General features: G+C 37.7%; 1 protein-coding gene, 1 non-coding gene, 1 pseudogene and 1 gene segment (V, D, J or C); all 4 read right to left on the minus strand.

The window, feature by feature from the left end:
• Nucleotides 1–3,034: 3,034 nt before the first annotated feature.
• On the minus strand, nucleotides 3,035–3,107 carry trnav-aac. Its single transcript has one exon. It is a non-coding gene; the product is annotated as a tRNA-Val (tRNA).
• A 13,604-nt stretch (nucleotides 3,108–16,711) lies between these two features.
• On the minus strand, nucleotides 16,712–17,331 carry LOC113633910. The segment is given in 2 exon segments: nucleotides 16,712–17,156; nucleotides 17,282–17,331. Coding segments are annotated over 2 exon segments (438 nt in total).
• A 3,129-nt stretch (nucleotides 17,332–20,460) lies between these two features.
• On the minus strand, nucleotides 20,461–21,387 carry LOC113633893 (annotated as a pseudogene).
• Nucleotides 21,388–30,495: 9,108 nt separating this feature from the next.
• On the minus strand, nucleotides 30,496–39,080 carry LOC113664097. 5 transcript variants are annotated; one of them, XM_047820108.1, is made up of 8 exons: nucleotides 37,639–39,080; nucleotides 37,077–37,144; nucleotides 32,946–36,424; nucleotides 32,581–32,717; nucleotides 32,254–32,343; nucleotides 31,696–31,800; nucleotides 31,494–31,538; nucleotides 30,496–30,769 (listed from the first exon to the last, which is right to left on the minus strand). In XM_047820108.1, exons 3-8 carry the CDS (start codon nucleotides 33,226–33,228, stop codon nucleotides 30,758–30,760), a joined length of 672 nt encoding a protein of 223 aa, XP_047676064.1. In that variant the 5' UTR covers nucleotides 33,229–36,424; nucleotides 37,077–37,144; nucleotides 37,639–39,080; the 3' UTR covers nucleotides 30,496–30,757. The 5 variants fall into 5 exon arrangements, with proteins under 5 accessions (XP_047676064.1, XP_047676028.1, XP_047676145.1 ...); XM_047820072.1 differs by having other exon boundaries at nucleotides 37,077–39,080; XM_047820189.1 differs by lacking the exon at nucleotides 37,077–37,144 and having other exon boundaries at nucleotides 32,946–33,050; nucleotides 38,700–39,047.
• Between the last annotated feature and the right edge of the window lie 33,009 nt (nucleotides 39,081–72,089).

A 72,089-nucleotide genomic window follows, 5' to 3' on the forward strand; every position in this document is an offset into this window, starting at 1 on the left:
GATATGTCAGTGTCCTTTTAGTCTTTTTGGGGAGGGATCTCATTAGCAGGCTATACGTTTCTATTAGCTTTTCTGGCTCTAAACTTGTCGTTTCTGTTCCTGAGTCTGCTCCACTGTCACATTTATCTGATATGACGTTTAACGACTGTTTTCTCTCTACCACACAGAAATCACCATCCCCATCTTTTGCTTTACTAGACACTCTACCGCCCTCATTGTGGGCTGATCATAAGAATGACGTGGGTCTCGTGCAGTGTACACCCTATGAGGCTAAGTTAAAACTTTTAGACCCTGTGTTTGTTTAACAATATCCTTTGTCTGAAGCTAAATTGCAGGGTGTGGGTGGAGTTTTACAATCTCTTCTACAACAGGGGGTAGTCAAACCATGTGTAAGTTCATACAACACTCCTGTTAATCCTGTCCCTAAACCGGATGGTTCCTGGTGCTTCACACAAAATTTGAGGAAAATAAATGACATCATCCCTGTGGCACCTATTGTGCCTCAATTCTCACCTCAATTCCATGTGAACATACTTTCTTTTCTGTTATTGAATTAAGTTCTGCCTTTTTCAGTGTTCCTGTCGAAGAGCAGACGCAGCCTCTCTTTGCCTTCACACACAGGGGGTGGCAGTATACGTGGACATGCCTACGACAAGGGTATATTGATTCTCCGGCAGTGTTTTCTGCCATTGTAAGGGATGCATTATGTGATCTTGTTCTCCCCACTGGTTCTGTTGTCTTACAGTATGCAGATGACCTCTTAGTCTCCGCAGCCTCTGAAAAACTCTGTGAACAAGCCTTCTTCTGCCTCCTGCGCCATCTAGCTTCAAAAGGATTCAAGGTTTCAAAACCCAAGTTGCAGTTCTGTCTGCCCACGGTGAAGTATCTAGGGTTTGAACTCTCACAAGGCAGAAAAAACTCTCTCAAGACTGTATACAGGTAATCCTCAACACACGGCATCCTGACACAAAACACGCGCTCATGGCTTTCCTGGGGCTGATAAACTACTGCCGTCAATGGATACCTTACTGTTCTTACTATGACAAATGCCTCCGGTCTGCAATCTCCCACAAGGACCCAATGCAACGTCTGCTAAGGTGGACTCCTGAAATGCTTGAAGCGTATGAGGCTCTGCAGACGGCTCTATGTTCCGCTCCTGCTCTGGGGCTCCTGAACTATGCGAAAGAGTTTCATCTCTATGCCTGCAATCATGAGGGCACTGCCTCTGCTGTCTTGGCCCAGGAGCATAGGGGGGCATGAGACCATGTGCATTCCTGTCTAAAACACTTGATACTGTTGCCCAGGGCTTACCAGCATGTCTCCGGGCTATGGCCGCCTGTGCTGTGATGGTACAAGATGCTGAGAAAATTGTCCTGTCTCATCCATCTCATTACATTCACCACATCAGGTAAAAGAGGTCCTTCAGAACTTACAGACTCAACACATGACGCCACGAAGGAGATCAGGTTATGAAACTATCTTAAGTTCAACCAGTAATCTAGAAATTAAAGCCACCTCCTCATTAGATACGTTAGGTCACGCTCTTGCATGTCTATTTAGAACTCAGGATGCCACACTGCAACACACTCCGCATGATTGTTGAAATCATTCACTCTACTAGCATTCACCCTGATTTAGATTCCACTCCATTAAATACAGGAGATTTGCTATTTGTTGATGGCTCTTGTTCAAAGCCACATGATGGTCACTTTCTGTATGGGTATTCTGTGTGTGCTCTGCCTGATGCTGTTGTTGAAGCTTATTCTTTACCTTTTATGTCTGCACCGGTCATGCTCAAGTTTCACAGTGTTACACATCACGCCCGAAGAGGGATATGGGAAGATATGAATAAACTCTTTTGTGTAGCTAATTCAAAAGGTACAATAGACTTAATCCTATCTAGATGTCTGACCTGTGCTCAAAATAATCCTAATAAAAGCACAGCTAAACATGAAAATCTTCCAATACCAACTGCACCATTTTTTGAATGACTTTTTTAAAATTGATTTAACACATATGCCACCACAGGGGCCTTTTAAATATCTCCTGGTGATGGTACAGTAGATAAGTTTTCAAGGTGGGTAGAGGCTTTCCCTTCAACGCGAAAATTCTAAGGTTGTTACACGTATTCTGGCCAAAGAAATCTTGCCGAGGTATGGTGTCCCACACACTATTGACTCAGACAAAGGAATGCCATTTATTTCTAAAATAACACATGATCTGTGTAAGTACTGCACCTGTCTCTGTCATGGTGCTTTCATTTTCCTTATCATCCCCAATGCTCAGGGATATTGGAAAGAACTAATCGAACAATTAAGGATAAGTTGACTAAAGCTATGTAGGCAACGGGTAGCGAAAATTGGGTTGATTTGTTACCCGCTGTTCAAGCAGAAATGAAAAAGACGTCCATTTATCACCACACAAAATTATTTTTGGTCGTCCATTTCCCACACCCTTGAAGAAGGTTAAGCCAGCTATAGGTACAACTAATCTTGGTGTGCACATCGCTGAGTATTCCGCTGCCCTGATTGACATTATCAAAACACTATGAACAAATATGAGCATCATGTCATTTCTAAGGTGCCGAAACACATCCCTTTAAAGTGGGAGATATGGTCCTATTTAAATCATTAAAATCTAAACCATTGGGCAAAAATAAATATGATGGGCCAGTGGAAATAGTCGCGACTGGGTGCACAGGTGTACTAACTGATCTTTTTCCATAATGGATCCATGCTACCAGGGTTAAGAGATGTCCTCCAGGGGTCAACTCCGCTGTGAATGTATAAAAGTGTACTCTGTGTGACACCATTTTCTTTGTTACAGAGATACAGCCTTTTAACCCTTCCATGAGTTTTCTAGAAAGTGCTTTCAAAGGTGCTCCTGGCTTCTCCCATCATCACTCCACGATGCTCAGCAGTGACCCGAAGGACCCTTCTGTGCCGTGATGGAAAAGGCTGCAAAGAACTGAACGACCACCTCTAGTAGGCCAGGAACATACTAATAGTGATTACTTGGTTAAAAAGCGTCAGCATGTTTCTGCCCAGTTTTGAACCGGGGACCTTTCGCGTGTTAGGCGAACGTGATAACCGCTACACTACAGAAACTACAAAGTGTGACTTTGAGCACTCAGTCTGAAAATAAATTAAGGAACCGACAAAAGGAAGAAAGAAACTGTTTCTTAATTTGATCGCAATAGCAGATGAGCAGCCACGTAAAAACTGTCGCACTATGTGGGAATCAGGCTGGTTTCAGGGGTTGTTTGTTTAAAAAATTTCTGTATGTTGTTTCAGCTGCAACAAACACTTGCATGCAGTTTAGTCCCCGTTGTGGAGAAACTGCTTCAGTCATGTTCAGAGTTTCAATTTCTGACTGCTCTTACACGAGCTGATACAACAGGTTGCTTACCGAAGCAACGTTCAAAAGCCTCAGCATGTTTCTGCCCGGTTGCAACCCGTGGTCCTTTCGCACCTTAGGCAACGCTATGAACGCTACAATACAAAAACTTCAAAGCACCACCATAGGCTTTCAACAAAATTAAAAAATTCTGGAAATGACTTAAGGAAGACAGAAAATGTTTCAGCATTTGATAGCCAAAGCAGATTACCACTAAACTTCAGAAACCACAGCAAAGACTATGCAACCTAGACAACCTATGCCGAGGCCTGGGAAACAACAAAGTAGCAAAATAAATAAGCGTTACTAAAATGCTTCAACTTTTATTCACCAAACTTTTCGAATTCAGCAGCCAAAATGTTGGTGGTATAGTGGTGAGCACGACCATTAACTCGCTTGTTTGAGGCTAAAAGACTTGATTGCAACTGTCAAAGACTTGAGTGCCACTATTACTGTTAGGCGAAGTGAGCGAGGCAGAAGCCGAGGCACCAGAAAAACAGGGTTTAATGAAAGAACTTGCAGAGTAAACACACTGGAAACAGTAAACAATAACGGACGCTGGAATGGAGCAAATGTGGTGCTTATATAGGCCAGTGTAATGAGGAGCAGGTGTGGTAATCAGTACGCTGGCGATGAGCTCCGCGCAGGCGGGGCGTGCACAGGAGAAGAAGCAGGGTGCTCCCTGACAATTACACAGTCTGGTCATGAGGGCCCAAATGCCTCGGTACCTTTTTCCAGACGGCAGGAGGGTGAAGGGTGTGTGGGGTCATCCACAATGCTGTTGGCTTTGCGGATGCAGTATGTGGTGTAAGAGACACCCCAATCTCTCACAGAGCGCCAAACTCGACTCTTATTTCCCGTAAACAAAAAGCCCAAATCCTTGTTTCTACCCGGAGACCTTTCGTATATGAGGCGAACATAACCACTACACTACAGAAACCACAGTAAAACCTGCCCACCCTTTGCTGAGGCCTGGGAAACATCAAGGTTTCAACATTTTCCATCACATAAAAAAAATAATTTAAAAATAAACACACATACAATCAATACTAATTAAATAAATATACAACAATGTTAACAATACATTCCAATCACTTAGTAACACATTTAAGCTATACTGTACAAAAAGTAACAATAGCAAACATCTCTCGCCTCAGACCGCCGCTATATTGGATTGCGTCGAGCGCTCACCGAATTCTGATTGGTCGAGAGAACATATAGCGTTTAGGCAAAAAACAGATTTGGCGCTTATCGCGGTTTGGAAAAGAACTGCATCTTGCAGTACATTTTAAACAAGGAAATATAGCGTTTTGGCATGACACATTGATGGAGCAGTATATAGGTTCACAACACAGCAAAATGACATGACAAACTCGTTTTTTTTATTTTTTATTTTATTGCGTTTTGGAAAAGAGCTCTTTATATATATATATATAATAATAATAATAGTTGAATATATATTCAACTATTATTACTATTTAATTTAATTGCAATTATTATATTATACCTACAATAATTATTAATTCTTAAATAAAAATTCAGTTGTAATAAAATAATATAAAGGTGTAATTACAGTTACAACCTGTCATACTGATATACTTGCACTTATACACCGTCTCCTATGGAGCTTCCCGAAATTAAATTAAATCACAAATCTGCCACAAAAGGACAAAGCTTTCTGAGAGGACATGACTGTCGGAGAGGATGGTTGTGATTTATTGATCTCTTGGTTTTGCTCCCAACATGCTTTTCCTGCACCACTCTGCTTCAGCACACCTTCCAAAAGGGACACAAACCTACAATCCTTGACTTACTGTAGGAGGCCACTGGAGCATGGCTGTATTAAGTTACTGCTTTTTTGTGTTTCTGATGGAGGCATCTAAGCCAGAGATTTGTAGATTTGAGTCCTATTTGCATGTTTGCTATTCTTAGGAGAGGTTGTTTGTGATTTATTGATCTCTTGGTTTTGCTCTCAGCATGCATTTCCTGCACTACTCTGCTTAAGAACACCCCAGATGGGAATCAAACCAACAATCTAAGAGCTACACTGAAAAGTCTTTGGACAAAACCCATTGTCTTTTATGCAAGAGGCCAAAACATAATCGAGTTGGCCACCAGGATCGTGGCATTGACCGACAACAATTAGGCATGACAGCAACAATTCTGAACTTTAAGGCATATTCTTTTCGGTTAGAATACTGTATAGGCTGCTCTTAGCAGAGGATGGTTTCGATCCAACAACCTCTGGGTTATGGGCCCAGCACTCTTCCGCTGCGCCACTCTGCTTCAACACACCAGCCAAATAGGACTCAAACCTACAATACGTGGCCAGTGCCTTATCCATTAGGCCACTGGGGCACTGCTGTTTTAAGCACCTGAAGTTTTGGGTTTCTGCTGGAGACATCTAAGAGCTAAACTGCAAAAAATCTGAACATCTGGCCATTACTTTTTTATTAGAAAGTAGGTAGCTCTTAGCAGAGGATGGTTTCGATCCATCGACCTCTGGGTTATGGGCCCAACACGCTTCCACTGCACCACTCTGCTTCAGCACACCCCCTAAATCTCAAACCTACAATCCCTGGTTTAAGAGGCCACTTGAGCACAGCTGTATTAAGTTATTGCTGTTTTGAGTTTCTGGCATTTTGGGTTTCTGCTGGATGCATCTAAGAGCTAAACTGAAAAGTCTTTGGACAAAACCCATTGTCTATGATGCAAGAGGCCAAAACATAATCCAGTAGGCCACCAGGATCGTGGCGTTGACCGGCAACAATTAGGGATGACAACAACAATTCTGAACTTTATGCCATTTTCTTTTTAGATAGAATGTAAGCTGATCTTAGGAGAGGATGGTTATGATTTATGATCTCTTGTCAATATGTGCCAAAATAAAAAAAATACTAATTGTTTGCTAACACTTTTTATAGAAGGCAAGATTCAGTGTCCTTGTGTGCATCAAATCATAATTGTGGTCTTGGTTTAACATATCAGCTGAAATAAAATTGAAATAAGTGCTTTTCTCTGTCTCCTGTTTGGATAAGCTGCAGTGTGACGCACCAACCCTACCATTCTTTTACACCTCTTCTTCTACTTTGGGCTTTTCCCATTAGGGTTCACCACAACAAATCATCTGTTTTTGGTTGTATCTTATAAACAATATAGAAAAACTAGTTTTTGTACAGTGCAGCTGGATTTCCTGTCACTGTGGGCACCAGAGCACAGTAGTATAGAGCAGAGTCTGATACAGCAACAGAGGAGATGATCAGATCCACTTGTGTATCATCAACTTTAGCAGACATTCTTGGTGGAGAGTCAGAAAGTGGGGTTCCACTTTGAAGAATATGAAAAAGGAAATCAGGTTTAGATTTTGGATATTGTCTGTACCAGTGCAGGTAGTATGATGTAGCACTAGTTTTGTATCTGCAGGACAAAGTAACATCATCACCTTCATCTACAACTTTCTGAGTGAAATGTGTCTCTATTGAATCTGCCCTGTAGTCACCTGTCATAGAGAAGAGAAAAATGTTTTTAACCTTTAAATAATCAACAGGAAATACTTAAGTCAGACTAATATTTAATATAATATAGTTAATATTTCTGCAATAACAAAAAGTCAATGTTAACTCACCTAGTGAAAGCCACATATACATGAATATAACAGTGAACATGATGACTGGTCTTAGCTCAGTGAAAATAGTCCAGATCTTTCTGTAATCTAATATGTTTACACCATAAAGCTTTAAAGAGCTCCACCCCACAGCATCACATGACTGTGTCACCAATGTTATTGTCAGATTGTTGATTCTTACTGAAACATCCTGGCTTTACATTCAGATATCCAGAGACGTTTCCAGTTTTATGCTTTTTTTTTTTTTTAGAGAAATGTACATTTACATTTACAGCATTTAGCAGACGCCCTTATCCAGAGCGACTTACATTTTTAGAAATGACATTAGATGAGTATTTATTCTTATGACAGTTTAGTATGAAGTGGACAGTTGTGTTGTTTAATCAGAATGGTATCTCTGAAATGAGCTTAGGCACTAACAGTAACCAGGGCAGGGGTTAGGTTACTGTTGATAGAACAACAAGTATACTCTATGTCACAAAAGTTTTAGTGTGAAAAGTAGAATCCATCATCTCAGAATGTGAGCAGGTTGTGTGGTGCTCTAGTACTTGACCCACTATAAGAGAAGTGACTGTGCCATCACTGAAGAGAAAAACCTTAACACTCTAATATATAAAAGCCCGCAAACAAGTCATACAGTCACACATGTATGCTCTGGATTAATCTTTATATATTAAACCTTGAATACAAATGTAAAACTCAACAACTAAACTGAATTGTCTATTGAGAATTACTTTAGATTATATTTACATTGAGAAATACTATATATGACATACTTCCTGTTCTATCAGGGGATTAAACACACACAATTCCCTTTAAATTAAATATTTTTGGGTCAGGCACTAACATTTATTTTTGAGTGAACAAACAATTTCATATAGCATACAGTGCCCTCCATAAATATTGGCGCAGTAAAGACAAAATTGCTCTGTTAGCTGTGGTGTCAAGACTTTTAACTAAGGCCAGTTATAAAGTTCCTACTTCCTGGCTAAAAGAGGAAAACCGTTTACAGATGATGAAATAGTGAAGGAATGTTTGTTGGAGGTGACTGAGGAATTTTGCCCAGAAAAGTCAAAACAATTTGAAAATGTAGCTTTGGGTGAAAACCATTGTGACTCAAATAGCGTACAATGCAAGCAAGTTTCGCCATTTTTCAATTGCAATGGATGAATCGCTGGACAGCTGTTCCAACTCTCAACTGCTTGTATTCATTAGAGGTGTGGATGAAGACATGAACATAACACAAGAGCTGGCTTCTCTACATAGCAGGTATGGCACTGTTACCAGAGAGGATATATTCAATGAGTTGAAAAAAACATTTGCTGATTATAACTTGGACTGGACTAACCTCAGTTGCCTGACTGTTGATGGAGGAAAGAACATGAGTAGCATAAAGAAGCAAGTTTTGTGTGCTAAATATGTGGACATTAGCAGTGTACTGAATCCTGTGGTGAAGATGGTGAATTTAATAAGGTCACTTGGGCTCAACCATAAACAGTTCAGAGACATGTTGAAAGATACAGACACAGAATAGCAAGATTTACCATATTACACAGCAGTAAGATGGCTAAGTTGTGAGAAAGTTCTGAGCAGAGTATTTAAGTTAAGAAAGGAAATAGGTGACTTCCTGGAATGTAAAGGCAAGCCACAGCCTGATGAAGAGTGGGTATGGAAATTGGCCTTTGCTGCAGACATAACTAGTCATTTAAATTTTCTGAACCTAAAACTACAAGAAGAGGAAAATCTAGTTTCTGATCTATACACCCCACCTAAAGGCCATCAGATCCAAACTTGTCTTGTTTTTGAACAATTACAGGCCAACAACTTGACATACTTTCAGCAGTGCAAGGTCTTCATGGCTGGAGCAACAGCTGAGTTTCCCATGTCATTTGCATGGGAGATCATCAAAGACCTCCAGCTGCAGTTTCAGCAGCGGTTTCTGATTTGGATTCAAAGGCAGAAGAAGTGAGACTGTTTCAAAACCCATTTGAAGCAGATGTGGCCAGTTGCCCAAATGAACTGCAGCTGGAGGTCATTGAGTTGCAAGCAAATTACCTCCTTAGGGAGTTTAAAGAAAGACTGGTGGGTTTTTACCAGTTTTTGCCCAAGGAAGACTTTCCTAATGTCAAAACATTTGCATCAAGGTACCTTTCAATCTTTGGAACAACATACCTGTGTGAACAAACATTTAGAAGAATGAAATCTGTGAAGAACAATTTGAGAACAAACTTTTGATGTTAGGGACATCAAATCTAAAGCCAGAAATGTCTGCTATTCTGGCATTCAGGAAACAATTTCACCATTCCCACTAATACAGGTGTTCATGTGTGGTGTATGAATGTGTTATTAAATATGTAGCATCTGGTACAGGTCATTTAGATTTCATGTCCCAGGCAACCTAAATTTCAGCATCTACTCTTCAATCAACCGATGAACAACCCAGATATACGATTTTATTGAGGGCTACATCCAGAGCTGGATTAACGCAAAGGCAAACTAGGCACGTGCCTAGGGCCCGATTGGCGGAATGGTGCCAGACAGAGGGACCAAAAAAAATATATATATATATATATAAAAAAATAAATTATAATAAAAATAAAATAAAATGTACAAATGTCCTATCTACAATTTATTTCATTATTTATTGATTAAATAAAAATAGTGACGATGTTTATTTAAACCATAGACTGTATTTATATAGAGGCGCCAGCCAGTTAAGTCCGAGGAGACGTACGCTGCGCGGCAGTCAGACGTCAGAGCGGGACAACAAATATAGCAGGCAGTTGTGTTTTGAGTAGTAGGCTGACTTTGAAGATGCTTTCGGGTGCGGCAAAACGTAAAAAGGAAAAAAATGAAGAACAAAAGAAGAGACAGCGGGTGGCTTTGCAAAAGTTTCTGTCGGGCAGCCGTCTGACAGCTGTGAACGCGGTGGAAGATGCGGCGGGAAATGCGGTGGAAGATGCAAGTTTTTAATAGTCTGAATACCTTTAGTTTTCCATAGTTTAAATCCTCCATCCTTATATTTATTATTATTTATTGTTAGACCGTTTCTAAATGGTCTTGATGAATGTGAAGGAGTCATGTTTGCCTTCTTGTTCTTAATTACATTTATAAATGTTGTAAGCTATTGTATTTTGCAGAAAATCTTAATTACAACATTTATAAATGTTGTACGCTATTGCATTTTGCAGAAAATCTTAATTAAATGTGTTGATTAAATGTAAACAGAGCAAATAAACTTATTTGCTCTGTTTACATAGTTTACTGACACCTATTGGTTATTTGCTGATACTACTGCCTTAACAATGACACTCCCAATGGATGAGGATAATTTAATAGCATTTAATAGAGCCGTGTAATGATGTATAAATAATGAATATCAAAAAATAGTCTGATAGACTGTTTAATATACAACATAACCAATTTGTAACTAAAGACTGGGCTATTAAAATGTGAATTAACCTTTATTAGTAACTTTGGTAAGTTTCAGATTTCAATTCATAAATAACATCGATGGAGGGGGGCCCAAAAAATGCAGCCTGCCTAGTGTAGTCCATTTATTTAATCCGGCTCTGGCTACATCCCACAGTGTCACACACACACAACTGGCTCCAGAAGGTCTGGATCCTACACAAAGACCAGATAACCCAATGCCACTTCACTGATTGAACTCATAGGTACCCTCAACCAGAGCACACACACAACACAATGAGACATTCCTTTTACTAATAAAACAAGTAGATAAGATAGTCTAAGATTCTTATTCTTATAACCCTGTTGTAATGTGTTTCTTCTGTTAAGGCTTGCCTGACTTAAAATTATTTACTCCTTACTTTCCTGACAAGGGTGTATTTTATTCATGTGTCAGAACACAACACTGTATTAACATCAGTTACACTTTGATTACTGATCTGTGTATGTAATGTACCGCTGCTTTTATACCGTCATTACCCTTCATGTTTAGTATCCAAATGACCACAAAATTATCGGTTGCTCATTTTTCAAACAATGGTGTATTTTATTTGAGCACGAAAGGCGCCATACCGTCTTAATACACCTTGGATAAAATTTTAAAGTCATCTAAAAGTTTGATAGCTAAACCACGCCCACAGACACCTGAAACAAAGCGAGTTTTTCCCTCCGAAATCTCAGGCCGTAGTATTGGCCATCTCCCCAAAGATGGGTGGAGTTTGCGACCTTTAAATTGTCACAAACACCACTAATCCGTGGTCAGACTTTCGGAACAGCTTGGAGACGACTCCATCTTCCTTCAAAGAAGTTCCAGCAAGCTTCACTTCCAAGAACGACAACTATTCTGATCTTCAGGAGAACTTGGAAGAACATCTGACCCCACCCTAACTGACTATTCAGAGATTTCTCTGTTGCATCCTGACTCTTGTGCAGTAAGCTAATGCAAGTAACCGTTTCCTTTACCAACCAATTTAGATGCGTATTTTAAGTATGAACCTTGTATTGAGTCTTAAGGTGAATTTAAGTTTCCGGTGACTATTTCCCAGTAAGGGTGTGATTAATTTTGAAGTCTAAGCTTGCCATTCCTTTCCTTCCTTTCTCTAATTTCTTCTTTCCAGTCTCTTCCTCCCTTTCCCCAATTATAATTCCTTTTGTGTTGTTTTATTTTCATCTTCGTTTTCTCTATTTCTTTTGTTTGTTTGTGTAGTTAGTTTTATGTTGTGTTTGTCTCATTCATTAAATGCCATATTTTGTGCCACAAGTGATTGTCTCTGAGTATCGCTCACAAACTTAAGGTACCTGCAACATGTGGTCTGTACTACATGCTCTATTAAGTTCATTTATTTTAAATTACGGTGTAAAGTAAAAGGGAAGTGAATCTTTCTTGGCCGGGAAGATACCGCTTTCATAGAATTAATAAAGGTTACACGGCCTGTTCACCAGACGAGTCGACCAAATAAGTGTAACGTTAATTCCATTGCCGTTAATTTCAACTTAGGTTAAAATATTTAGGAGTCACTATAACACGTTATAATTACTTATAAATATTTACCTTGCTTCGCGAGCCAAAATCGCTACAAATATTAACTGAATAAAATATTAAATAAATAATTAAAAACAACATCCATGTTTTGATTCTCTTTTTTTGGATCTCGAGTGTGTAGTCGGCCCCCGAACTGCTGTTTGATAGTTAATGCAGCCCTCGGGCTGAAAAGTTTGGAGACCCCTGCACTAGACCAAAACCACAATGTCTCAGTGTAGAGCTCTGTCCTTTCAGCTGGTTCATATAGTCACCTTTAACATTATACTATTTTTGGATTTCTGTTAAACCTTTTTACATTTTATTCATTGCTGGCTATAAAAGCTGAATTAGTGCTACTGTTTGTTGGAAATGTCATGTGTCATGTTAAACAAAGAAAAATTGTCAAAAGACATAAAAGTATTTTTCCCAAAGTAAGTCACTTTATCTTAAACATTAGATGTATAGCCTTATTTCTATCAGTGTGTCTGTGACATTACTAAAACTACTATTTATTATATAATCACATCCAAACCCACAAGTGCTTAGTGCCCTGCAGCTGCAACCTAACAAATGCTGGCAGATAAAAATGTGTTGAGGAAATTCTGAATGTCACAGTTCTAGTGGGAACAGAATAGAGTTAACTCAAACCTCAGAGACATCCGTAATCTCACAGTCATGTTTTAAAATAGATTCAGTAATAGAAACATTGGCCTTTAGCAATCAAATGCACACACAGTTAAAATGAATTTTTACTGAACTTTCTACTCTCTAGAGGAGTTTCTTTATTTATCCATTTCATCTTCTGTATAATCTGTACAATTGTATCTGTACAATCAAACTCACTTCTCTTCTGAGAGGATTGTAAAAGGACATTGCTCTAGTTCACATCCTACAAAGTAACATGCAGCTGTACATACATGCATAACACACACAATATTGAATGACTAAATGAATGCACCATTTAATTAATCAGTAAATTTTAAATGATTTGATTACAGTGCATCATGGACAAAACTGTCAGGAAAAGTTCAATAAACTTAATTTCATGTCCTGTGCACCTGTAACACACTCTGGAGTGTTTGCTTCTTTATTCATTTATACCACAAAAATACTACAATTATCGTTTGTGTCTGTGGTTAACTGATAACAGGTTGGTAAAGGGAGGATCTTTGTTGTGGTTTTATACGTTTTTGTAAAGCCTTTCACTGACTCTGTATCACTGTGTTCCAACTCTTAGAGCACAGTGATAGAGAGCAGAATCTGAGAGCTTTAGACCTCTGATAGTAAGTTCAGTAGAGTCTCTGCTTGTTTTTGCCTCTAATCGCGTGTCAGTGGGTTTGCGCTCTTGGGACCATGACCTTGCTTCTTTATACAGTAAAAACTGATGTGCGCTGTTAGGATTTTGTTTGTACCAATAAAGCCGAACATATTCACTGCTTGTCTCATATGAACATTTCAGAGTAACATTGTTTGTTTCTTTCCCTACAATTCTGGCATCTTCATTCTTTGGTCCAATTTTATCTGCAAAACTGCCTGGAGTGAAAAATAAATAAATATGCAACGAATTCTTCAAAATCAAATATTAACCTGGTAAATTAGGAAATTACTATATGCCTTAAAAACAAACATAAATATTAGAAAATACAATGAATTACCTGTAACTAGAGTGAGAATCAGTGGTGTGTATCTCACTATGTACAGTAAGTTGGATTGTTGAGCCATTTCTGAACACAGCTCTGTGACGATTCTGTATAATAGTGCTGTATGTGCTGAACTTTACACGTCTCTGGAAGGCCACACCCAGGAAGTGACACTGTTGTAGCGGAACTTGTCTGTCTGCTCTTTAAATGAAATTTTTTTGCATCTGTCTCAGCCCTGCATCGCACCTGTTACATTTTTATGCTAGATTTGTATATATGTTTCATGTCTAACAAATGTAAAATATTATAGCCTAAAACTCTTTCCTTAGTTCTGGAGATTTCCTCATTACCTCATTGCTGGTCTGAATGAATGGTCTTAGATACTTTAGAAACTTGTATGTCTCCAAATTTAGCTTCACCCACTTGTATTTATTCATCATCATCATCACTATTATGATTCATCTCATTTTATTTATTCAGTCTGCTTTTAACTCTCAAAAACTAAAAAAATATTTTCTAGCAGCTGTTACATTATACTAGAATAAATCCCCAAACCTGCTATGAGACCTACAAATTATATAATAAAGTTTAAACCCACTCTACTTTATAAAAAATATAAGCAGCTGCTTATTATCCTGCAGCTGCAGACAAAAATGTTCATTCATTCATTATTCTTCTTCAGTAACTGCTTTATCCTGGTCAGGGTTGCAGTGGATCTGAATTATATCCTAACTCTACTGGGCATAAAGCAGGAAATAGATCCTAGATGGGACATGAGTCCAAAGCAGGAAACTATGTACACACACATTTACACACTTATTCAACTTAATAATGTGATCATTCAAACAATCAGCTACAGGAAGCTTTGATAAAGTTGGAATCATAAATACAGAAAAAAAACAACATCCAGCTCAAAAGGCTAGAGCCATCCCTGATCACATAATTATGTTTTAGATTCTCTTTGTATATTCATCAAAGTGTGTGCAAGCAATAAACATAAATCATAAAACAATGAAAATTTAAATCCACTAACAGTTTCCTTATTCAAACGTTTCATCTTTATTGCATCTGTACAAGCCAACTAAATCTAACAAATTAACATATGTATATAAAAACATATTCATATGAATGAATCAAAGAATCAATCATTCAGTTACTTATTTAATGAATGTAGTGAATCTTTGGCAAAAACTGAGCAGAAAAGTTGCATTAATTGTATTACACATTTTATCCATCAGTGACACCAAACATTTATTCTCTAGTAGTGTCATTAAATTATAATTTCTAGAATGAGAAATGAACATTTTACTGTGAATAATGTGTAGCTGTTCATCTCTCTTTTATTATCTGTTTATTGAAGTTGCATTTGTTTCCTTAATTTGTTCTTTATGTATGAGGTTAACTGATCAGTGGGTAAAAGAAGTCTCTTACAATTTCTGTGGTTTTTACACACTTTAAGTTTTTGTAAAGCCTTTCACTTTACTCTGTACAGTGACTCTGTATTACTGTGATCCTACTTGAAGAGCACAATGATAGAGTGTAGAATCTGAGATCTGTAGATCTTTTATAGTAAGTTCAGTAGAGTCTGAGGATGTTCTTGACTCTAATCGCTGACCTTGCACCTTTATACAGTAAAAACTGTGGTGTGCTGTTAGGATATTGTTTGTACCAGTGAAGGTAAACCTAAATGCTACTTGACTCATATGAACATCTCAGAGTAACAGTGTCTGTTTCTTTTCCCTCAGGTTTAGCCTTGTTTTCTGTCGGCCCAATATTATCTGCAGCCTGTTGTAAACAAAAATATATAAATAAATATAAACAAAATATACCTAAAACATTGACTAAAAACACTTAATTAACAGCTGAAAGTTAACGACCTGTAACGAGTGAGAATCAGTGGTGTGTATCTCACTATGTACAGTAAGTCGTATAGTTGAGCCATTTCTGAACACAGCTCTGTGATGATTCTGTATAATAGTGCTGTATGTGCTGAACTTTACACGTCTCTAGAAGGCCACACCCAGGAAGTGACACTGTTGAAGTGTAACTTTGTACAGATCATCACTTCACAGTATCAGTGATCATGAACGATTTTACTTGCTATCTATTACAGGTTCTGCAGATGCAGGGACATTCTTATTATTCAAGAATCAAAACTAAAGTAAATTGCCAAAGAAACATGTTAAAGTTTAGTGAAAGTTTAGTCTTAGTGATGCGACAAACAGTTATGTATGGTGACCCATACTCAGAATTCGTTCTCTGCATTTAACCCATTCAAAGTGCACACAGACACACACACTCGTAGCAGTGGGCAGCCATTTATGTTGCGGCAAACGGGGAGCAGTTCCGGGGGGGGCAGCCAGAGACTCGAACACACAACCTTAGGGTTAGGAGTCAAACTCTCTAACCATTAGGCCACGACTTCCCCACACATCAAATCTCAAAGGAAGAACTGTTCCTCAAAGAACTAACATTTAATTATCACTGTAATGGTTTGGCATTTTGGGGTATTTCTATCATTTGAACTTTACACTGTCATTCACTAAGGTACCTAAAGTCAGTCACTAAATCCTGCCACCACTGGCTATGAGAGGCAGCACAGTGAGAGTCTGGAGTGTTTTAATGAGCTTGCTAGATTGTGCTGTCGACTCTTAGCTGATCACAAATAACATTTGCATGTTATTTGTGATCAGCTAAGAGTCGACAGCACAATGACCAACACTAACAGACAGAAGGAGCACACAGTTGTCTGATTAAGCTGACTGGTTAATATCAGTGTTCTGGTTCAAGTGCTGATTTATAAGCTGTAAATAATGAAGAGTGAAGTCTTCAGTTAACTAGTGTTAAAATCAGTATTGTAGTTTATTTAAATACATATTGTTATTAAACTTTGTGTTCCATTTTCATTACATCAGGGGAATAACAACATAACAGCATGAACCTTAGCAGAAATAATTTTCTTTGATTAAAGATGAACATTTATTTTGAAAGGAAATCTTCTACTATTATTTAACCAATAATCATTGCAAATAAATGTAAGAGGACCATTGTTGATACAAAGCAAATAAACATCAAAGTCTGAGAATTAAGAAAGAAAACTGTTTTTAAATGAAACAGATAAACAGCTCCACCTGCTGAGAAACAAATATAAAGCTTGACTTTTTGTACAGTCTGTTAGAGTTTTGTGTCACTGTGGGCTCCATGGCGCAGTAGTACAGTGCAGAGTCTGATACTGCTGCAGGAAAAATCTCCAGATCTACTTTCTTCTCGTTTTTACTAAGTTTGATGGCTAGTCGTGGGTCAAGCTTATGTTTAGTTCTAGTGTCACTATCTGTGGATTCATGAATCAGCAGCAGAAACTCTGGTTCTGATTGAGGTTCTTGTCGATACCAGTGGAGATAGTAAGCTGATTGATCATATGTGCAGGTCAGTGTGATGTTGCTGCCTTGACTTGAAGATATGGTGGTTTGGTCTGGTGTAATTCTGCTGTCAACAGCACCTGCTGTAAAGACAATGCAACAACATAAACATTTCTATTTTCATTTTGCTAAATGAATCACCATGTTTAGATAACAGTACAAATCTCCAGCACCCACCTAAAGGTTATGTATAATATAAATGACTTACCAATATTTTTGACATTTATCAATACAAAGAAGAATAACATGATTGTTCTGTGTGTCTCTTGCAGTAGATATAAATGTCAGTATCTCTGTGAAACTGTCTAAACTCTATCTCACCACATCAAGCTCCACCTACTGAGGTGTAGTCATGTCACTTCTGACATCAGTGCCTCAGACTAGAATTTATTTATGTCACTTCGAACACCATTTACATTGAGTAATTTAAATCAATACTAATCCAATTATTCAAACAAATATTCAATTTTGATAATGCAGTTCATCATTCGTATTAATTCTCTTAATGTTTCCATATTTTGTTGGATCTTCTAATAATTTTACACAGTTCAAATCTATACGGACGTTCTCTGGTTAATGTTGTTTGGCAATATATCATTATACGTTTAATAATACAATTACATTGTAATATTGTACTGAAACACTAAGCAATTCAATAACTTAAATATTGTCACAACCAGGAAGGAAGGAGACAGACCCATATGCAGGATAGCTTCAAATGAAAGGGGTTTAATAAATAATGAAGACAAAACAGTAAAAGACGAGAACGAAAACAATACAAGACTGACAATGACTAGGGTAACCAAACGTAACTAATGATTCCGCGCTGCCATCGGCAACGCGGCTCACTTACGTATAAAAGACAATGAGACACGATTAGGAACAGATGTGGAGACAGAGAGGAGCTGACAAAGGCAGGGCAGAAACGTGACGAGGAACGTAAACAAAGGCATATGGCCAAAATTCCAGGCTGAGTCCTGACAAATATACAGCACCTGTTCATTTTACTTTATATAACTAGTGAGTCATTAATATGGCTGTGTTGTACAGTACTTCAACATTAATCATCTATACAATACTGCAAGCTTTTACCTGTTTGTGTGGTGTTTACATTATTATTATAGACAACCGTCAAAGGTAACACAAACACAAAAGGGAGTCTTGAACGTTGTCAAGGCTCTCTATATCATCTTTGAATCCATAGACAAGCTTGTACAGCATCCTACCCCAGACCTTCTAAGTTTACAAGCATTGCCACAGTGCTGATGGACGGTTGTTTGGAAACATCTGTATGCGAACAAGGTAAAAATAAAACACACATGAAGAAAAAATCAAGTAAAACCTGCATTTGTAATTGTAGTATGATTGTCTGTATTATATATTTACAGATTGTACAGGATGTCTAAGTGTTCGTATAAATATAGTGCAGTGATGCCCAAAACAAGCAGAAGCTGTTTGTCTTGAAAGAAAAGCTGCAGCCACACACAGAACTGAGAGATGTAGGAGAGCAGATCAGGATTCTGCATTAATACAAACAATATGTTTATTCAAGTGTACTGTTAATATTTAATTAAGCTCAAATTAAGTAAGTATGCTTATATTGACAAATACACAGACAAGGTTAAGTATATACATGGGTTAGGAGTCAAACTCCCTAACCATTAGGCCCTATACATGGTACTTATACTTAACTACACATGGCTTGTACTAACAAAAGTGTCTATTTGACAAACTTCCAACACATACTAATTAATAACAAATGTAATCAATAATCTCTGAAATACCAGACAAAAAATAATGTTTACTCACATAGTGAAAGCCACAGATACATAAATATAGCAGTGAACATGAATAAAATAAAAATAAATAAAAATATTCTGAAGTTTTTCTGTACTCTAATAAGTTAACATCATAAAGGTTCATGAAGCTCCACCACACAGCATCACATGGCAGTGTCACTAATGTTACTGACGGATAGATGACTTTACATTCAGCCTCATATGAGGAACCTGTTTTGAGACGTTCTGTTAAACACTTTAATCTATAATTAGACATTAGACTTAGACATTAGTTAGAGCTTGTTGCAAATTATACATTAATACGATGTGAAGTGATTAAATGTTCAGTTAGTGTTACTACATGACCATTAGAGATGTGTCCATACAGCACTAAGAGCATTAGTCTCAGATAAGATAAGGTAAGACAGAACTTTATTAATCGTGAAGGAAATTCTTTTGCCAGTACACAGCAGAAATAAATATCAATGGATTACAAATAAAATATGCGACATAAACAAAATGTCTGAAAAGATGTGCTTGTGAATTAAGATGATAATGCACATGATATGATATTAACACATATTTTTGTTGTTGCTGTTGTTCTTTCGGCCGCTCCCTATCCACCGCAGCAGATCATCCGGCCCTCATATTTGATATAGCACATGTTTTAAACCAGATTCTCTTTCTGACACAACCTTCTTATTTTTATCTGAGCTTGAATATAATATTTTTGCTTGAAATATTTATCTTGTGCAAAACCAGTAATGACAATGCTGCTGTTTATTATTCACCCATTTCATCATGTTTTATCTGGATGATCAATCTCAAATCTGCCCTGAAGTACTCAGGTGAATGTTGGTGAGTGAGGGAAGGACCTGGTGACTCTGTGACATACGTCAGAAATAGATCCATGTCATTTCTGTTTAAAGTGTATAAGCAGTCATGCTACCTGATTACACTAGTCAGATAAATTGTTAAATTTAAGCCAGAGGCTTAGAAAGCACAAACAATAACAAAATGCATGGCATGTAATAACATATATACGCACAATAAATAATAATCTCATTTATATTACTTTATATGTATTCTATACTGTTGATTGGAATATCAGGGTTTAAGTGACCCAGTGCTATGAAGCCAACTGCCTAAACTGCGGTATGTGAAGGAAAGAATTTCACTGTGCTATATTGTGTGAGACAAATAAAGGCCTCTTCTTCTTTTAGACATTTTTAAATGTTAAATATATAACAGTCCCGTACATGTGGCTGCAGCTACATTATCGATACCCCGCCATTAGCACACCTCCACAAACCCAGCAGCAGGCTAAAATGAAGTTTGTGACTCTGAACATTGGTAAGGATGTCCTGGCATCCAGGACATCCTGGCACCAGGTCCGTGGCCCAGTGGTTGGGGACCACTGCCCTAAGAGATGGTGAGATGGAGATTTAGAATGGAGTTTTAAAAAATTCATGTAACCCTTATAATTTTTTCCACAATAACAACAATGTCTTGACATAATAATGGTCAATCTTAAATTGTTTAAATTGTTTTAAAAGTCAATAAAAGGCACATTCACACAAATTTACAAAGAAATCCTTCTTTGTTTACATTACAAAAACAGAAAAAAGTGTGTTTCAGTGTGAGTTCCACTGTGTGGGAGGGGTTTAAGAAAAACTGGAATGGGCAGTTCGTCCGGATTTTTAGGAAATTCATGAGGACATAGTTGAGCCAGAGTTCTTTGCATAGCTATGAGAAAGTAGTTAAACGTCTCCACTCCCAGATCTTTGGACCAGTACTGTGGATCATTTTTTCAGTGAGCTCTTCATTTTGAACTGCACTTCAGGCATGAACATGAGCAGCCTTTCCAGGCACAAAATCTTGGCATGTGTGTTCACTTTGGAGGTCCGTAGATGCTTGAGAATGAGATCCAGTGGTGTCATACCATTGTGATCCTCAGCTTGTGGTGAAGCCCCAATTTGCAGTAACATTATGACTGCTCATATGCCAGATGGAGTGGAGTTCTGCCCTCCTCCATGTGTTTGCATTCTCCTCGGTTCATGTCAGACCGTAGAGTGAGCATTCTATGTGCCACATGAAGAATGAGAGCCATTATGTCCTTCCTGTTGTAGCGGACAGCCATGGCTAACTGCCGAACAGATGATGGACAGCAGCAGAAATTCTCACCTGACATGGCAAGAGCACCATCTGAGAACTGATTCAGCAAGTATTGTGCGTAAACTCGGGAGTCGTGCATTATGGCAGTGCTTCAGATGGAGTGTATGTCTGTTGCCGGCTGCCTTCTTCCCAGTGAAATATCTCCATGTTGCGCATGTCCTACATCCACAGTGGTTCGTGGTCCCTTAAAGCTTGGCAAAAAAGAGAAGAACATGCATTTCTTGCATGTGCCATCCATCTTGCCAGGCTACACCAGGTATTATGATACACATTTCATGTGATTCATTCCATTTAGTCCTGTTGGTGTAACAAGAAGCTAGCAGAGATAGTGTGTGAGTACAGCATTCACAAATAAGCAAACACAACCCTGTTTTTTTAATCACACGATAACAAATTGTAGGAATTTTTGAATCTACTTTAGAGTAGATTTAATCCATCATGAGTAAACCAGAGGCAACTGTTACATGGAAGAAACCTTTGATTTGACATGAGGAAGAAAGCTTAAGGTATCCAGGTGTATAACAAAGCGTGATATCCAGAAATAGTAATCTGTATATCTATTTAATAATTAAATTGACTAGGCCTTTCATCAATAAATTTCTTTTGATCCATGATTCTCTGAGTGATTACTTCATTTTGATTAGCTTATCTACTACAGCTAAGGCACTTAGGCTTAATTGATTTTGTGCTATAATGTCTGATTTTAATACAATTTAGATTCAGGTAGTTAGATTGAGTTATTATATTTTTACACTTTATCACACACTCTCCTTCTCAAGTCTGTTAAACACCAGACTTGAAAAAAGCCACACTTTTGGAAAAATGTTGATTTATTTGTTTCAGCATATAACATTAATGAACTCGTATAGGTGAGCAGCTCTGCTGTATGGGTTAGAGAATGTAGCAGTGATGAAAAGACATGAGGCAGAGATGGAGGTAGCAGAGATGAGGATGTTGAGGTTCTCTTTAGGAGTGACGAGGATGGACAGGATTAGGAACGAGCACAACAGAGGAACAGCTCAGGTTGGCTGTTTTGGGGACAAAGTCTGAAAGACTAGATTGAGATGGTTTGGACATGTATAGAGGAGGGAGATGCTTAAATTGCTAGAAGGATGTTGGAGATGGAGCTGCCAGGTAAGAGGTCAAGAGGTAGGACAAAGAGGACATATATGGATGTGTTAAATGAGGACATAAGTTAATTAGTTTGCAATAAAACTTTTTTTGGTTTTTTAAATTTAGGACAACCTGCATCTAAGCCATTCCACATTTTTAAAAGTATTTTTAAAAGTATTTTAATAATGCATGTAAATGTTTATTATGAATGTCATTTATTCACCTAATTTCTATTCTTATGGACTGATGAGCTGTCAGACCAAGACATCAGGTAGTTTTTCTGCCTCACATTTTCATGCTCCCCAGTTGGAGATTGAGCTCAAGTTACTGTCTGTACAATGGCTCACTGTATCTCCATGTGTTTCCTCTGGCTTTTCTGGTCTTCACACATCCTTGCATCATTCCCTGTGTTCCCAATAAAAGCTACAATAATGAAAAAAATTTGCTGTCTCCTAATAATCTAAAATTTGTCAAACTATAATATATTTATAATATATAATATATTTAATTTATATCTCTTAATTATAAATTGCATGAGAGACAGAATTACCAAAAATAATATGTAAATTACTCAAAATCATTGTTAGAACTGCTTTCAATATAACAAAACAAGGTTTTTGTACAGTGCAGCTGGATTTCCTGTCACTGTGGGCTGCAGAGCACAGTAGTATAGAGCAGAGTCTGACACAGCAGCAGAGGAGATGATCAGATCCACTTGTTTATCATCAACTTTAACAGACATTCGTTGGGGAGTGTTGGATATTGGATTTCCACTTTTATGAATATAAAGAAGGAACTCAGGATAACTTTGATATTGTCTGTACCAGTGCAGGTAGCTGTTTGCTGCACTACTGGTTGATTTGTATCTGCAGGACATAGTAACATCAACACCTTCATCTACAACTTTATGAGTGAAACGTGTCTCTATTGAATCTGCCATGGAGCCACCTGTCATAGAGAAGAAAACAATGTTTTTAACATATACAAAATCAAACCAGAATTACATACAGAAATTATGCTTTCTAACAGCAAACAAGTAACAATACATAACTCCTAAACTAACCAACATTCAATGTTAACTCACCTAGTGAAAGCCAAAGACACATGCATATAAAAGTGAACATGATGATATATTTATGAATGAAAATATTCTGAGCTCTTTCTTTTGTCTGATATGTTAACATCATAAAGGTTCATGAAGCTCAGCCCACAGCATCACATGACAGTGTTTCTAATGTTACTGACAGATTGTTGATTTATACTGAAGCTTTCTGGCTTTACATTCAGCCTCACATTAGTAACTTGTCCTGAGCACATGTTAAACAAACACAAACTGATAGCAGGAAAAAATTAATGTAGCAAGTTAATTAATTAATTATAATAATTTATTTATTTAATAATTTAAAACTAATGACCTGTTTATTAAAAAGGATTACAAACATTTCACTGTGGTGAGGAACAAACCAGACTCTTTACTTTCTCTTGTCTATTATTTTTTTGAGTCAGTGTCATCTGAATAATTGGATTTTAAGACTATCAGGTTTTATTACAACTGATTCTGATTGGTTCTCAACAGCACTAAGATTGCAAATCATGTACAATCTGTTTTTAGGCAATGCATAATATGTGAGTACTATCTCTGTAAGACTAAAGAATAGCTGTAGCCTACAGAATTGTGTAAAGTAGTATTCATAATCACAGAAGTCATCATCCCTGGGGGATGTAAGTAGAGTCCAAGTAATTGTAAGTAACAATAATATAACAGACTCTTGTGGTGAAAGGAAATAGACTTTATCACAAACATGTCTTTTGTGTTTGAATTTGTTTATTTCTCTTAGAAAAATTGTCTGTGATAGAGGGAAGAGAGACCCCAATGATCTTCTGTGATATTTTTAATTATAATATTAATATTAATATTGTAAAATTCGGCTATGAGGATTTAATCTGTTTTGTACTGAATTGATATAATACAAGAGTTTCACTAGTGAGCTATTCCACGACACTCTAATTTATTGAGATGCACTTGTATATATATTTTTTTCAGCATTGAAAATATCATAATTATATTCTATCAACAGTAAATGCACTATTATTAAAGGCCCATGAATTCACGTTTTATTTACTCTTTTCTTATGATATTAAATTATTTTTTTTGTCATCTTCAATTATTTCTGTAATCATCACAGACTACAATATATATATATATATATATATATATATATATATATATATATATATATATATATATATATATACAGTAAACCCCAGCTACCTTATAAACAATATTAGCACGAAGTAAGTGGCTAGAATTCTAGAATAATTGAATTCTATAACAAATGCCCTCAGTAACAACTGACACTAAATGTTCTGTTAACATCAGATAAAATATAGTTTGGATGATAGAAATGTACATGAATTGACTGCAGTGTTTAACGTGTAGTTGTTGTTTACTCTTTTCTTTTCAGCTCCATGTTATCACAAGTATTCTAAGTCTCTGTGGTTAAGTGATAATTTGGCAAAAGGAAAAGGATAATAAAACTGTAGCAAGTCCACCAGCGAGTCCCTGACCAGCCGCCAGAGGGAGCCCACACCCGAATATTAGTGCTTCAGCCCAGTTACTTCCGGTTTATGTGCATTTATTCATGCTCAGTGAGCATTGCTCACGCTGTTATTGGCCTGAAGTATTTACTGTGTTAGGATACTGTTTTTGCTGGTTGTTTTTTATTCAATAAACCTCTGTAAATGGATTCTTCTTTCGCTAATCCTTTGTTACAAAAACAAAGTAATTGCTGTTTGACTCCTAGAATGACAGGCTGTTTCTTTCCTTATAAATGACTGAAAACAATTTAACAATAAGAATTTAAGGCCATAAAAAAAAAACGTCCGGATTTTCCATACAAGGTCATAAAAACCATTTAGCCACGTCTTAAATTGATATGCTCGTCCATTAATTTGTTCTTCAATCAAAATGCGCTCACGGCGGCAATGGCATTCATTTGTTTTTCGCCTGTTGTAGTTCTGTGTGAGGAATCTGGGTGGTATCACACTGGTATCACAGCGTTCCAGAACTACAAGGTCCATGCGGCAGCATGCAGACTTGTCGGAAGGACTTTAACAGAAACCCGCGCGAACTCCGAACATACTGTATCATACTGAGTCACTGCTTAGTTTAATTGAAATCATCCTGGCTATCACAATGGGAAAATGTACCTTTAACGATCTGTGGCTCAAAGACGGTGCGTTTAGTAGCTGGCTCAAGCCCGTCGATAACAATCAGTATCAAGCCTATTGCACTCTGTGTAAGAAGACGTTGGAGCTGTCTAGTTTACGCATAAAAGCCTTGAAGTCGCATGCAAAGTCAGAAAAGCATATCGTTGCTGTAAAAGGCCTGCAGCGGGTGCAGGCGATCCGTCAGTTTTGTTCGGCTCCGTCACTAACGTTACCCGGTCCAAGTACAGCGCGGGATTTCGTCTCTGTCGCATCCAGTGCCACACACAGTGGTTTCGGATCAACCTCCACACTGAAAGCGGAGGTCTTGTGGGTGTTGAATACTGTGACCAAACACCAGTTGTACAACGGGAATGAGGATATTGCCGAACTTTTCCGAACAATGTTCCAAGACTCTGACATAGCCAAAACATTTACATGTGGGAGAGATAAGACCTCATACATCACCCGGTTTGGCTTGGCAGATTATATTAAAAAAGACCTCATCTCCAAGGTCTCGGGGCCTTATGTTCTCATGTTTGATGAAAGCTTAAATCACACAAGCAAGAAGAAACAGCTGGACATACACGTTCGGTTCTGGAATGACGACAAGGTGCATTCCCGGTACCTGGGATCACACTTCATTGGCCATTCCACAGCCCAGGATTTGCTAAAGCACTTTAAAGTAAGTAATTAAAGTTTAATATTTAAAACAAATATTATTTCTAATGCTGCATGTAATATTTGAAATAATTTCATCTTCAAACCTACGACTATGAATAGCCTAAACCCTGTGTTTGATCCATTTATTCAAACCAATTTGGAGAGTAGGGAAACCGTTATATAATAATATATGTTAATGGTCTCTACTCTGCACCACTCTAGCCATACTCTTTTGAGAAAATAGAAAAATATATACAGTATACAGTATACAGCATATATATATATATATATATATATATATATATATATATATATATATATATATATATATACTATATACAGTATAATATCACTATATAATCTAAATCTTTTAATTTGTTTCATCAATTGCATGGTGTGGTTGTATTTTCAGAAACAGCCCACATGGATAACTTGAATAGAAACAGACATGTAGGCCTAGTCAAACATTATACTTGCTTGAACTTGAAATGGGAAAAAGTGTGTGTGTGTGTGTGTGTGTGTGTGTGTGTGTGTGTGTGCATGTGCATGTGTGTGTTATCAATTAAGTGGTATGTTTATTTATCCTCATCTTTTTATTGTTTTCCCTCAAGGAGTGTGTGCAGCAGCTGAATCTCAGCAGGCTGGTCTCTGTATCGATGGATGGGCCCAATGTGAATTTAAAGTTCTTTGAGATTCTCCAATCCGACTTAAATGAAATGTATGGGGGTGCTCAGCTGGTGTCCGTGGGGAGCTGTGGGGTTCATACTCTGCACAGTGCTTTCAAGGCAGGTTTCTCCATGTGGCAGGTGGAAAAGCTGTTAAGAGCAATGCACACACTCTTTAACAATGTTCCAGCGAGGAGGGAAGACTTCGTGACAGTCACAAAGTCATCAGTGTTCCCGCTATCATTCTGTGGCCATCGATGGTTGGAGAACCTGCCTGTGGTAGAGAGAGCTCTGGAGGTCTGACCTTCACTTCAGCTGTATGTGGATGCGGTGAAAAGAAAGAAGCTGCCAAACCCTGGTACAGGCTTGTATGATACAATAGAGGCAGCTCAAAAGGATCCCCTGATCTTGGCAAAGTTGCATTTTTTTTGCGACCATCGCCCGTACCTTTGACCCCTTCCTGAAGAGGTACCAGACGGATGAGCCAGTAATGCCATTCCTTGCCAAAGACTTGGCTGAGTTGATCAAGGTAATTTAAAAATAATGTTTGTGCTTGTCTGGCTCCTATACTACTATAATTAGGTATGACTATGATGTATTATGTACACTGTGTTTCATGGATGAAATTCTTCAACCTGTGTTAATTTTTTTCTTTGTTAAAACTGTGACATTACTGCATGAAAAATATGGATGTAGGGCACTTGCATTTTTCATCTGGATTTTTCTTCTGACAGAGTATACTGAGGCGGTTTGTGAACAAGAAGTCCTACAGGACATTACAAAACTACAGCTCACCAAGCTGGACTTGAGTGAAAAGAAGATCTTGCTCCTCCCACAGAAAATTGACATTGGCCTAGGTGCAGTTAAAGCCCTGAAGGTATTATGGTCAATTTTGAAGTTGTAGTTGAAGTAATTTTAGAAATTTTGGTCAGGATACAAGAAGCAGTAATCATTATGTTGTACATTCTACTGTAGCATTTTGTACAGTCATTTTAGATTTCATGTCCCAGGCACCCTAAATTTCAACATCTACTCCTCAATTAACCGATGAGCAACCCAGATTTACACCCACACCTGGCTCCCGAATGTCTGGAGTCTCCACAAAGACCAGATAACCCCATGCGGCTCATTGGGGCCAGCAAACAGAACACACACACACACACACACACAACACAATGAGACATTCCGTTTACTAATAAAACCCAAGATAAGGTACTCTAAGGTTCTCATTCTTATAACCCTTTTTGTAATGTGTTTCTTCTTTTAAGGCTTGCCTGACTTAAAATTATTTGCTCCTTAATTTCCTGACAAGGGTGTATTTTATTCATGTGTCAGAAAACAACATTGTATTTTAAAATCCGTTATACTCTATCATCATATCTTACTGATCATGGCATGTTAATGTATACCTGTTCTAATGCCATATGACCCTTTAAGGTCTGATGTCAGAATGTATACGAAGCTATCGTTTTCTTTTTACTTCCCTAATGAAAGTGCATCTTGTTCATGTTTCATTTTTGTTTCTTTGCCTTTATCTTTGCCTTGATTAATGATCTATGTATGTAATGTACCGATGCCTTCATACCGTCATTACCCTTCATGTTTAGTATCCAAATGACCACAAAATTATCGGTTACTCATTTTTCAAGCACTGGTGTATTTTATTTGAGCACGAAAGGCGCCATACCATCTTAATACACCCTGGATCAAACTTTAAAGTCATCTAAAAGTTTGATAGCTAAACCACGCCCACAGACACCTGAAACAAAGGGAGTTTTTCCCTTCAAAATCCTGACCGAAGTATTGGTCATCTTCCCAAAGATGGGTGGAGTTCGTGACCTTTAAATTGTCACAAACACCACTAATCCGTGGTCAGACTTTCGGAACAGCTTCAAGACGACTCCATCTTCCTTCAACGAAGTTCCAGCAAGCTTTACTTCCAAGAACGACAACTGCTCTGATCTTCAGGAGAACTTGGAAGAACGTCTGACCCCACCCTAACTGACTTTTCAGAGATTTCTCTGTTGCATCCGGACTCTTGTTCAGTAAGCCAATGCAAGTAACCGTTTCCTTTACCAACCAATTTAGATGCATAATTTTAAGTAGGAATCTTTCATTGAATCTTAAGGTGAATTTAAGTTTCTGTGATGATTTCCCAGTTAGGGTGTGATTAATTTTTGAGTCTAAGCTTGCCATTTCCTTTCCTTCCTTTCTCTCTTCTTCTTTCCAGTCTCTTCCTCCCTTTCCCCAATTTTAATTTCTTTTGTTTTATTTTATTTTTCATTTTCGTTTTCCCTATTTCTTTTGTTTGTTTGTGTAGTTAGTTTTATGTTGTGTTTGTCTCATTCATTAAATGTCATAAATTTGAGCCACAGGTGACAGGTGTCTCTGAGTCTCGCTCACAAATTAAGGTACCTGCAACATCGGGTCTGAACTACATGCTCTATTGAGTTAATTTAATTTAAATTACGGTATACAGTAAAAGGAAAGCGAATCTTTCTTGGCCGGGAAGATACCGCCTTCATAGAATTAATAAAGGTATGCGGCCTGTTCGCCGGACGAACAGACCAAATAAGCGTAACCTTAATTCCAGTACCGTTAATTTCAACTTAGGTTAAAATATTTAAAAGCCACTATAACACGTTATAGTTACTTATAAATATTTACCTTGCTTCGAGAGCCAAAATCGCTACACTATTTACTTGTGTTTTTATTGTACATCCCTTTTCAGGACACTAAAATATCAGATCTCAGAGTCCTTGAATTTAGAAGGGACTGCATGCAGGGGCTGACTAATATAGTCAGAAAAGTGCAGAAGAGCCCACTCAAATATGCCACTTTTAGGCAGATGACCTGTCTGGACCCCTCTAACATGTTCAGAGACCCAGACAGGTGCAAGAAACAAATGAAATGTCTGGTGCAGACCTTTCTACAGGCAAAGCAGCTGGGTGTACACTTTCATGCCAGAGGTCATTGCATGCTGTGTGGTGCTCCATGACCTCTGATATCAAGCAGTGAAAAAGTCTAGCTCAAGCTCTGGTTAATATGTTAGTAACTACTGCTACAATTAAATAAAAGAAAAGGAAATGTATGTGACTTCTGTTCTATATGTTAAAGATGCTGACTGTATTTACAAGCTGTATAATAGCTATTTATAAGAGTAGCTGCTTTGCCAGCCTTCTCTCCAACACCAATTTACCCCAGTATCACACCACTGGAAATGATGGACAAAACAATTAGTCCATACAAATGTAAATAAAAAAGATAACTGACAGTGTCAATTTGTTTGTATTTATATATTGATTGTACACTACTATTACTACTACTACTACTAAGAAGAAGAAGAAGAATTCAACTGTTCAAATGTCAGTCCATTATTTTTTCCCCTGAAAATAGTGTTTCTTATTGTATTAAAAGACCTAATGTGACCAGCAGGCCCAGTCACTCCATCTGAGGTTTTTATATAAAAGATAAATGTCCAATTCCAACTGTGATCAATGCAGAACATTAGAAGCATATTTTAACAAAACTTCACTTTAAACTTAATTCTATTGTATTTATGTTCAAATGATTAAAGGAAAAATCATCATCATCAGTCCTGCAGTAGCACCTCTACCCACATGGAAATAACCTATATAAACATATGTTTCAATATAGGTTTTGATATATGTTTTTAATATATGTGACATATATAAAATTGGCCGTTTTCCTATATTATATGTACATATAGGTGCATATATATGTAAGCATATATGTTCACCTATATAATAGTAAAATTAAAATCCATAGCTGCTAGGCAACATAAATAAAAGTCCAAAATGTAGAAATGTACATTATTTATTTACTCAAGATCAATGAAATAGTACAAAACAAAAAATATAGTACAAGAACAAAAATAAGACAAAAAAACCTGCTAGGCAACATAAGTTGCCTAAGTAAGTACATTATGTATTTACTCAAGAACAATCAAATAGTACAAGAACAAAAATAAGACAAAAAACTGAACAGAAAAAAATATCTTGTTGCTCTTCTCAGCTCCGTGAACTTCGAATTAATAGATGTGCCTATCTGCCGGCCACTTCTTCAATGTAGCATCTAGAGAAGACAAAAATAATAAGACATTATTATTATTATACTATAGTGCTTCATCAGGAACCCAAAGTGCTTACAGTACATCTGTGATTGGACACACATTTTGGATAAAGGGCTGATCATAATAAAAAGTGTGTCATGTAAACACGTCAGTTGGATGATTCTGATTGTATTCTGTTAAATCGGAAGAGCACTTAGTTTGCAGCACTTCGACCTCTGGCACAGTATCATCACTCCTGTGAACTCCCCCCTCTCATTCATTCATTCAAACTCATTGAGAGGAGCGGTGATGTTACTGCGCCAGAGGTCGAAATGCTCTAATTAAGTGCTCTTCTGCCATACTATATAGTTCTCATTTTTATCTGCATAAAAAATCCCCACGTTTTATTTTGTGCCACCATACTCGTGTAACTACTCCTGTAACAATGTCTTTAAATAGGGAAACATGGAAGTGTTTGGTGACTTCTAATTTCGTCCCTGTTTGGATCCTAAGGAATGAATGGGGCTAGACTAAATGCTAACACATTCACGACACGCTGTACAAATATGAACTGCACGCATAGACAAAATAATACATCCCTGTCTTTTTTCAAAGTTAAGGTAAGAACATAGCAAAATACATTAAATACAAGATGTGGAAGTTTCATGTTTTAAAGGACAAATGCACTGTTTTTCAGTAATGTATGTATGTAATACACCACACAATGGATGTCATCATTTAGGCTACATTTTTCTTAGAGGGTGGTACTATGTCCTCTTCATCCCCAATACGCTGGAAGGGAGAGAGAAAGAGAGAGAGAAGACAAAGTTGCCTACTGTGCTGATGTCATACCTTTTAACAGCTACTGGTAATGTACTTTATTAAAAAAGTCTTACTTATCTTTACTGTATTGCAATGTAATAAAACACATTGCAGACTGGTAGTGTACCTTGTTCTTTGAAGGTCTGTCATGATGCGCCTCCTCCTCCGCCGCCACCTTCTCCTCCTCTTCCTTGTGGTTGTATTTAGAAGACCATCTCTTTTTCATGTCAATCTTCAGAGGGAGAGGGAGAAACAGAGGTTAAAGTTCCGCATTGTGCTGGTTTCATACTTTATAACAGCTACTGTTAAAATCAATTTAACGGCAACAGTGGCGCAGGTGGAGAGTCGTTTCATGATTGGAAGGTCGGGGGTTCGAATCCTGTCTCTATGGGCAAGACACTTCACGCAATCCCTATGTGTGAATGTTTGGTGGTGGTCAGAGGGACCATTGACGCAGATGTGAGCAACCTCGCTTCTGTCAGTCTACCCCAGGGGAAACGGTGTCTACAAATGTAGCTTACCACCATCAGCATAAAGTGAATGAACCACCCTCCCTTTCATGTGTGAAGCGCTTTGGGTGTGACTTGTGTCTTATAAAAAATGCTATACAAATAAGATTCCCTTATCCCACATAAAAATCTTACACATCATGAATGTATTGTAATGTAACAGACTGGTAGTGTACCTTATTCTTTGAAAGTCTGTCATGACCCTCCTCCTGCTTCTCACCCTCCTGGTGCTTGTATTTGGAAGCCCCTCCCTTTTTATTGTCAACCTTGAGAGACAGAGAGAAACAAACTGACTTTTAGCCCAACTCTTATTAACTTATTTTACACCACCTTGTGTATACAGTACATCTTGTAAACAAAGCACATAAAATCATCATAGATGACAATTACAAAATCAAACCTACACACAAATCTACATTACAAATCTACACACATGCCTACACATTAAGAAACAAGAGAGAGAGAGAGAACCAAGTAAAGCACCAACTGGTGCAGTCGGTTACCTTTTTCTTTGAAGCCTTCTCAGTCTGCCCCTGCTGCTCACTGTACTTTGAGTTTGGGATGTGAGGACGTTTTATTTTCCATTGTGTGCCCTCTTTCTCCATCTCGATCAGTTTAATTTTGAGAGTTTTTTCAAGTTCTGGTGTAATAAAATTTAAATGTTATCATGAACTGCAAACGTTTGTCTAATCATGTTTACCAAGTCCCAACTGGACTTCGCTAACATTAGCAAATTAGGTAACATACGATAGCTAAGCTATATCCAGGTATCTAGCAAGATTTATTTTATACTTCTTTAAGTGCGAGCAAAACCATTTAATGTGGTATTTAACTACATAACGTCAGGTAAAACTTGCGTGTAACATACTTGCCATGTCAATAATTCTGGCTCGGTGCACCGACCAGTGTTGGCGGCCTTTTCGCCATTCCACCAGCTTCTCGGTTTTATCAGTCCTTTCAAAAAAATCTGTAACTGAAAAATTCCGGACACAGTCGAGGGGCAAAGTACTATGGGCTCCTCTATCCTCACCCTCAGTCCATTCAAGTAGGACATAGCGGATCTCCAACGCTTTTATCGCCATTTTACTCTTAGCCACTACCTTTCGGCGCCAAAGATGAAATAACGTCGGATAACGGACGGATGACGTCATCAAGTACGCGACGCTGTAGCGGTCGATCGGTAGCTGTAGAGTGGAGAAATGCTTGCCAGTATAAATAACGTTATGGAAATAAGACGCAAGAAAAGCAATAGATATGGATCCAGTACGTTACAAAAGGTACCTCGTTGACAACGAAGCACCCGTTCCAGAAAGAACAAAAGAGAAGACGTAAACGAAAGTAAGTATTGTAACAAAACGTGCTAGAAGCTAGCTAGCTAACAAAGCTACCAGCTACGGATTATTTCCTATAACGTTACCATGTAAACGTATATGGCATAATTTCCCTTAATGTATGTTAAGTAACTTATGTTTGTATAAAGATAAAATTTATCTTTATTTCCACTGTATACCCCCCCCAAAAAATAAATAAATAAAATAAACTATAAATAAATAAATAAATAAATAAATAAACAGTTAAAGTCGGAACTCTAGCCAGGAATATATTTCAGTGTTTTTTGAATTTACAGTCTTAAAGGTTTCACCTAATGAATGGAATTTACCTACTTGTCTTGGACTTAATCAACCAGTCATATCAATCCTATTATATTGAGTGATGCATGAAGTGTTTTAACATTACCACGACATATTTGTTAGGGAAATTTCTGAAGATATGGGTGATGAAGAAGCTGTGGCCTCTTCTTCTACAACTCAGTAAGTAGAAAAATTGCACACGCGCATTAGGCCTACATATTTCTTGATCATGATCAAGGAGTTTTATTTTTATTTTTGGTATCTCACCCAAGAGGATAATCAAGATGACCCGGTGTCTACTGCTTCTGATGACACCATAAGTTGCTAAAAATGGCTAAAATATTCAAGTTACAGGTAGGTGTTTTGTTTGTGCATGTGCATGCACACTAGTTACTGTAAATCATCATAAGATAATTCCACAATCCAAACTTCCACCTGATTTTGCTTAAAGTGGAGCACAAATTGGAAATACCATATTACTTTGTTCTTTGTCCATATTGCAGCGATACCCATGTTTTTATCTTGTTAAAAAAACTTTTCGGTTTTGATTCAGGTGCAAATACAGCATCTCTATCAGCTGGCCCCTTACAAAATGACAGAACCTGTCTCACTGTGTTTTGCCAGATGGATAGTGTCAGAAAAATATACATGTGGACAAAAGGGGGCACAGTTATTTTTTTAATTAATTAATGATATGATATAATTTATGACAAAAAAAATCAATGCAAAAGACTCTTAAATAAAAAAACAAATACATTTGAGCCTGACTTCAAATGCAGGTGGTTACCAACTACATGAAATGGCACATTTGTACGAGTCTGTGCAAATCTGGGATTGCTAATCCAATGTTTTAAATTCACAGATGAACCAACCCATATCTGGCCCTAGCTCTTCACCTGGGGAGCAAGTAGAGGAACATCAAGAAGACCCCACAAGTCCAACTTTAGACCAGAATCCAACAAAAGAACAGGTGGAATTCCTGCTGCTGGCATTAAAACTAAAACACGAATTAACAAATAGAGCCTTGGAGGACATCATGCATCTTTTCAACTTTATTGCTGGTATTGGTGGGGAATTGGTTAGTCGCTCAAAGTACCTTTGCTACAAAGCATTTGATTCAGTGAAAGACCTATTAGAAGTACATTGTGTGTGCAAGAGTTGCAACGTAAGCATGCAGGAATGTCCCTTTAATATCAAGTGCCCAGTCTGTGACCAGAACACATCAAAAGGGCATGCACAAAAAGACGAGTGTTTTTTGTACTTGCCACTACAAAACCAAAAAAAAAATAAAAAAAAATGCTTGAGGACCACCAATTAGGGAAACACCTGAAACACCATTTTGAGAAGAAGGATGCCTCCATCAAAGATATATACGATGGACATTTATACAAAAAACTATCACCCCTTGCATCACCAGATAACAGATCACTGTGTGTTTGATTTGTGCACTGGTACTCCATCACAGTTAAAAGTCAAAGTTTGTGGCCAATTTTGTGTACTGTTAATGAACTGCCAATACAACTACGTGCAAAACATGTTATACTTTGTGGCCTGTGGTTTGGTCAAAACAAACCAAATATGAACACCTACATGAAACCATTTGTCGATGAATGCATAGAGTTGTACTCTAATGGTCTTATATGGCAAAGTGAAAGTGGGGAAGTTGTCACAAGTAAAGTACTGCTTACTACCATGGTGGCAGATTCAGTTGCTAGGCCACTGATTCAGAACTTTAAACAGTTTAATGGAGAGTTTGGGTGTTCTTTTTGTATGCAGAAAGGAACAAGTGTGTTAGGGGGCGTGTAAGGGCTTATCCGTATGAAAAAGCAGAGTTGAGGAATCCCTCCCAGACTGATGATCTGGTAGAAGAGGCTCTTAATGGAAACCCCACTAAGGGAGTGAAAGGGCCTAGTATTTTGTCTTGTCTACCTGATTTTAATATTATTGATGGCTGTGTTCCAGATTATATGCACAGTGTGCTGCTGGGTGTAGCAAGAAGCATCACCACGCTGTGGTTTCATTCTGAGAAAAACCAATCGCCATGGTATATCGGACGATCAACAGAACAGATTGATGACATTTTAACTTCAATTAAACCACCATGTAATGTTTCCCACGTCCCCCGCTCAGTGAAAGAGAAAAAAACAACCATATGTTCCACTCGTGTGCCTTCCAGAACTTATTACAGCATACCAACATTGAAAGGGTTCTTACCTGAAAAATATCTGAAGCACTGGTTTAAGTTGGTAAAAGGGGTTTCTCTTTTACTCGGTGAGAATATATCACCACTGCACATATCAGAATCTAAGGGGTTGCTAACAGAGTTTGTTCAGGAAATGGAAACCCTTTATGGGATCAATGTCACTTTCAATGTACATTTGTGCCTTCATCTGCCCAATACTGTGAGGAACTGGGGTCCCCTCTGGGCACAGTCTGCTTTTGTGTTGGAGTCATACAATGGGATCATTTTAGATATGATAAAGAGCAGCTAGGGAGTTTCTCTGCAGATAATGCAAACAGTTTGGCTACAGGTTGCATTTCCATTTTCCCAAAAAAACCATGGTGGCAGCTTCTGATGATTACTTGGCTCTCTTATAGTCTTTTTCAGTTGAGAAAAAAATGGTGCAGGGAGTAAGTCGCTCTCACATCTCTGGGTAGGCCTAAAATTTGTATGATCAGAAATGATGATTTTCCGGCCTTGAACAGCATCAGCAACCTAGGAAATAGAGTCACTGTGAACTATTTCACCATTAACCACTACTCTGCAAAAATACTTCATTCACAAAACTACTCGTGTACTTTTCAGAGAAACTCGTACACTGTCATTCTTTCTGATCGAGAGGAAAGTATTTTCTCTGTGAAGACATTCATTGATCTGGGGCAGGGGGAGTCATGTTATGCAGTGGGGAAGTACTACCAAAAAGTGAAACAGGACATCTGCGGTCAATTTAAGAATCCTTGTTATTTCATCCCTGTAAGGAAAAGTCTGGGGCCTTTAGTTGCTATACAAGCATCTCAGATAAAAGAAAAGTGTCTGTTCATTAAATCTGTGAACAAACATGTTGACATTGTCTTCAAATTCATTAACCACAGTGAAATGCTCCGATAGATGGGATGAGGATGATGATTACTTGAATGTTTGTTCTATGCACCTTTTTTTTGCTACATTTAGACTGTAATGATGTTTCAGCCATATTCATCTAGAAACTGCATTAAGACAATATGGAAAACATTGCATTTGCATTGCATTTGGTGGATGTAACGGTGAATGTGTGGATGTGTATGAGCTGTAATGTGAATCTGGAAGTGACTTGAAATTGAAAAAATTTTGATTGACAAAATAAAAAAAAAAAAAAAAAACGACAAACCATTTTGTTATACATGTCCTTCTTTTCCACTATCTTCATACAAGAAAGAATTGACCTTGTAAATGTTCCTGGAAAACGTGTAGATATCATAGTTAATATATCATGTTAATATATTGCCATAGTTAAATTCCATAACATGCCAATTACATGTGATACCAATTTCACGTGTTCGCACATACATAGGTTCTTGCATAATTTGACTATTTTGTTGTTATATTGTGTTTATTATTTAAGTAAAACCAGTTAGAATGTATGGATGTCCAGGTTAACGTGAGGAGTTAAATATGCTAAGAGCCGCTAAGTGTAGCATCACGATGCTAGTTTTGCTAATCGTGCAAGGCCTCGTGCAATGCCCATGTTCTAGTGTTTCTTTCACATGTAGAGTAAAATTGCTAATGTATAAAATGTAACTGTGGCATATTGAGCACTGCTAACACATTTAAATGATCAAAGATGGTTTGTTTTATAAACTTTTTCCAAAGAAGAAAAAAATCTTATGTTAAAAATATGTAATAATTTTTTAAGGGATGTTAAGTGTTGTGTTGATATATGTTGTGCAGACTTTTTGTTGTTGTTGTTCCTGGACAAATAGTTGGATGACACGATTGGACTCTTCTGGATAACTGTCACCTTGTCGTCATTTACCAACTCTCCAGCTTTTGGTTCTTCTGTTCTTGAGGACTCCTATTTCATTTCTGCGGAAGTGGTAGGACTGAGAATTTACTTCAGGCACATTGCTCGGGACTGAAACATCTTTCTTTCATACCCTTTTTTTCGCATCCCAAGAAAAAAATGAACGTTTACACATTGGGGATATCATTTTCAAAGTGCTTAAGTTATAATTGTATTGTTTGGTTGTTCCAAGTCATTGTCAGTTTATTTTCACTACCTGGGTTCTCTGAAGTGCCAGAAAGAAAAAGCATTCACATATGCTGCTACAATATACATCCCTGGTTTACTGTTTTATTTTTGTGTGTGTGTGGCACTGATTAATTTGTTTTAATGTCTCCCTTTTATGATGCTTTCAGTGGTTTTTTTTTTCCCCCCAACCTTGAGTATTTAACTGACATCTGCCCTAAAAGCTCCTTGAACGAATCTAGAGGAACAGACATTTAGATTTAGATAAACCCTGAGACAGGGGCTACATGAGCATTCCACTAGAGTCGACCAAGGCACAATGTCTCAGCTCTGTCCTTTCAGCTGGATCATAAAGTCACCTTTAACATCATACTATTGTCTGATTTCTGTTAAACCCTATAAGAGCTGAATTAGTGCTACTGTTTGTTGGAAATTGGTGAACTGTGTCATGGTAAACAAAGAAATATTCTCAAAAGACAAAAAGTATTTTCCCCAAAATAAGTTACTTTATCTTAAACATATTAGATGTGTAGCCTCAATTCTATCAGTGTGTCTGTGACATTACTAAAACTACTATTTATTATATTGTAACAAATCGGTCTCAGTGAGTTCTTCAGTTACATTAAAGTTCGGCACTCAAATACTGTGTTTAAATAGAAAGACTTGGATTAAGCGGCCAGAAAAGGACACGAAAAAAATTCCACACAACTAGATTGAATACAAATGCACATATTAAGCCAGCAAATACAAACACCAACTGTTCACCACTTAGCTGCTTGTCTTTGGTTGGTCCTTAGTTAGGCCTCTCGCAGTCCTTGCAGAAACAATGAATAGTCCTGAAAAAATGGATAAATCCCAAGGTTGAAGAGAAGAAGAAAAAAAAAGTAATCCAATTGTCTCTCGAAACTTAGCAGCCATAAAAATCCACCCTTGTTTCAACTGGAGACCTTTTCCTGGAGAGAACTTGTAGGGAAGAACCAGCATGCACAACTTCCAAACATTGCCTACTTTATTCTCTAGGCCTTCCTTCCTCTCTGGTGTACTCCTTCAAAATAAAAGTCCCTTCAATTACCCATAATAGGGTTTCAACATAAAAGTCTACCAAAATTAACCCACTTTACCTTCTAAACATCATAAACAAGTGCTTAGTGCCCTGCAGCTGCAACCTAACAAATGCTGGCAGATAAAAATGTGTTTAGGAAATCCTGAATGTCAGTTCTAGTGGGAACAGAATAGAGTTAACTCAAACGTCAGAGACATCCGTAGTCTCACAGTCATTATTTAGAATAGATTCAGTAACAAACATTGACCTTTAGCAATCAAATGTACATGCAGTTAAAGTGACAAACCTTCTACTGAACTTTCTTTATTTATACATTTTATCTTCTGTACAATCAAACTCACATCTGTTCTGAGAGATTGTTTGCTTCTTTATTCATGTACACCACAAAATTACTACAATTATCCTTTGTGTTTGTTGTTAACTGATATCAGGTTGGTAAAGGGAGGATCTTTGTTGTGGTTTTATAATGTTTTGTAAAGCCTTTCACTGACTCTGTATCACTGTGTTACTCTTAGAGCACAAAGATAGAGAGCAGAATCTGAGAGCTTTAGACCTCTGATAGTAAGTTCAGTAGAGTCTCTGCTTGTTCTTGTTTCTAATCGAGTGTCAGTAGGAGTGCTTGCATATTTATCTGACCCTTCTCCTTTATAGAGTAAATAATGTGGTGCGCTGTTAGGATATTGTTTGTACCAAAAAAGCCAAATGTCATCACTGTTTGTCTCATATGAACATTTCAGTGTAACAGTGTTTGTTTCTTTCCCCACAAAGTTGGCTTCATCCTTTGGTCCAATTTTATCTGCAAAACTGCCTGGAGTGAAAAAGAATATAAAGAAATAAATCTGTAACAAATTTTTCAAAAGGATATATTAAACTGGTAAATTATCAAATTACTATATGCTTTAAAAACAAACAATTATATAATTTTACAATGAATGACCTGTAACTAGAGTGAGAATCAGTGGTGTGTATCTCACTATGTACAGTAAGTTGTATAGTTGAGCCTTTTCTGAACACAGCTCTGTGACAATTCTGTATAATAGTGCTGTATGTGCTGAGCTTTACACATCTCTAGAAGGCCACACCCAGGAAGTGACACTGTTCTGGACGAAATCTTTGCTCACTAATAACAATAAACTTGAATTAAATATAACTTCTGTATAATCTGACTTATTTTAGTACTAAAATGAATGAAACTGAGCTACAAACAGAGCTCAAAACTTCAACTTGGAAATGAATTCAGTTTCTTCATAATTTTAAACTTAAATAGCAGTACATGAATGTAGTGAAGATGGGAGGTTGGTGTTTTCTCTCATATGTCTGCAGGAAATGAAGATGAAGCTATGTTCTGTCTTAGACTTAAATTCTGTCTCAGCAGAGCAGTCCTCCTGAGAACAATATTCATCTCTCTAGTTTTGTCAATGGATTGTTGCTTCTACACTAGTCCTCACATTTCTCCACCATCTCTCTGTACGGACACTCACTATTTGCTCATGAAGCTCAACACTGTATTGTCATCAGCATACTTTTCTGCCAGCAGAGTGACACATTTTTCAGTTTACAACTTATGCCTAAGAACAATGGAAACTAAAAACTAATAAAGATCATCAAAATCATACTGGATATTAATATAAAATAAAAAATAAAAACCCAAGACCAGCAAAATAGCACAGACTGATCACAGGATCACCAGTGATAGATTTGTCTGTAAATGAATGAGCTGTCTCTAATAATAATCCAACATGTGTCTCAAATATAAACAAGACAGACATAATTTCCTAAAAATGTCAAGCAAATTCAAAATCATCAGTAGAAACTCTTTCAGTATAACACAACTGTTGGTTAGTTTTTGTATAGTGCGGCTGGATTTCCTGTCACTGTGGGCCTCAGAGCACAGTAGTATAGAGCAGAGTCTGATACAGCAGCAGAGGAGATAATCAGATCCACTTGTTTATCTTCACCTTCATAAAGTTTAGCAGACATTCTTGGGGGAGGCTTGTGACTTAGATCTCCATTTTGATGAATATAAAGAAGGAACTCAGGTTTAGATTTTGGATATTGTCTGTACCAGTGCAGGTAGTTGTTTGTACCAATGCTGAATTTGTATCTGCAGGACAGAGTAACATCACCTTCATCTACAATTTTATGAGTGAAAATTGGCTCTATTGAATCTGCCATGGAGTCACCTGTCATGGAGAAGAGAACATAATGTTTTTAACCTTTACAAAATAAAGTAGAAATACATAATTTATTTCAATAAGTATCACAGATTTAACACATTTCTTTAAAAAACAAAAAATGAAAACCCACCTAGTGAAAGCCACAGACACATGCATATAACTGTGAACATGATGACTGGTTTTAGCTGAATAAAAATATTCTTAGGTCTTTATTCTGAAAACTAATATGTTAAGATCATAAAGGTTCATGAAGCTCCACCCCACAGCAACACATGACAGTGTCACCAGTGTGTGGCTTTACATTCAGGAGTGAGGTGGACTGGAAGACTATAACAACACAAGGTTAGAGGTAGTTACATATGAAAAATACAACATTAATACAACGGCACTGAGATTAAAAATGAAATGGGTTGTCATATGTGTGCAGTATGTATGATAGAAGAACAGGTAGAGTCTATATCACAGAGGGTTCATTGTGAAAATGATGTGAAAATGTGAAATGTGAAGGTGATCAGCGGTGGCTCAACTGGTTAAGGCTTTGGGTTGTTTATTGAATGATTGGGGTTCAAGCCCCAGCACTACCAAGCTGTTGTTGGTCCTTTTAGAAAGGTCTTTAACCCTTTCTGCTCCAGGGATGCTGTATCATTACTGACCCTAGATTTTATTCTCTCTGTAATATTGTAAACTTTCCCTCTCCTCTGAGATTCTGTCCAGCTATAACCTTGTCATTTCTTATGAGCAGGCCCTAAACAGTCCATATCTACATACACACGCCACTGGAATTGCTGTGAAATATATTAACTGTCCTTTAAAGTCTTTTCTATTTACCAACATCAGATGATGGATGAATAAATGACCTGGAAGGAGTTTCAGAAAGCTGCCAGAGATGTGTGGCAGAAAAAGAAAAAGTAAGTGAAATGTTCTGTTGTAAATATCCTTTAAGTCGTGGTAGATACATATTTTATTTAGATATATTTTGTTGTTATGTTATGTGTTTTAAGCTATTAAGTGTTTAAAGTTGGCATTAATATGTATATTAAACTGAGACAGAGGAAGAGGAAAAACACACACATGGAAAAACAATGTGTTGTGTAACGTGTTGAATGTGACAAACTAAAAGCACTGTCTGATCGCCCTCTGATGGTCTGACAGGGAACTGCCCAAGCAGTCTATGACAACAATGATATTCGCCGTTTGTTATTTTAAGGAAAGTTAAAGTTATGAAATTTGATTGGATGAATACTGAAGAACAGCAATATCCAACTTCAAGAATGATAAGATGGATGGATAAATGTAAAGTGGGATAAAGTCAGAGAAATAAGTATGGTCCAGCTCATGGGCATAAATTTAATTTAACGGGGGGGGGGGGGGGGGGGGGGGGGGGGGGGGGGCAATGAATATAAAATGTCTCAAGAGCAATTTTTGAAGGGGGACACAAATAATACAGTCTAATTGTACTTATAAAAATATGTCCCCACAGTGAAAAACTTTGCTTTTATCATTATTATTGTAGCATGGAGACGTGTCATTATGGTTATTTTCAAAGTTTTTCTCAGGTTCAGTGACAAAGCAGATTTTTCTTCAAAACTATTTATTGCATTTGTTAATATACATTATATATATATATATATATATATATATATATATATATATATATATATATATATAAAGTAATGTTTTGTAACAAAATCAATTATTAAATTATCAATTAACAGTAACTGCTCTATGTATACAAACAACAACAACAAAAAAAACATCTGCAATTTAAAGCAAACTTACATAAATGAATGGAAACTAAACAAAAGTACCAAATGTGTATTTCCTGGTATCACTGGGCCCCACAAACTCTTGGCATATGTTGTTTATGTTAAGGTTGTCGAGCTCGTCTTTGTGCACATTGTAGACTACCAGACTGTTAAGTCTGTCTTGGCCCATAGTAGCCCTTAGCCACGTCTTTAGTCTCCGCAATGCACTGAAGCTCCTCTCAGCTACACATGAGGACACTGGAACCACCAACAAAATTCTGACAAAGATGTCAACTTGGTCAAACAACCCATGCACCTCCACTGGCATTCCCCTTAGGACCTCTGCTGCCTCTCTACTTCTGCTACAGGAGAATTTCGAATTTCTGGTGAAAGAGAGGCAACTGTACTGCAAGAGTACCTCTTTGCAACTCGGGGTACTTATCTACTGATTCAGTTAACAATCCAGTCAAAAGGACATTCTCTAATCTTTGCAGAGACTTGAGACTGTCTTGGTTGAAACGCTCACCAAACTGAACCTCCACACAATCCAATACTTTGAAGAACTCTGCGCTGTAATGGTCCACTGCTTTCCAAGCAAATCGCCTTGAATTTGCTGTCTCAATAGGGTCAACTAATTCAATGGAGTTTACCAATGATGTAGCTTTCTCGAACAATTCAAGATAGCTCTTGTCATTTCTCTTTTCCTGAAGGTAGGATCGTACACAATCTACTGCATCCTGCATACCAGAGACAGTCTGGGTCTTCTTCTGCAGTGAAATGTTTAGGCACTCAAGTTCTACAACAACTGATGGACCAAAGAAAGGCAGTCCCGGATCATTGGGGAGACTGAGCAGCCAGCCTGTATGATTAAATTGACACAATATGCCCCACAATGCACATAGAGGGCTAATGGCTGCTGCTGCCTCAGTACTGCCTGTGCACCACACAGTACTTTCCTGCCATGTTGGAGCCACCATCGTAACTTTGCCCATGTAAAGCAGACATTGGCAGATAAAGCCTCAACAACACATCAGTAACCATTTTGGCAATGCCTTGGCCTGTTGTCTCTGAAACTGTACAACCCAATAAACTCCTTGTGTGGCATAAGGTCATGGTCCACACAGCACAGACAGACACTTTCCTGCTCAATCCCAGAAATATCCTGGGTGCCATCAACTATTACAGAAAACTGAACAAGGGCTGGAGACCTAATCTCATTTGCAATCCCTCGGATTATTGTATTGGCCATAATGTTCAGGATTTCATTCTGAGATTTAGGGCTTACATATGCAGTGGCACGATCTGTTAACCATTTCAATAAAACTGGATCATCCTCTTCTGGAGTATGGCCTCTTAAAGATTGCCACATGCCTCACAGAGCTAACAATTTTCCTTAAGCAATGTCTGGCCACCTCCTGCTGTTTATGCCATGCACTAGATAACTGGGTGCTGATTGGGTTTGGCTGAGGTGCAGTGACAGTCACATAATGTTGGTGGGCTTGAGAGGTTGGTGTGATGTAAATTTTTCAATGGCTTTCTTCCAATTTCTAAAGCCTGTACTAACGAAAGCACTATCAGGTCCATGACCTAAAGAGGACTGGTTTGAAACACCTTTGCTGCAGTAAAAACATAAGACCCCTTTCACTGATGGACTGTAATGTAGCCATGGAAAGTCTTGATACCATTTCTCTTGAAATGTCAATGACTTATTTGAAAGTATTTGTTTTTCGATACACTGGGGAGGTGGTTGGTACGGCTTTGTGCAGGCACTGAGATCTAAACGAAAAACTGTGCTGCCTGTGCTGGTGCTGGCAATATCATCTCTTTGTCCTACTGTCTCCGGCTCCCTCCCTGGTTCTGAATCTGCCCCTTCCTCTACTCTCACTGTCTCAGAACAGACTGACTCCAGAAGCAGAAAAAATGCAGGAAAAGATTTTTCCATACTCATAATAACTAACTTGTTTACATTACACTTGTTAAATTGACAGATCATACTGTAAATTGGTGAGCCTGTGATGTGCATCTGCTGAACTCCGAAAACATTAAAGAAATTGTTCACTCCAAAAAAAAAAAACTGTCATTATCCCTTCAATAAAAGCACAAAACACTTACCTGACACTGCACATCTGATTGACCCTGCTCTACCTGTCCCTCAATAATTTCTGTCTCCTTTGCCTGTGATTGATATTGTGACATTAGTGTTTTTAAAAGCACCCATTCTTAAAACAAAATTGCCTTAATATGTGAACTTTTTGTACTTACTTGTCATTTAGGTGCACTGAAAAATGATCTTATGTCCATTTTCCTTTTCTCCATTTTATCTAGTCTATGACACTGCAAGGCAAGTTTATTTATACTGTAGCACATTTCATACACAATGGTAATTCAAAGTGCTTTAAATAAAGAAAGTAAAACTAGCATGAAAAATAATCACAACAATAAAAACAAGGAATTAAAAAAAAGGTTTAAATTTTACTTTAAAATTAATTAAGACTCTTAAGAACAGAATAGAAACTGATTATACAAAAAAATACAGTGAGGTCAGTTCGGATGTAGCACAGTGCTCATTTAGTAAATGCACAGCTAAACAATATGCTAATTGTGGCCGTTAATGTTAAGTTAACATTATGCCAAGTCGTCCCAAATAAAACAATGCATGGGAAATTGCTTTGGCGTGTTAGTTGCAGTGCACTATGCAACAAGCTATTGTAAACAAGCTAACGTTAACTAGATATATTAGTAATATTTTAATCGCTAATATAGCAGATTCATGGAAAATTACATTGGTAATCTACATTTTTGACACAACTAATTTATGAATGAATCTGCATCAACTACATTAAAGAGAATCGCTTTACTTATAGTGAATAAAATACCCTTCTTAATAGAGTTGAACATTAACTGAGCCGCAGCCACACACCTGACTTGTGTGTGCAGAATAGGTGAGATAAAATGGGAACGCTGGCAGTGGGTCAAACCATTGTGAAAAAGGGGAGGGGGAATTCAACTGTTTCTAAATGCATTTTTTGTGTTTGTTTTTTTTTTCTACTCATACAATGATTTAGGTATACATATATTTTTTCACAATAGAGAGTGCGATATTTTTTAAATAACTTTTTTGGGGGTACATGTAGTATGATGGATCTAGATGACAGGATTGTACAGAAATATTCAGTTTTGAGCTCAGGTAACTGTGTGGAGTTTTAAATGTTTCCAAATATACACATTTCTCCCAGTGTTTCCAGGAATGACTCTGGTAAATAGTTACGAAAGAATGAATGAATGAATGAATGAATGAATGAATGAATGAAATGTGTCATAATATTAACCGTTTAAAAATCATGAGAAAGAAAGAGAGGTTTAAGGTGCCCACTGTAAAGTTTTTTTTTTTTTTTTTACAGTGGCCAAAATATATGGCCAAAAGCTATTTTCTGAAATAGGACATGACTTTAGATCTAGATGTTCAACAAACACATGTGGGTCCAACTGCACATCCACCCTTGAAATGAGACACATTGTGTGATCAAATACAAACCCACTCTACCCTAAATAATATAAGCCACTGCCTGTTTTATATACACCTACAATAATTTATTCATCTTCATAACTGCTTTGTCCTGCTCAGGGTTACAGTGGATCTGGAGCGTCTCTGATCAACACTAATCATGAAGCAGGAATACACACTGGACACTCCAACACAGGAGTCTAACCAGAACTAATGATAATTCATTACAGTGGATTGTTCATTCATTTAATTAGACATTGTGTTCACCAGAAACATCTTATCCATCCAATGTGTCATTACATCCTAAAACATGAATTTACCATGACTATTGTTGTATAGTTGCAGTGTTAATCCCTTGTTATTCTTTTTTTTTCTCAGCTACTTGACCCACTATAAGATAAGTGACTGCACCATCTTGTGTTCACTGAAGAGAAAAACCTTAACACACAAATAAATAAAACCCTGCATACAGGTCATACAGCCACACATGTATTCTCTGGATTAATCATTTTATATTAGACTTTATAATTAAAATGTTTTTACAACATCAGGTAGTTTGTGGTGCCGTCATCTTCACCAAACTATTTCTCTCTCAAACACTGCTGAGTTTGTCATTGTGTGTGTTTCAATGTGTAGTTTTCATCTTTGAACCCTCTTTATTTTTATTTGCTATTTCTTCCAGCTGCATCTGTTATCATAGCTTTTATTCATGTCTGTGGTTAACTGATAAAAACTTTATGTGGTTATTAGGAACCGTCTCTAATCGGTGATCATCAGGAGTGCTCAGGTCAGATCTTAACCTTGCGCCTTTATACAGTAAAAACTGTGGTGTCCTGTTAGGATATTGTTTGTACCAGTAAAGCAAAATGTTATTGCTGCTTGACTCATAAAATGTTACGACCTTTTGTAAGTTGTCTAGGGTAAGGAGTAATTTACGGTAATTTTTTTGTAGGTGTAGTAAGCAAAAAGAAATGCAGGGACAAGAAGTAACCATAAAATGTGTGATTTATTGTCCAGGTGAAAAGGAGATAAATGGACAATTCTAATAAAATATAAAAATGTTAAACCAAGAGAAAATGAGATGTTAGTGATGCCAAAGTAAATAAAGAAAAATAACAAAACCAATACTAACTGTTTTAACCTTCTAACCTAACAAATAAAAATAAACAAGAAATGAAAGTCTTCAGCGCTGAGCGCCATATACTTCCCTACTCTAATCTATTTAACAAAACATACAGGGGGTGGCGTACACCTCTTACCAAATGTATTTAACATCGAGTGACCTACGTGTAGTACAATGGAAGTGCGACATCTTACACTGTTACCTTAAACATTGGGATCGCATTTCCTCTCTTTCTTAGGAGCTTCTGCTCCTTTTGTTTATTTTAGTTATACCAGAGGAAGTTGGTCAGGTAACACATTACCATACACCCTGACTAACACGCAACAACAGCAAAGGAAAAGCGGAAGTTCCTTTTTTGCTTCTTTTCCTGGCGTTTTTATATCTGCCGGCGGAAGTTCATTGGCAGCAGATAGGTCAAAGCCAAAGGATGATTGACATCTCCCCGAGCCATATCTTCATAGCCTGGTCTTATGAAGTATTCAAATTTTTTGAGATTGGTGGGTTTTTGTTAAATGTGAGCTTGAATCATCACAATTAAATGTTTTGAATTGATATAATACACGAGTTTCACTATTTGAGTAATGAACTTTTCCACGACATTCTAATTTATTGAGATGCACCTGTATATATTTTTTAAATTTTATTCTATTTTTTTCAGCATTAAAAATATCCTATGTATATTGTATCAACAGTAAATACACTGTTCTTAATTTGCCATGAATTCACGTTTTATTTACTCTTTTTTTATGATATTAAAATAAATAATTTTTTCATCTGTAATTATTACTTATTATATATATATATATATATATGGGTAGTTGACGTGACATGGCTTTTTCACTGTCAGAGAAGATAAAACATAATTTATTTCACATTTTCATAATTTAGAATACTGTAAATGGTTAAACATTTTCTTGTTTTATATGAATTTGTTGTTTTAATACCCAAGTTATTGTTAGTTTTTTTTAGAACTTTAAGCCAAATCTAAAAATTGTCCTATCGTGTGACGGTAGACAACATTATTTCATAAGTATTACATTTTATAAATAAAGAAAATAATGTTTAAAAATCTTAATGAACACTCCTGGCATAATTGTGCAAGTGTCTATTTCACTAGGTGGCCATCACTTTTCATATACATACATTTCTAAAATTGTAGGAATTTCATAAAGTTTGTCACAGAAAAAAATGTCCTTTGGTGTTATGCAAAAACCTAATTTTAATTTGGGCAATATCATGGACAACTACATTTAATTGAAAGACCCCACTCAAGGTCATGTGACTGAAGACCCCTATGAAGGCCATGAGAAGTGCACATGGTAAGTATTTCTCTCAGAATTGTTTAAATATTTAACTATGTTTTAAGACCACTGAAGTTGTTAAGTTTTTTTGTCCTTTGGTGTGACACCCCTAAATTAAATTTTTTAATTTAAATTTGTTTTTCATAGGGAAAAGTTTGTCAACTTCATCTATTCATGGTGAAAATGATTCTAATTAGTACTTTCATGTAAAATAAATATCATTTTAAGAAAATAATGTTTTAATAATGTGAACAATTCTGTCTCAAGTATTTATTTTACGTTATTTAATATAATTTCTTAGTACTTTTTAAATGTCACACCATAGGACACATTTACAGTATTGTTGAGTGAAAAAGTGAAAAAAATATGTGAAGTCATTGATAAAATGAGTGACCAGTACTGCAGTTTTCATACTCCAAAAATATATGTATTTTTTCTTAAAAAGTTATGCTTTCCAAAAAAAGGACTATTTCTTGGTCATTTGTCAACTACCATATATATATATATATATATATATATATATATATATATATATATATATATATATATACATATATAAACCCCATCTACCTTATAAACAATATAAGCACAAAGGAAGTGGACAGAAAAGTTAAAATAATTCATAATTGAATTCTATATCAAATGCACTCAATAACAACTGACACTAAATGTTCTGTTAGCATCAGATAAAATATAGTTTGGATGATGGAAATGTACATGAATTGACTGCAGTGTTTAATGTGTAGTCGTTGTTTGCTTTTCATATTTTCTTTAATTTTCAGCTGCATGTTATCACAAGTATTATATGTGTCTGTGGTTAACTGTTATGTTGGCAAAAGGAAAAGGAGTGTAAAGCTGTAACGAGTTCACCAATCTATCAAGTATTTTTGTAAACAAACTACAGACGGTGTTCACTGTTTGGACCCTTTGGTACTGTTTAGGTCTGACTGTTAATCTATGAATATATAGTATACATTTCCTCTTATAGACTAGAAAAAAAACAGAAATACATATAAGACTACAATTCAAATAAAAAACTATAAATATCAGTGTCTATTTTTATTTGAGGCATTAACCCTCACTGTGGATTGTAACGTGACAAAGAAATTAAATTCTGAACATGGACACAACAAAACAAACAGAAATTCAATTTCATGTTAGTGATTAATGACTCTGTGATAATCACTGTTAACTGGTGAGTGAACAGTTAACACTTTCATGCCAGAGGTCATTGCATGCTGTGTGGTGCTCCATGACCTCTGATATCAAGCAGTGAAAAAGTCTAGCTCAATCTCTGGTTATAAGTTTAGTGACTACTGCTACAATTAAATAAAAAAAAAGGAAATTAATGTGATTTCTGCTCTATATGTTAAAGATGCTGACTGTATTAACAAGCTCTATAATAGCTATTTGTTGACAGTAGCTGCTTTGCCAGCCTTCTCTCCAAAACAAATGTATCCCAGTTTTACATCACTGGTAATGATGGACAAAATAATTAGTTCATTTAAATGTACATAAAGAAGTTAACTGACTTAGTGTCAATTTGGATGTTTTGTTCTTTTATTTCAACACTAACGAATAATTATGATAATGATAATTAGTGCCTTAAATTTGACCAGAGGCTCGGCCACCACTCCATCTGGGGTTATTATACAAAAGATAAATGTCCAATTTCAACTGTGATTAATAGAGAACACTAGATTAACAAAACCTCACTTTATACTTAATTCTGCTGTTTCTGAACCTGTTACGGGTCGCCGTACCGTGCACGGCACGGAAGTCAAAGTGACCACTAGGGGATGACCCAGAAACAAGCTTCAATTCAACTTTAAAGCATCAAATCCTCCAAAAACACGAAAAAAACCTATTTACCTAGTAAAGTTTATACTCTCAATATTTTTTAAGCCCACACACAAAGCATAATGTGATTCACAGCCTTCATACTATTAGAAATTTTTTTTGGACAAAACTGACCTAGGTGGCGCTAGACCAGTTTTTCCCTTACCTTTAGACGCGTCCCTTTCTTCACTGGGGTAATATATTCCAAAACAAATAATCCACAAAAATCCACACAGGTCCAAGGAATTGAAATCTGTAAGCCTTTTAATCCGTTAATATTCCGTTAGTGTTCTGAAAACTGGAAACAGTAGTGCGCCATCATCTTGTTTTGCCGCTCTAACTTCTCATTGGGGTATTCAAAAATTCTAAATTTATGTCATATGTATAGCCCAGGTCCTAACGAATCAAACAAGCCCTCATTTGAGCCAATCAGTGCTTGTATGGCAGAGATAGACGGCTGAGAAGCCAATGATGGCATGACATAATTTTTTGGGAACCCGCCTTTGACTGACAATTACTCCTTCCAATAGCAATGAAATGGACTGGGACCTATACAGCTCTTTAGCCAATAAGCAGACGATTCCAACGATATGCGACATGCCGTATGTTCTTTGGCTGTGTCTGCGTGAACAAGCTGCGCAGAAGAATTCTTGCGTAATCCTTGACCTTTTGTCCCTCTCACAGCTCAGGGTGTCAAGTTGCAGGCCTTTTTTCACACCAGAGTGATAGAGAGAGAGTCTCTGCTTGTTTATGGCCTTTCAGACTGAGCATGCAGCCTTTTAATTCAAAGTTATACAGTAAACAAGTACACAAAAATGCTGCACCCGACGACCATGGCCGTAGAAAAATATCCATATAAAATCCATTTTTGAGTCTTTTGACTTGAAATTTTTTTTGGTGAAAGCCAAGACACGTGGCTATGACCCTCAGTTGTTATTTGGTCCCTAGCATGTTCCAGAAAAATAAGATTAATCAGTTTATCAGGTAAACAACCCAGGCGAAAATGAAAACCTTCCATTCTAGACTAGACTGTAACTTCAAACTGAAACTAGTTTCTGAAACTAGAGAATCTCTTCTTTCCAATGAGACCAGGCTCACCCCTGTGTGTCAAAGTATGTGGGAGCTGTACCACTTTTTGTTGGGCAAGTCATGTAGGCGAAAAACGTGCAATAGGGGCGAGATCCTTAACAGGTTTTAAAGAATTAAAATAGTGGACAAGATACATTTGTTCACACCAGGAGAAAAAAGGACTGATGATGATGATGTCCATATCCTTATTTTCAATTCATTCTCTTGCACATAAGGGCAAGTATTTTCTTGATAAATACAAATCAGCATGTACTGAGCATTACCATAGTGTAGGCATTCCACTAGATCAAAGCCACAATGTCTCAGTATAGAGCTCTGTCCTTTCAGCTGGATCATAAAGTCACCTTTAACATCATACTATTGTTTGATTTCTGTTAAACCCTAACACTTTATTCATTGCTGGCTATAGATGAATTAGAGCTGAATTAGTGCTACTGTTTGTTGGAAATTGGTGAACTGTGTCATGGTAAGCAATGAAAATTGTCAAAAGACATAAAAGTATTTTTCCTAAAGTAAGTTACTTTATCGTAAACATATTAGATGTGTAGCCTCATTTCTATCAGTGTGTCTGTGACATTACTAAAATTACAATGCATTATATAATCACATCCAAACCCACTTTACCTTCTAAACATTATAAACAAGTGCTTAGTGGCCTGCAGCTGCAACCTAACAAATGCTGGCAGATAAAAATGTGTTGAGGAAATCCTGAATGTCACAGTTCTAGTGGGAACAGAATAGATTCAGTAACAGAAACAGTGACCTTTAGCAATCAAATGTACACACAGTTAAAGTGACAAGTTTATCTTCTGTACAATCTGTACAATTGTATCTGTACAATCAAACACTGTTCTGAGAGGTTTGTAAACAGACATTGCTCTAGTTCACATCCTACAAAGTAACATGCAGCTGTAAATACATGCATAACACACAAGATTGAATGACTAAATGAATGCACCATTTAATTAATCAGTCATTTTTAAATGACTATTGATTACAGTGTATCATGGAGAAAACTGGCAAGAAAAGTACAATAAACTTAATTTCATGTCCTGTGCACCTGTAACACACTGTGGAGTGTTTGCCTGTTTGCTTCTTTATTCATTTACACCACAAAATTACCACAATTATCGTTTGTGTCTGTGGTTAACTGATAACAGGTTGGTAAAGGGAGGATCTTTGTTGTGGTTTTATAAGTTTTTGTAACGCCTTTAACTGCCACAAAGCACAATGATAGAGAGCAGACTCTAAGAGCTTTAAACCTCTGATAGTAAGTTCAGTATAGTCTCTGATTGTTCTTGTCTCTAACCGAGTGTCGGTAGGAGTGCTTGCATAACTATTTAACCTTGCACCTTTATACAGTATATACTGTGGTGTACTGTTAGCATATTGTTTGTGCCAGTAAAAATAAATGTATTCACTGCTTGACTCATATGAACATTTCAGAGTAATAGAGTCCGTTTCTTTCCCCACAATGTTGGCATCTTCATCCTTTGGTCCAATTTTATCTGCAAAACTGCCTGGAGTGAAAAAGACTATAAAGGAATAAATCAGTGAAATATAATTTATAAGCCAAATATTAACTTAAGTAATAACTAGATTAATACAAACTAGTGATGGAAAGTTCGGTTCTTTTCTGCGAACCAGTTCTTTAGGACAGTTCGTTTTAATGAACCAGTTCAATAATCCAGTTCACCAGTTCTTTTACATCCTGACATAATGACGTAATTCACAATGACATCATGACGTAAATACCTTCATCCCACCGCTGCCGGCAGATATTAATACAATCAATTTAACACATTTGAAAAGTTCTTTGTAATCATAACTTTAGTTGAATACGTTTCTTACATTTAAGTTTTGGAACTAAAACACCTAGTACAGGAATTGATGTGCAAATGTGGATGTTTTACGTGTCTTAACGATATAAAGTTAATAAACTAATCTTCATCAACTTACAAAAAAAAGCATAATTTTGAAATGTTTCTTTTGCTCCATCAGTTGTTTCAAAAACTAATGCAACGGAGTTAAACACTCGTACATTGATAAGACATTAAATCATAATCATTTCCATTTGTTGCTGTATCAGGTCAGTGATTTACGCATGCACAGTAACATCAATGCCATACTGTATATATATAAGGTCTTTATGAATATATTAAGCTCATAAAGGTTCATGAAACTCCACCCCACAGCATCACATGGCAGTGTCATCAGTGTGTGGCTTTACATTCAGGAGTGAGGTGGACTTGAAGACTCTAACAACACAAGGTTAGAGGTAGTTACATATGCACTCGAGGTATCACCACAAGAAAATCTATCATTTGTATTATGTGGTAGCTCAGTGGTTAAATTGTTGGGCTACTGATCAGAAGGTCATGGGTTCAAACCCCAGGTCCACCAAGCTGCCACTGATGGGCCCCTGAGCAAGGCCCTTAACCATCAGTTGCTCAGTTTTAAGTCACTCTGGATAATGGTGTCTGCTAAATGCCGTAAATGAAAATAATTAGATGTGTGTTTATTCTTCTGACAGTTTAAAGTGTTTTATCTGAACTGGTTTATCTGTAATGATCTTATCTACTGAGATTAACCATGACAGGGGCTAAGATCATGTTTGTGCAGTATGTATGATAGAAGAACAGGTAGAGTCTATATCAAAAAGGGTTTATTGTGAATAGGATGTGAAAAGAATATGAGCAGGTTTTTATGGTGCTCTAGTACTTGGTCCACCATGAGATAATTGAGTTCACCATCTTGTGTTTATCAAGGAAAAAAGCTTAAGACAAGTAAATGTTTACCCTAAATACAGTCCTACATTACAGACAAAAAAAAGGCTTGAGCTGTTAAAAATAATGACCTAAATTTTGAAAATAAATATTTGTAAAAGATTATTTTTCTCTCTGTAATATTGTAATGTTCTCTGTCTGTTTTTACCTCTTCAAGTCAGGGGTGGTGGACTTGTGTTGTTCAATGCAACAAACTGTGTTAGATTTCACAAAGTAACCAGCTCAGGATTCAGGGAACTGATGTCTTTAATGGGACCACGAATGACAAACACAAAAAGGTTCCCACAAAAGAGTGTTGGTATATTGTAAACTTCTGCTATAAGGATTTAGTCGAGCCTTTATTCTTTATTGTACTGATTATGAAGAATGCTAGATATTTTATAAGATTTTTAACACTGCAAACATTGCTGGACATCTTAACAGGAGTGACACTGAGTGCAGTTTTGTATTAAACAGCAGTATAGTTGTACATGATGCTCTTAACATTTCCCTGAATGTAGTTGTTACGTCCCATATTATTATTTGTTTCTGGGAATGGTATTTTTGTTTTCTTCCCTTTGCTCTTTCTGTGTCTTAACTTTTGTTTTAGCAGGGTGATGCGTGTACCTGCGTGGCCAATTTGTGTCTGCCAATCACTGTGACGCGTGGTGACGACAACGCGCGTATTCACCAATGAAGGCGCCCTACTGGTGATTAAAGGGCGCACCTGTGCAGGAGGCGGGAGCTCTCTGGCACGCCACATTATTGTGTTGTTTGGTGGTTGACGCGTATTTGTTTTTCCTTGTACCATAGTGATAGCTTTCTTGAAGCAGTGAAGCTTTCAACCCAATTGTATAGGAAAAAGGTTCATTACTCGAAGCTTTTCAAATCAGAGCTTGATGAGGACCTCTGCTGGTGAAAGTGCTATCACAGAGTTCCACAACCAACCAAAGTATTAATTTTAGAAGCAAAAATTAATTGATTGACAAATTAAGGATAGATTAATAAATAAATGTTTAAATATATTAAATACATGACCAAAGCATGTTCCACTGCGTACGCATGGTAACTCCAAACAAAAATGTAATAAAGATAACTTTTTGTATGGTGAATGTGGACATTTTGAGTGTTTTTAGAAAAAATCAAACTCATGAATGCTCTTTAGAATGACTATATAGACACAGTCTTATTTTAAGTGTGAACTTGTGAAATGGACATTGTAAGTATTCTTGAATGAGTGACATGAATTATGTATTATTATTGTAGGCCAGCTGCTGGGAGCAAATCAAACACTGGACCTAAAAAACAGATTAAGGATAGACCTTGTCTCAAACGTATAAAGTATGAACCATTAAAAAAAAAAAAAAAGATCATGGTTTTAAGCCGTGCACAAAAGACTTTTCTTGCATTCCTATATTTTTTCAACTTATTACTACTATCCAATAAATATATATGACAAAATATACCGGGATGTGGTAGCTCAGTGGTTAAGGTGTTGGGGTTCAAAACCCATGTCCACCAAGCAGCCACTGCTGGGCCCCTGAGCAAGGCCCTTAACCCTCACTTCCTCAGTTGTAAGTCACTCTGGATAAGGGTGTCTGCCAAATGCTGTAAATGTAAACCACATGAAATCGCGTGACCAATGACGTCTGAAGCTTCGTTTCACACACCCACCCCCGTGACTGCTTCGTTATCTGTTTCAAAGGTTTAAAATCGTGCCTGACACGCGGTGGCGCGCCCTCGTGTGTTGTTCGTATTCATTCGTATAATTGCCCAATGATAAGTGAAGTTATAAATATAGGCTTCACAACAAAACCATATATATCCACCTTATTGGGAGAAATCAAATGAAAGTGTACACACATTTCAGAACGCAATCTTTTTGTAACAATCGCAAACGCAATCTTTTTGTAATCTTTTTAATTGACAACACAACAATAAGCTCTCCTAAACTTGCTATACAGTAATAGATTCTGTGTAACGCAATACTCCAATACAACATACGAGGGCGCGCCACCGCGTGTCAGGCACGATTTTAAACCTTTGAAACAGATAACGAAGCAGTCACGTGGGTGGGTGTGTGAAACGAAGCTTCAGACGTCATTGGTCACGCGATTTTTTTAAAACGAATCAAGCTTCGATACAAAGTTTCAGTGAAAATCGGTTAATTTTTTTTGACACGCGCCTCGGAGCTTCGGTGTCACTTGTAACATCACTATTGTACCATCTTTGTGTTATTTTTTGTTAGTTAAGTCTGTGTTTTCTGATGAACCATTGTTAATGGCCCAGTTGAACTTGTCTCTCTGGTTTTTCCTGCCGATTCTGTTATCTGGTTGATAAAATGACATTACTAAACGGGGAAAGAGATAAAGACCAGGTAAGATATCACGTGATATGTTGCACCCCTTGAAAAGGGGATAAAATATAAATTAATAAAAAGAGACATGGACTCGCTGTTGTATGTGTGCTGAGCTGTATTGGCTGTGTCACACAGCATACATCATATGACATTAAATTGAATGCACATAAGACATTAATTTCCAAACGTAAAACATAACATTAATATCCAGTCTAGCTAAGGGATGCAGATGTATCACAGTATAACACTGTCGTTTAAACACTTCTTCGGTTACATCTTCATAACTTTTATAATTGTTTTATAACAATAAACCAACATTTATTAAACACTCCGTCCTTTGTATCCCTTCTTATAAGTTATTTGATAGTAAAATAAAATAAAATAGCTATTTGAAAAATGTTTCAGTAGCCCATTATCAATCAACAAGTTAAACATAAAAAATAAAATAACATGGACTACATTCAACATATTTGCTCACAACCATTTAGATTGGTAGACAGTACCATTTTACCCACAATTTCCTCATGGTTAGTATGGCTAACATCATGTTAGCATGCTAACATGGCTAACATGACAATCAAACTATTAGAATGTTTAACATGACAATCAAACCATTACCTCACATTCTAAACACGTTCAAAAATAAAAAAAAAAACAAACATTACAAATTACTGTGCAATCTTAACTTATGACAAGGAAAACTTTAATAAAAATTCCATACATTGAAAAGGGGATAAAACATATATTAATAAAAAGAGACACGTGTGATGTGGCACACACAGTTCAGGTTAAATAAAGACACAATACAGTTTGGTAAGTTCTTTATTTTGTGTTTGTTTTACTTTTGAAGCAGTCACATGAAAGGTGCACATTCCATGGTGACTGCTAGCAACATCCAAAGTAAGGCGAAATCAATAAATAAATTTGTGCATTTATGTGAACGTTTGTCTCACTGATTCAGGAAAGGCCAAAAAGGGAGTGGCCCGCGAAAAGGAAGCCAGTTTTATAGCATCCTGAAGGGCAGGAGGCACCTGATCAAGCATGCAAGGATTAAAAATGTCTTGTATGTAGATATTTCGGTGATTTGTTAAAGGACAATGCATTTGATTACAGGTAGACTTTATTTTGGTGTGACTTGTACAGTGATAAGATCTGTGAAGTGTAAAATATAGTGTTGCTAACAAATGGAGTGTGATGATTGGTCCGTTTGAATATGAAGGGAGGGGACCGGATGATAAAGAATAAAGGAAATGTTGCAGAGAGAAAGAGGGGTGTTTGTTGGAACAGTGGCCAACAATCTAGTTATTCCCTTTTGTGTTTTGTTAAGTGTTGAGTTGCACTTTGAATAGTTTTTTTATTTGTTAGTTTGTTTTTTTTTTTGGTAAATTTTAATTTTTCAATGAAGATTTTGCTTTGGCTTCTTTCACACCTGTTTGAGAATGGTGGCTCATGTAAATAAAAAGACACTTCCTTTGATTTTTCCAGAGTTTTGCCGTTTCTTTTGCTGCCAGTTAGCCACTGCACTGACCATCTGGCTGCCCGTGTATACTCTGCTGCAGAATGATGACTTCAGTAATTCAGTAATCATACCAAGAAGAACTATGGGAAGTGCAGTTCCCGTGACTACAGGTTCTCCATTCTTTCCGCCGGCTGCTGCGATTTCTCATCTGTTAAGAGGCCAAATCATAGCAGGTAATGACATAAACCTGGTGAAAATATTGCTGTGCTCAGACATGAGTGAAAAGCACGTTGTTGATTGTGGAGATGTGTCTGTTATGCTAAAAGAGAGCGACCCCCAACTTTCGAAAATGTTAACACTAGCTGAATTTAATGTGGCATTTGGAGTGTACAGGGACATCATCTGCGAAATTTATCCGTCTCGTAGAACCGAGCTGGACACATATCTAGCAATCATTTCTGACCTGGCTTTGACTTATGAAGGAAATCTGCAAAAGCTGCTATGTTCATTCAACGTTTTAATCAAAGATTGAACTGGTCTGTAGTGAACTTGACCCTCATAAGCAGGCATTTCACTGGTCATAAAGCTCTCTCCTGCTCGATCTGTGGCTCTCATTCTCACACTCCCAATCTATGCCCAAAATCTGCATCTTCTTCATCTAAGCCGGATTTTCAGACTGTTGACTCTAAGGTGACACCATTTGCTACTCTGTTGTGTTATAATTTCAATGAAAATGTTTGCAAATCCTATAATTGTAAATATGTTCATGCTTGTAGTTACTGCGGGGACGGCCACCCAAAATCTGTGTGCCCAAGACGAACACGCTTTATGAAAAGGGAAAAGAAATAAAGCCATCAACCCCAGTCAATGTTCCAAAGCTGGGACAGGCGTTGAGAAAGCATCCTAACCGCTGCTTCGTCAATTATTTAATAACTGGACTTATCCAAGGTTTTTTTGCAGGATTTTCTTGGTTGCCTACTCATTCGTTTTCCTGTAAGAATTTGCTTTCTGCTTTCTTGCGTTGATGACGCAATTAAGATGATTAAGATAGCAGCTTTCAGCTGTCGCAGTAGTCCAAAAATATTTGATACACTATCAGAGGCGCTTTGCTGGATTCTCCTTAATAATTGCAAATTACCGCATGTGCTCCATCTTCTAGACGATTTTCTGCTGGTCGATTACAAAAATTCGAAGCCAGATAGATGCATCTCAGCATTAAGACAAACTTTTGCAGATTTAGATGTTCCCCTTTCTGAGGAAAAAACTTTACGCCCTCTTACTGTCAGAGTTTTTGGGCATTACATTAGATTCCAATCAAATGCAAGCCTCATTGCCCCTTGAGAAATTAAATCGCATTAGAGAAATCATGAGGAATGCTCAGGCTTCCGTATCTTTGTCAAAAGGGATTTGCTTTCTCTATTGGGCCATCTTAATTTTGCGATGCGTATAATTCCTCAAGGCAGGTCTTTTATTGCCAGACTCCTCGAGTTATCCAAGTCAGTTACTGATCTTAAAGACATAGTTGCCTTATATGCAGGCTGCAGATCAGACCTCAGGTTCTGGTCATTGCTCCTTGAACATTGGAATGGCATTTCTTTTTTCCATCATGTTCTGGAGTCTTCGACAGCCCTCAGATTGTTTACAGATGCTGCTCCTTCCGTTGTTTTTTTTTTTTTTTTTTTTTTTTTTTTTGGGGGGGGGGGGGGGGGTTTAAGGGTCAATGGTTTGCTAGTAAAAGGCCAAAGGAACTGCTTACCATGCCAGATAATCACCTGTCCACTGCTCTGTTGGAACTATATCCCATAGTGATAGCTGGTATTCTGTGGGGAAAACAATGGTCTAGGAAACAAATTCTATTTTTTGTGACAATGAGGCAACTGTTAATATTATTAACAAAGGTCGCTCATCAGTTCCGTTTATCAATAGATTCGTCAGGCGCCTTACTTGGCTATCTGTCATGGATAACTTCATTTTTCGAGCTGTTCACATTCCAGGTTTAAATAACCAAATCGCTGATTCCCTTTCTCGATTTGAATTTCAGAAATTTCACCTCCTGTGTCCGGATTCAGCACCAGCCAGCTTGGTCTGCCCTCAATTCAGCCAAACTGTTATAGATTAGATATGACCCTTCAATCTTATTTGCATTCAGCAGCCAAGTACATGCGTAGTGGTCTAGCAAAATCTACATTAAAAATGTACGTATGACTCGGCTTGGTCTCATTTTAGTTCTTTCTGTGCCACCTTCAATGTAGATGTACATCCTGTCAATATTTCTCATGTGAGTGCTTTTATAGTCCACTGTTTTGAGTCCCGTAAAATCATTGCCTTTAGGTTTCTCCTTTTTAAGTCCATTAAGTAGGAGACGAATTGATGAATTCTTGAGCAAACTGATGGTGGATGGGTCCAAGCAGCGACTTAAAAAGGAGAAACCTAAAGGCAATGATCCTCGTCTCCCTCTCACACTTCCACTCTTAAAAAAATTAATATCACGTCTGAGAGAGGGATGCTTTGGGATATATTCTGATATTATGTTAGAATCTGTTTTGCTTATGGCTTTCTATGGCTTTCTCAGATGTGGCGAGTTTTCTACATGCACAAATTCCTTCAATCAATCACATGATCTCACAATGTCTGATGTTTCAGTTTTTTCTCACCACTTCACCATATTTCTAAAGCACTCAAAAACTGATAGGAATCGGGAAGGATCTTTTGTTTTTGTACCTGAAACTAACTCTGCTTTTTGTCCTTTATCTTCCATGCTGGCTTATCTGAGGTGTCGTCCACAAGCTCGCATGGAGGACCCATTATTTACGACAGAGGAGGGAAAGCCTATGTCCAGAAGCTGGTTTGCATCCCATTTTCGCCTGCTCTGCCAATACTGTGGGCTTCCCCCAGAGTGTTATTCGGCTCATTCTTTGCGCATAGGGGCTGCTACAACTGCAGCTTCCTCTACTTCCGTTTCTACCCTAAAAGCTATGGGAAGATGGTCTTCAGCTTATGAACGATACCTACGGCCAGATACTCGAGCCATCCTTGAGGCTCAGAAAGCTATGAGTGATGCTTGTGATCGAAGTTGAAATAAATATGCTTCAGGAACTAATAGGCTTCTACTATTTCATTAGCTCTAGCGTTATTTCTCTTGCTAGCTTAGGTAATCTATTGGTTATTATTATTATTATTATTATTATTATTATTTATTACTAATAAGATTGGCTATTGAAACGCACATTTAATCATCTGCTGGCTCTTCGGTTAGCAGGAAGAGCCAGGGATGATTGCCTGGTATGGTCTCTTTGTGGGGGATTTATTTTTGCTGCTTCCTAGTTTAAAGCTTTGAAGCTTTGTTGAACATAATCAGTGTCACTTTGTTGTCACTGATGCAGGCTCTGTTCTAAAAGGGGGGATTTATTGTTGCTGCTTCCCAGTTTAAATGGGAGATTGTCCCCAGAAGCGGCTGCCGTTCCCTGACTAGCTTTCATGGAGCTCAATGAAAAGGATGGGGAATTCAGAACAGAGCCATACTGCCAAAATGTAACTTTAACAATCTTGCAAATAAAATATGTTGAATACGTCTAAAAGAATTGTCTTATTTTGATGCAAGTGGTCCTGACTGAACTGTATATTCTGTAGTATGTTTCCTCAAATCATCTCTAAGTAAACAATTCATCTATATTTAAATGTACTTCAAATGTATTTATCTGTATATTATTTACACATGAATATATAAATACAATATGAATCACTTACAATTATTCAAACTGAAATGAGCATGTCATGTTAATGTAGACTTATTAATATTAATAACAGCTGTTTACTTTCACATGACATGCTCATTTCAGTTTGAGTGTTATTAAGTGTTTGTATATTTGTGTAATAATTTACAGATAAATTTGAAGTATTGAATTGAAGGCTTAAAACTGAATTGAACTTTCTCACTGGAATTGAACACAATTCAAAAGATCAGAAAACAAATGATGCCCTAATAAATACGTCAGTTCTAGTCACTTGAGTAAAAATACCAAGAATTGGTCTGTAGTGGTTATACCATCTGTAGTGATAATGCTATGTGGAGAGAAGGTTTCCTGTACAAACTATTTAAAGTACACACATCATATAAAATTAAGCAACAACACTTTAACTTACACACATTGTAGTTTTAAATTGCACAGATATACTATACTAGTAATGCTATACGTATACTAATTCTTATCTCCTGCAAAGCCTAAAACTCTTTCCTTATTTCTGGAGATTTCTTCATTACCTCATTGTTGGTCTAAGTGAATGGTCTTAAATACTTTATATAGTACAGTGTTATATATGTGGAGTCATGGTTTGTCTTTAGTGCACTTCTAATTTAATTTGCACTTCAAATTGCCCCAAGGAGTCAAGGAGTGTGTGAATTTGTGTGCATGATGGACTGAAAGACTGCCTGAAGAAGTGCACATATGTTTTTCTCAATCATCAGCAGAGCTGCGTACAATATAACAAAACAGTGTGTTAGTTTTTGTACAGAGCAGCTGGATTTCCTGTCACTGTGGGCACCAGAGCACAGTAGTATAGAGCAGAGTCTGATACAGCAGCAGAGGAGATGATCAGATCCACATGTTTATTATCTCTATTAACTTTAGCAGACATTCCTGGGGGAGTATTGGCACTTAAATCTCCATTTTCAATAATATAAAGAAGGAACTTGGGTTTAGATTTTTGATATTGTCTGTACCAGTGCAGGGTGTTTCCTGTAGCACTTGTTTCATATATGCAGGACAGAGTAACATCATCACCTTCATCTACAACTTTATGAGTAAAAAGTGGCTTTATTGAATCTGCCATGGAGTCACCTGTCATAGAGAAGAGAACATAATATTTTTAAACTTTACATAATAAAGTAGAAATACATAATTTATTCCAATAAACATCACTAATTCAACACATTTGTTTTAATAACAAATTAAAAACTCACCTAGTGAAAACCACAGACACATGAATATAGAAGTGAACATGATGACTGGTTTTATCTGAATGAAAATATTCTTTCTGTATACAGTATGTTAACATCATAAAGGTTCATGAAGCTCCACCCACAGCATCACATGACAGTGTCAGTAATGTTATTTTTGGCTCTTAATGAAACATCCTGTCTTTACGTTCATCTGAAACCTGTCCAGAACATGAAGTAAACAATTAATGACATAAAAAAAGACTTTTAATTATTAGAAATATTGATTCTATTTCATTGTTTGTTTTTAATAAAATCCGTTTATTAAATAGGATTACAAATATTTTGTGGTATAATTCACTGAGGTGAGGAAGAAAAAAGTCTTTTCTTTCTCTGGTCTATTTTTTTTTTTTTTTTTTTTGTTTAATCCATTTCATTTGAATGATTTCTTTTTAATATGATTCTGCTTAATAATATCACTGTAAAACTAGTTTACCTGAACTCATAACTGCTGCTTGTGCGGAATATTTACATTATCCAATTCACTGTCGCTGTAATGTGTTTGTCTCTGCTGGAGTAAAATAAAATTATATTATAGGTCACATTTTTAAAGAAATTGTATGTATAAGATTACTGCAGTTTCAGTTTTATTTCTTTATGTAGCCAAAGGCAAGGGATTATTTTTTTATGCTGAGGTTTTATATAAAAGTATATAAAAGAATTGAAGATTAGTTATAGCTTATATTATTGTGTAAAATAATATTCATAATCCAAGAAGTCAGCTCTGAAAGATGTAACAAGGGCTTAGCACATGGGCCACAATAAGAGAACTGACTGTGCCATCTTGTGGAGGAAGAAGAAGAATAACAATTTGCAGAACATAACTTTATTGAACTTCTGAAATTGTGCAGAGCCTTGGCTGCTTAACTCAAGATCTTATTGTTTCAATAACAGTAGAGAAAATAATAATAATAATAAGAAGAAGAAGAAGAAGAAGAAGAATCTAGATACATGGGTTGCAAGCCAGTGATTTCTTTGCCAGTCCCATGTCCGGATAAATAGAAAGGACGCAACATCAGGAAGAGCATTGTCAGGGAGCACCCAGCTTCTTCTCCTGTGCACGCCCCGCCTGCGCGGAGTGCATCACCAGCGTACTGATTACCACACCTGCTCCTCATTTCACTGGCCTATATAAGCACGACATTTGCTCCATTCCAGCGTCCGTTATTGTTTACTGTTTCCAGTGTGTATACTCTGCGTATTCTTTCATTAAACTCCGTTTTGCTGGTGCCTCGGCTTCCGCCTCCCTCACTTCGCCTAACAGAATAACGGACCGAAAGACAGAGAACAGGATCCGCCCGGCTCTTACCTTGCGATGGATCAACAACCCGGCACGGCTTCCGATTCGGTTCGGGACCTCATTGCCGCGCTCCGAGCCGCTGTCCCTTCCTCCGCGGCTCAACAAAACCCACCCGCTTCCACTGGCAGCCCCATGGCACTTCCGGTTGACTTTTCCGGAGAAGCCTCCGAATGCCGCGGTTTCCAGCTCCAGGTGAATCTCTATATTGAGATGCAACCACAGCGATTCCCCAAAGAACGATCCAAGGTAGCGTTCTTCATTTCCCTCCACTCCGGGAGAGCGCTGGCTTGGGCACAATCACTGTGGGACGCGGCTAGCCCGGCTACGCAGTCTTACGCTGGGTTCACTGCTCACTTCCTGGAGGTGTTTTGCGCCACCTCCGGCGTCCTCACCGCGGCCGACCAGCTGCTCAGCTTACGTCAAGGGAACGACAGCATTTCAGATTACAGCCTCCGTTTCCGCACCCTGGCGGCATCTAGTGGCTGGAACGAGTCAGCGCTTATCAGCGTTTATCGGCAGGGATTGAATCCTGAGATCAAGCAGGCCATGGCAGTGCATGAGGACACAGTGAGGCTGGAGAGCTTCATTCAGAAATCCATCGGGCTCTCTCAGCGCCTGGCAGCCTGTCATCCCGCTACCAGTCCTACTCAACCAGGCGCGCTGCAAGGCGCAACGGCCGCCCTAGACGCCGAACCTATGCAGCTGGGCTCCCAGGGACTGTCCCGGAGAGAAAGAGACCGCCGCCTGGCTATGGGAAGGTGCCTGTACTGCGGATCGCCGGGACACTCCGTCACTCGGTGCCCCACACGCCCCGTTCGTGCTGCGGTGAGTACTGTTGAGCTTCCCACTGACATCTCACCCTTATCCAAGCTCATGGTGTCTCTTCTAACCCCCGCTATATCTATCTCTGTACCTGCCCTAGTTGACTCCGGCTCAGTGGGGAACTTCATCTCCCAGGCCTGCCTCGACCGCTTACGCCTCCCCCGAGAGAGGAGCTCCCAGGACTGTGCACACCATGCAGGGACGCCCGCTGGGAAAGGGGTGGGTGAAGTACTGCACCCCGATGGTGACACTCCAAGTGGGGCTATTCCATCGGGAGGAGATCAGGTTCCTGGTCCTGGAGTGTTCCACCGTCAGCGTGATCCTGGGGAGACCATGGTTACAAAGGCACGCGCCCAGGTGCTCCTGGGATCCCTGTGACATCCTGGAGTGGAGTCCCTACTGTAAGGAGCACTGTCTCTCCCAGCTTCCGGCGCAAGACCAAGGGGCTATGATCGGCGCCACCCGGGTGGAGGAGGCTACGACTACAACTCAGCCAAACTCCGCCACCTGTCTCCCCCCTCATCGACCCTGGGACTGCTGCATTGACCTGCTCCCCAGTGCTAAGCTACCCAAAGGCCGTGTGTACCCGCTGTCCACTCCTGAACACAGAGCAATGGAGGAATACGTTCAGCAGGCTCTCCGTCAGGGGTTTATCACGCACTCATCCTCTCCAGCCGTATCCAGCTTCTTCTTCGTGGGAAAGAAGGATGGAGGTCTTCGCCCCTGTATTGATTACCGGCAGCTGAACTCCCAAATCGCTCCTCTTCCGTACCCCCTCCCACTCGTGCCCGCTGCTCTGGAGGACCTGCGGGATGCAAGGGTTTTCACCAAGCTCGATCTGCGGAGCGCATACAACCTAATCCGCATAAGGAAGGGAGACGAGTGGAAGACTGATTTCCACGAGCTTCGACAACGCTTCTGTAGCGCTCCTGTTCTGCGTCACCCAGACCCCCGGAGGCCCTTCGTGGTCGAGGTCGACGCGTCTTCTACTGGAGTGGGGGCTACTCTTTCCCAGCGATCGGGAACCCCTGCTCAGCTCCACCCATGTGCCTTCTTCTCCCACAAGCTCTCCACAGCTGAACAGAACTATGACATTGGCAACCGCGAGCTTCTGGCCATCAAGCTGGCCCTGGACGAATGGAGACAGCCGAAGCCCTGTTCCATCACGTTTTCCGGAACTTCGGACTCCCCGAGGAAATCGTCTCAGACCGAGGGCCTCAGTTCACGTCCCGGGTCTGGAGAGGGTTCTTCAAACTCCTGGGGGTGTCCGTGAACCTAACCTCGGGATACCACCCGCAGTCTAATGGCCAGGCCGAGCGAAAGATCCAAGAACTGAGCCGTTATTTGAGGACCTACTGCAGCCAGGATCAAGAGGAGTGGTGTCGGTTTCTGCCATGGGCTGAGTATGCCCAGAACTCGCTCCGCCAGGACACTACAGGAGGGGTCGCCTCGAGTACCTGGTGGACTGGGAGGGGTACGGGCCAGAGGAGCGGTCATGGGTGGCTCGGCGAGACGTGCTGGATCCGGCGCTGCTGGTGGAGTTCCATGCTTCACATCCACGCTGCCCGGCGCCCCGGTCGAGGGGCCGGCCTCGTCGCCGGGTCAGGGTGTCCGGTGCCACCCCTGGGGGAGGGGGTGGTGTCAGGGAGCACCCAGCTTCTTCTCCTGTGCACGCCCCGCCTGTGCGGAGCGCATCTGATTACCACACCTGCTCCTCATTTCACTGGCCTATATAAGCACGACATTTGCTCCATTCCAGCGTCCGTTATTGTTTACTGTTTCCAGTGTGTATACTCTGCGTATTCTTTCATTAAACTCTGTTTTGCTGGTGCCTCGGCTTCCGCCTCCCTCACTTCGCTTAACAAGCATGTGGAGTATTAGGTACCAAATTTAAATTTGAGTCGTCAGTGTAAATTCCATACCGTATCGGTTAAGGCCTGGGTTATCAATGAACGCCACGTCTTGACTTGACTTGACTTGAAGCTGATCCTGGGAACACTGCGCAGAAGGCAGTAACACCCTGAATGACAACATGCTTACTTGAGGCTATAGGTACAGTTAATATTTTTTCCTCTGCTGAAAGTGTATTAATATTTTATCTTGATACACAAATGATGATTGCTCTTAAAAAGCAAATTGTCCTCACAGTCAGTTGATACCAGTGGATACTGTCAGCTGATACAGTATATGTGCAGGACAGTGAGTGTTGCCTTTAGTTACAGATATGGTGCTTTGTTCTGCTTTAAGGCTGTTGTCAACAGTCTCTGCTATAAAGGCATCACAATAACATCATGAGTATTTAATATAAATAAAATATTATTAACACTTTATTGTTCTTTTAATTAATTGTACAGCATATTGATTCTATACATGATGTATGTGACTTACCATTATCAGCAAGAGTAAAGAAAAACAAGAAGAGGAGTAACTTATCTTGAGGGTTTGATTTAAGCTTCTAGCATTAGAAATAAATGGCAGTGTTGTGTATTTGAAATGTGTCTCTGATTTCTCCACATTTAGATCCAAACACTCAGATTTATTTATATTCATGACAATGATGCTTCATTTTACACAACACAGATATAGGTGAACTACTGCTGTAGTAGAGATTATATTTTCTTCCATTTATTATTTTGTCTGCATTCTATAACATATTGAATACTGACCCAATGGCTCTGATAGTGTCAGTAAAAAATGTTTTGAGTCTGAAATAAATAGATGTGTGAATTTACTGTGATTACTGTGTAGTTGTCATATTTGAACCCTCTTTATTTTTATTTCTTTCAGCTGCATCTGTTTCCACTGCTTTTATTTATGTCTGTGGTTAATCTTCTTAACAGAATGAGGTTTTTACCATGGGGTTCATTTGCCGTTGTTTTCAGGAAAATACTACTATTACAAACATTACAGTTTTTATAACTTTTTTAGATTATTATTATATTTTTGTAATTTTTAATTAGACTATACCTTTTATTAGTAAAATTAAATGATAAGATTTCATTGCTCTCCAGTTGGAAATAAAAAAATACCATACACAAAGTTTTTTTTAAAACTGTAATAAAAATTAAATATTATTTACAATAGATTTACAATAATTGCATGGTGTTTATAGAAATTTTCTCCTCTTCTTCCCCTTCTTCTTCTTGTTATATCTACTGTATACATCATCCTCAGGGTTTTCTGAAAGAGAAATGCAGAAGTCAGAAATTACTTAAACATTAATAATAATAATAATAATAAATAATAATAATAATAATAATAATAATAATAATACATCTTTGTGCACACTGTGATGTGATGTAATGATATGATCCATGTAAATATGAATCAATATCAGCAGTTTGAATTAAAGATTTTGTCTTCTATCTATTTTACATAGCTCCTTCTAATTTCCTATTATTTTTTAGTTTTCAGCTCGTACTGCCTATTTTCTTATTCCTTTTCTGAGTTTATATATATATATACATTCCTCTCTGGACTCCAATGCCCCTTTTCCACCGGAAAGAACCGAGTGCTGGTTCAGAGCTAGCGCTAGTGCTGGTTCAAAGTTGGTTCCACTGGCGAACCTTCTAAGAACTGGTTTGCCTTTCCACCGGTTAGAGAGCCATCACAGCGCCGAGTGTGACGTCACTGTATACGTGTCACGTGTCCCAGCAACGTTAGCGCAGCAGCGGCAAACACAAACACAACAACCATGGCGGATGTTGCTTTACTGTTAATGCTCATGGCTTTGCGAACCTACATCGGCATCCAAACGCGGCGAATAAAACATGTACGTGCAGCTCCGTGTAATCTGTATAAACGGAGGTTGTAATCGAGAAAGTACATAATGTTATTTTATCGTTAACACAGAAAAAAAATAGACTTAACGGGTAGCTACCTACTATCATGTGTGCTGATAATGTATCATATCGCTGTAAAGTAAAAGTGTATTAAACATTAGTATACTTAAGGTACATTTATCAAATGCGCTAACAGTAGCCCCGCCCAAAGCTCCCGCCCCAAGCGGTTCTTAAGTCTAGACCAGCAACGTTTTGGTGCTACTTAAGTCCACTTTTGCTGGTTCAGAGCTGGTGCTTTGGCGGTCGAAACAGAAAGAACTGGTTCTAAATTAGGCTCTGGCTCCGAACCAGCACTCGAACTACCTCGGTGGAAAAGGGGCACAAGAGAACACTTGTGTGTGGATTTTAACAACAGTCTAGGTCAGTGTTCGGCAACCCGCGGCTCCGGAGCGGCAAGTGGCTCTTTCGTCCCACTGCTGCGGCTCCCTGTAGATTTGGAAAATAAATATTTAATTGAAATTTATTTTATTTTAGTTTGTTAGTTTAAAAAAAATAATTCTAAATTCTAAGATTATGATGCTCTTGTAACATTAAAATAAACCGTGTTTAATTTTTTTCTCGCTCAAATTATGCGTCATAACTTCCTTGCGAAATCCGACTCACAGAAGCAGATGCATTTTTGGTTTGCTGTAGCCACCGGCAAGTTAAAATTTTGGAGATATCACGGCTGCCTGTTTTCAAAACTTGAGAGCCCAGGTCATGAATATGAAGAGGACTCAATTAGACAGTGAACATTTTATTTGAACGTAACCTTCAACCCAACGTCTTTTTTGTTAAGGTTAGTTCAAACTGTTCGAAATATTTTTGTTCGTTAGCACTCGGTAGCAGTTCATTGATTTCATAAATGAACACACTACAGTTTTTTCTATACTTTCCATAAAGGTAAAAAATGATATATGCAGTGGTATCTTCATTTTAGATATCAAAACGGTTTTTTGGCTCCCTGTGTTTTTTTTTTCTGTGGGAAACGGGTCCAAATGGCTCTTTGAGTGTTTAAGGTTGCCGACCCCTGGTTTAGGTGGATTATTTGTCCTCAGCCTTCTCATCTTTTTGCTTCTATATAAAGTAGTTCTATGTCATCCCAAACTTTCCAGTACTCCCGGCATCTTTAACATTTTAGCCAGCTTCCCCTTATGCCTCCTTGTCTCCCACCTACTCTCATTCAAGTCCTGGGACTGAGATATAACCTCCTGGATCTCCTAATTTGGCAATTTCTCTGAATCCTACCTGCCCTTTTCACCCTACTTCTCCCTCTCCAGGATGCTCTTATACTTATATTGACTATTCCTTTCATCAGTAAACTTCTTTTGATCCATGTTTCTCTGAGTGATTATTTCATTTTGAATAGCTTATCTACTACAGCTAAGGCACTTAATAATTTCGTGCTTTCAAATTGTTTTCATGTTTAATTAATATTCCATTTGCTGTGTTACTGTTGTCATTTCAATTCAGTTCCTGATTTTTTGTTGTTTCTTTTTAATTTGGCAATATTTTATATATGTGAGAATAATTTTGTGTTGTTCAGGGTTTTGTGTAAATTGTAATGCAATGGAGCAAATTCGAGTCATCGCCTTGAAACCACAGAAACTGTTATGTTGTTTTTACTTATTGAAAATATTAAAAATTGTTTGTGGAAAATTTATCATGGAAAAAATTATTGAAAATTATTAAACAAAAATGAATTTTTGTTGAAATACTAATAGTAGTTTATTACATTAATATAAAGACTGATTTTTAATATTGCCCTTAGATTAACTATTAAATATAAACATTTAATTTAATAGCATTATTTATTTTACATTTTTGAAAACCGAATATTTTAAGTAACAAATGATGTTAGGCTGAATTGTTGGAATAAAAGGGATCAGATTAGGTTGGAATAAAGTGTGTTGAGGAAAAATGATCAAAAAGTTTAAATTGCTTTATTGAGTCAAGTTTTAATAACTTTGAATGTACACAAAGTACTTGTGCAAAAACATAACGCTTCTACAATTCAAAAGTGTGAATTGCAAAATAAAAGTGATGTATAAGTTTGTATATGAGTCGGTTATATAATTGGTTTGAGTTAGTTGTTAAGGGAACTTAGCTAGAGAACTAAGGTATGGGCTGGTGTCTTTTATTGGGTCAATGGGGGCAAGTGGTTGCATCTTTTAAACAATATAACAACTGTGTAAGTTTTTGTACAGTGCAGCTGGATTTCCTGTCACTGTGGGTGCCAGAGCACAGTAGTATAGAGCAGAGTCTGATACAGCAGCAGAGGAGATGATCAGATCCACTTGTTTATTTTCACCTTCTTGAAGTTTAGCAGACATTCTTGGGGGAGTGGTGGGACTTAGATCTCCATTTTGATGAATATAAAGAAGGAACTCAGGATTTGATTTGATTTGATTTTGACAGAGTAACATCATCCCCTTCATCTACAGCTTTATGAGTTAAAAGTGGCTCTATTGAATCTGCCATGGAGTCACCTGTCATAGAGAAGACAACATAATGTTTTTACATTTAAATAATCAACAGGAAATACTTAAGTCAGACCCACACTCTGCATTTTAACACTGCATCACCACACAGACTAATATTTAATATAATCTAGTTCATATTTCTGCAATAACAAAATGTCAAAGTTAACTCACCTAGTGAAAGCCACAGATACATGAATATAACAGTGAACATGATGACTGGTCTTAGCTCAATGAAACAAGTCTAGATCTTTCTGTAATCTAATATGTTTACACCATAAAGCTTTAAAGAGCTCCACCCCACAGCATCA

This window comes from Tachysurus fulvidraco, chromosome 1 (assembly GCF_022655615.1).
Source record: "Tachysurus fulvidraco isolate hzauxx_2018 chromosome 1, HZAU_PFXX_2.0, whole genome shotgun sequence".
Lineage (NCBI taxonomy): Eukaryota > Metazoa > Chordata > Actinopteri > Siluriformes > Bagridae > Tachysurus > Tachysurus fulvidraco.

Excerpts from the sequence above, each read along its gene's own strand:
- LOC113664097 (XM_047820108.1), bottom strand. The coding sequence starts at position 33,228 with ATGACGTCATCCGTCCGTTATCCGACGTTATTTCATCTTTGGCGCCGA. Across the intron at positions 32,718-32,945 it reads CAGAATTATTGACATGGCAA|AACTTGAAAAAACTCTCAAA; the intron begins GTATGTTACACG and ends TTATTACACCAG. Across the intron at positions 32,344-32,580 it reads AGAAGGCTTCAAAGAAAAAG|GTTGACAATAAAAAGGGAGG; the intron begins GTAACCGACTGC and ends CTGTCTCTCAAG.